Source organism: Hemitrygon akajei, unplaced genomic scaffold (genome assembly GCF_048418815.1).
Source record: "Hemitrygon akajei unplaced genomic scaffold, sHemAka1.3 Scf000063, whole genome shotgun sequence".
Classification (NCBI taxonomy): domain Eukaryota; kingdom Metazoa; phylum Chordata; class Chondrichthyes; order Myliobatiformes; family Dasyatidae; genus Hemitrygon; species Hemitrygon akajei.
The window spans coordinates 3,155,806-3,218,913 of record NW_027331949.1 but is presented as its reverse complement, the minus strand read 5'-3'; the positions used below and the strand labels follow the sequence as shown (position 1 = coordinate 3,218,913).

General features: G+C 44.3%; 1 protein-coding gene across 6 annotated transcripts; it reads left to right on the top strand.

The window, feature by feature from the left end:
• Positions 1 to 2,596: 2,596 nt before the first annotated feature.
• Positions 2,597 to 50,107, top strand: LOC140721884 (uncharacterized). 6 transcript variants are annotated; one of them, XM_073036710.1, is made up of 4 exons: positions 2,597 to 2,737; positions 7,576 to 7,682; positions 10,076 to 10,244; positions 47,592 to 50,107. In XM_073036710.1, the coding sequence occupies exon 4, from the start codon at positions 47,866 to 47,868 to the stop codon at positions 49,237 to 49,239; it is 1,374 nt and encodes a 457-aa protein (XP_072892811.1). In that variant the 5' UTR covers positions 2,597 to 2,737; positions 7,576 to 7,682; positions 10,076 to 10,244; positions 47,592 to 47,865; the 3' UTR covers positions 49,240 to 50,107. The 6 variants fall into 6 exon arrangements, 4 of the variants coding, with proteins under 4 accessions (XP_072892811.1, XP_072892812.1, XP_072892810.1 ...); XR_012097497.1 differs by lacking the exons at positions 7,576 to 7,682; positions 47,592 to 50,107 and adding an exon at positions 26,993 to 27,265; XR_012097498.1 differs by lacking the exons at positions 7,576 to 7,682; positions 47,592 to 50,107 and adding an exon at positions 23,165 to 24,238.
• Positions 50,108 to 63,108: the final 13,001 nt, after the last annotated feature.

Here is a 63,108-nt window from a genome sequence, read left to right as displayed (position 1 = left end):
GCTGACTTCCTCAAATTTAAAACCTGGGAACACCTCAAGATCTCCTCCACCATAGAGTCGCTGCAACTTCGTTATATCCTGCTCCATGTTCTTCTGAAACTCTGGGCCAGCATCAACAACGCCACCTGCTTTCTTGCTTTTAACGTCATAGTCACGAATCTTATCAATGATGAGCTTCTGGATGGGGTCGAGATCCTTGGTCTTGTTGAAGGCAATGGCCGTGAAGCTGATGTTCCGCTGGAGTTGAAGGGAAAGGGCAAACCGCAGGGCCGTGGAGAACCGGAAGAGGCATTGGAGAATCATGGCGGCGTGGCTGAGCAGCTAGGAGTTTGCACTTGTCCTCGCTGCCTGTATTCCGAAGCAAATTTGTTTAGGGAGCTTATGGTGAAGGAAACATGCGGATGCAGTGATCACAACATGTTAGAATTCACCCTGCACTTTGAGAGGGGAAAGGTACAACAAGATGCATAATTATTAGTGGAGTGAGGGGAATGATGGAGGCACAGGAGGAAAGCTCACCCAAGTTGATTGGAAGGGGACACTAGCAGGGAAAATGGCAGAATAGCAATAGCTAGAGTTGATGAACTTGACAGTCTCAGGATTGAAAAGAAACACATCATATTCCACTGCGTAGCTCCAACCTCAAGGCATAAATAGCGATTTATCCTTCCAGTAAAAAAAATCACTGCTCACGTCAATTAAGATGTTTTTAAATACAAGCGCTGTCCCACAGGTGACGTCACACAGCCCCCCACGTGCCTGACGTCACTCATGGGTTCCCCACACCAGGACCTGCCCTTACGTGCGCGGTGTCTTACGCTGCTGTGCTCAAGCCTGATCGGTTCAACGGTTGGACGGCTAATCGCGTGACCCCCACCTTCCCCACCGCTGACAACAAATGCTTCAGGAGTTGCGCTATTGCCATTAGTGCGCAGGACTGTCAATCACTGGTTACACCCAATAGAGGAGGCGGACCCGCGCAATGGGCTTGACCCCCGCTGACTCCATCTCCCGCTCTGGTTCGGTCTCCTCGTTTTCTGTTTGATTCCATTTCCCTCCGAGGGAAGTTGGGGTGTTGGTGAAGCGTCTCATGTGGCTGGAGTCTGATGTATCGCTGAGAAGTAGGAGGGGACCACTCGGTCTGTCATTTTGATGCCAGTTCCCCGGGGAGGGAGAGCAGTATTTTATTGAAAGGATGAAGATGGTGTGAGAGGGGGTGGACAGGATGTTTGCCTGTGGAAATGTCTGAGCCCACGGTGGTGGCGAGCAGAGTGATTCACCACATTGGGGGCAAACACCGGCAGACTGTTGACCTGCAATGGTCCGGGGTAAAGTGACAATTATTTGGGTTTTGTTGAGATTGTACCTGGAATATGGTGTAAAATCCCGCTCCCCATACTAACAGGGGTTATACAGATCAAAGAACAAACTGCCGGATGAACTCAGTGGGTCGGGCAGCATCTGTGGAGGGAAATGGACCGTCAACATTTCGGGCCGAGACCCTCCTTCTGGACTGAGAGTGGACGGGAAATATTCAGAGAAAAGAGGTGAGGGTTGGGGATGGGGCAAGAGCTGGGGAATGAGAGGTAAATCCAGGTGAGGGGGAGGTGGGAAGGTTGAAATAGTGACAGGGGTGAGAGGTGAGTGGTTGGGGCAACACGGGGCTGTAGAAGATGGAAATTAATTCCATAGAGGATTAACAAAGAGGTTAGAGAGTATTTGTTATAGAGAGTGCAATGTAGATTCACCAGACTGATCCTGGAGTGGTCGGGTCTTCATATGGAGAAAGATCAAATGCAATAACCCTTTCATTTAGAGAATCGAGGACTGAGAGGTGAACACATTGAAATGCACAACATCATTACCAGTTGAACCATGGATCCAAGTCTCTGAAAAAGGGGGTGGACTGTCCGGGACTGAGATGAGGGGAAATGTCTCCACTCCAAGGGTGGTGAATGTCTGTAAATCCCCACCACAGAGGGCAGTGAAGACGATGACTGTCCTCACATAAAACAGAGGCCGGCAGATGTGTGGAGAATGAAGGGAACGTGGAGATGTGGATCGCGCATAAACATGTGTCTGAGATGGAAGAGCAGCCGCCATCTTGTTGATGGTTAGAGGGGCTAAATGGTCACCTCCTGCTGTTTCTCACTTGATGTTTCAGTATTCCTGCTCAGTGGGGCCAGAGGAACGTGAGTAGAAATTAGTGTTTATAAACATAGACTGATTTAAATGAAACCAACACATTTCCTGTGTTGTCTGAATTGTGTCTTTGACCGAGATGGGAATCGAAACTCTAACTATGAGAACTCTGTGACCTGGGGGTGGAGGGAAAGGGATTGGGGAAGATATGGAGTGAAAAACTAAATACGTATCTGGTGTAAATATGTAAATTATATGGGGAAATAATGAAATAATGTGGAAAATGTGGCGGTGGGTCCGGCAGCGTGTGAGGGGCGAGGAGCGGAGTCTCCGGGTCGCGTGGGAGACACCAACCGTCACGTGATCCAGTTTACCGCAGATCCGCAGCATCTGCAAGTTTGTTTTTGAAGTCCCGCCCACCGCCTGATGACGCATTTTTCACATTGCGCATGCTCAGTCCAGGTTGGGCCTGTTTTTCGTCATTTGAGTAAGTGGGTCGTCGGTGGGATCGGGATCGGGAGGGGTCTTACCCCCCTGAGGCAGGGAGCCTGGAACGTTTTATTCTCTGTGGGACAACACCAACAATTTCTCTTCGGTGAGTATTGAAGCCGGTCCCGAGCGGAGAGGTCTGACGGTGGGTAGTGAGTTAACTTTCCCGAACTCAAACAAGAGAAAATCTGCAGATTCTGGAAATGCGAGCAACGCGCACAAAATGCTGGAGGAACTCAGCAGGCCGGGCAGCATCTAGGAAAAGAGTACAGTAGACGTTACCGGCCGAAACCCTTCGGCAGGACTGGAGAATAAATGGTGGGAGGTGGGGAAGGGAGAGAGAAACACAAGGTGATCGGTGAAACCTGAAGGCGGAGGGGATGGACTGGCGGCCTCGTCTCGCTTCCTTCACAGAACCTGCCAGGGTTGGTTTGGGTTGTGAGACATTAACACCGAACCGTCTGAGATGAGCCGCCGCTCAGCCGCTGTTGTTCTGGTCCTATTAGCCGGATGAAGTAAAACATATTTCTATATTGACACTGACGGAGAATTGTTTAGTTTATGTTCCGAGTGTTATCTGAATGTACTTGCCTGTGATACTGCTACAAATCAGTGTTTCTCTGTACCTGTAGCTTCCCGTAGTTGTGCACTTGACAACAAATTCAGTAGGACCTACTAAAACTCAGTGAGATTTGATTAGTGATGATCATCTTGGCAGCTCGGTAGGTCGAATGTGTGAGACAGGACACTGTTAAGTGCAAAATCCTGAACAGTGTTGATGATCAGAGGGATCTTGGACTCCAAGTTCATCGCTCCCAGAAAGAGTCTGCACAGATTGACAGACAGACATACTTTATTGATCCCGAGGGAAATTGGGTTTCATTACAGTCGCACCAATCAAGAATAGTGTAGAAATATAGCAATATAAACCATAAATAATTAAATAATAATAGGTAAATTATGCCAATAATTGATCGAGTGGTTAAGAAGAGAAATGGTGTGCTTGTTTTTATCAGTTGATGCAGTGTGTTCAAAAGTCGGGAAGTTGTGTTACAGCTTTATAAAACTAGTTAGACCACATGTAGAGTATTTCATACAGTTCTGGTCGCCCTCTTTCTCGGAAGGATGTCAGGGCTTTGGAGAGGGCGCAGAAGAGGTTTACCAGGATATTGCCTGGATTAGAGGGCTATAATGAGAGGTTGGACAAAATTGTGTTGTTTTCTCTGGAGCCGTGCCATCTGGAGTGAGACTGGATAGACGTTTATAAGATTACTAGAGGATTAGTAGTAGTGTCTCAGAAAGGCAACGCCAATTATTAAGGACCTCCAGCACCCAGGGCATGCCCTTTTCTCAATTTTACCATCAGATAGGGAGGTACAGAAGCCTGAAGGTACACACTCAGTGATTCAAGAACTGTTTCTTCTTCTCTGCCATCCAGTTGCTAAATGGACATTGAACCCCTAAACACTACCTCACTTTTAACATATATAGTATTTCTGTTTCTTGCACGATTTTTAATCTATTCATAGAAACATAGAAAACCTACAGCACAATACAAGCCCTTTGGCCCACAAAGTTGTGCCGACATGTCCCTACCTTAGAAATTACTGAGCTTACCCATAGCCCTCTATTTTTCTAAGCTAATTTTTCTCTGATGTCTCCAGGTACCTATCCAAAAGTCTCCTAAAAGACAATTAACTTCTGACTCACTTTTGCTATGTTATATGCCCTTTCCTTGCCTTTTGTGCAGTCCTGAACTTTCCTTGTCAGACACACATGTGGATATTGCGCAGCATTAACAGCATTCAGTGAAATGGGTCCATTGTAGAGGCACTTATTAGTAGAAACTTATGAATGGAATGACTGGGGATTACCAAACGTTATGTGTTTTTTCTTGTGTGGTCTGTTTTGTCGTGCGCTTTTTTTGTGATATCATTCCGGAGAACGTTGTCTCATTTTTTAACTGCATTGCATTTGTGGTTTCTAAATGACAACAAACTGAATCTGAATCTGAAATCAAAGCATCGAAATGGCAGGATACGTTAAGAAACAAAATTAATACCTTAAGGGCAGAAATAGCATGCGTAATGGGATTTAAACTGGACATCCCATTCAAGAAAGTTAAGAGAAAAGCCAGGGAAACAGTAAGGAAACATAGAATCCATACATGATACGATCAGCAGAACTGAAACATTACAGAATTCATACATACTTATCTCAGATTCTTCCTGTTTTAAACATCACGCGCTAAAGATGACCCATTCTAAATGAGACCTGTTGAATTTATCCTGGTTATAGAAACATAGAAAACCCACAGCACAATACAGGCCCTTCGGTCCACAAAGTTGTGCCAAACATGTCCCTATCTAGGAAATTACTAGGCTTACCTGCAGCCCTCAATTTTACTAAGTTCCATGTACCTATCTAGAAGTCTTTTAAAAGGCCCTATCGTATCCGCTTCCACCACCATTGCCGGCAGCCCATTCCACGCACTCATCACTCTCTGAGTAAAAAATTGCCCCTGACATGTCCTCTGTACTTACTCCCCAGCACCTTAAACCTGTGCCCTCTTGTGGCAACCATTTCAGCCCTGTGAAAAAGCCTCTTGACTATTGTCTCGTACCCCATGACTGGGTTACCAAACCAGCAGAAATGGAAAACATGTTGGAGTCTGGTATTTTTGTAAGTAATAGTGTTTATTAGTAAACTAAGCAATACAGTACTCTAAAAATGCAAATATATGAAACAGGTCAGCAATAATATATACAGAAGTGTGGAAATAGGTATCAAAACCAAGCTCTTTCAAAGTCTAGGGGTAAATGGATAGTCTTACGATGGTGAAGAGTTGAGTTCAGTTTAGGCCGTGGTAGTTACTTGTGTAACGTTGGAGAGAGAGAGAGCGAGAGGTGATGCCGTTGCCATCGAACTGTCCATTGTCTTCCTGTCCTGTTATGGTCACCGACTATGACCATATCACGTACGACCGTTCTTCAGTGGTGGACCTGTCACCCAGGCAAGGGTGGCACACAAACAGATCCCAATCATTGCACCTTCACACACTGTTAGTCACTGATCGATTTCCTGAATCGATCCTCCAAAAACCCCCACCTTCATGTGGGTGCACAACTCTCTTTCACTGTCCGTCTGCGTCTTAGCAGACCTGAATTTTATCTCCCCTTTCAGGGCACCAGCCATCCATCAAGCCGGTCCCGCCTTGCAGTCTCTGCAGGAATCTTAACAAGCAGGCAAAAGTGTCATCTCTCTCTCTCTCTCTCTCTCTCTTGCTCCTCCCCTCCCCCCCCCCCCTCCATCATCTGTGCTGGATGTCTCCCCTCTCTTCTACTCTCTCTCTCATTAGCAGCATAGTTCACCGGGGGGGGGGGGCAGCTCTGCACCCCATCTCAACCTCGGTTTACTCATCACACTATCCACATGATCAATGCCACTCATTATCTATGCACCCCTGTCAGGTCACCACTCATCATCTGTCGCTCCAAGGAGAAAAGGCTGAGTTCACTAAACCTATACCCCTAAGGCATGCTCCCCAATCCAGGCAACATCCTTGTAAGTCTCCTCTGCACCCTATTTAATGTTTCCACGTCATTCCTGTAGTGAGGCGACCAGAACTGAGCACAGTGGGGTGTGGCAAGGGTCCTATATAGCTGCAACATTACCTCTCAGCTCCTAAATTCAATCCCAGGCCGCCGACCACAGTGTCAACCTGCGTAGCAGCTTTGAGTGTCCTGTGGATTCAGACCCCAAGATCTCTCTGATCCTCCACACTGTCAAGTCTTAACATCAATGCTATATTCTGCCATTGTGTTTGATTTAACAAAATGAATCACTTCACACGTATCTGGGTTGAACTCCATTTGCCACTTTTCAGCTCAGCTGTAACCTCTGACAGCTCTCAACACAATCCACAACACCCCCAACCTTTGTGTCATCAGCAAATTTACTAACCATCCCTCACTTCCTCATCCAGATTGTTTATAAACATAACGATGAGCATGTGTCCCAGATATATGTATATTGTAACTGATTTAGTATTTTATTTTTATTGTTTTATTTTGTGTTTTTTTTTCTTCTCTATTATGCATTGCATTGAACTGCTGCTGCAACGTTAGAACATATATCACTAGCAAATGCTGCAAGGTTCTGTTTCAAGTAAGAGTCATCAAAGTCTCATAGTTATTGAGACAGTTCAATAGACGCTTAGCAATGGTTGCAGCTTTCTGATCAGGCAGTTCAATTAGATCTAAAAACATAAAATGGGGATCACCTGCCTTATCAATTTCACATTTCAAATAATCTATTAATGCTTGTTGGTTTATCCATGAGAACAGAAAATTTGCCATTTATCTGCTTGATATACTGGGAAATTTTCTTTTTCATATTAATGGCTACAGTTGAAGTCAAAAGTTTACATACACCATAGCGAAATACATTTAAACTCAGTTTTTCACAATTCCTGATATTAATCCGAGAAAACATTCCCTGTCTTAGGTCAGTTGGGATCACTACTTTATTTTAAGAATGCGAAATGTCAGAATAATAGTAGAGGGTGTAAAAGAGGTTTACCAGGATATTGTCTAGATTAGAGGGCATGAGGTATAACGAAAGGTTGGACAAACTTGTGTTATTTTCTGCAGAGCGGAGCAGGCTGGGGTGAGACTAGATTAACGTTTATAAGATTACATGATGAATAGATAGAGTATACAGATGTTATGCTTTTCCTGGGGGTTGAGATGTCTGATACAGTTTAAGATGAGGGGAGATGTGAGGAGCAAGTTTGTTTCTTTCCACAGAGTGGTGGGTAGCTGGAGTGCTCTGTCAGGAGTGATGGTAGACTCTACCGGTCACATATTCCATTTGCTTCTCCCATTTAACCGCAGATGTAACAATCTCTTCACGCATGCTGACAGTGTTTTCCTTTCCACTCAGTGCTGAAATGGATTGGCTACTGGATGGGGAAAGTGTCCTTGCCCCCTGGGTCAAGGAGCCAGGGGTTGGGATCGCTGTCTGTGGGCCAATGATAACCTTTCCCATCGGTGAGTATTGAGACCGTTCTGGAGCAGGGAAATCTGGTGTTGGCCGTGAGCCCCGAACTGAGGGCCAATTACTCATTTAGTACCCCGTTACCTGCCCTCGCCAAAAATGTGTAGACCTCTTCATCTGCACTGAATGATCCAAGCTAGGAGTCCAGGCTGTCTATTTCTGCAGAATTGACATGGAAGGCCCGCCAACAGGTCACGTGAGGTTGTTTACTGTAGATCTGTCTTGCCCTCAGCTTTGAGATACAAGATCACGTGGTGTGTGCTCAGTCCCTGGATGGGTAGTGATGCTTCCTGCATGTTGTGTTGGGATATCTGATGTTGGCCACTGAGTCCCATTAACTTCCCCCAACTGGCCTCGCTTCCTGAGGCTCCTCGCTTTTGTCCTTGAGCTTTATGGCTGCTGTGTCTTCTCCTGGATTGAGGTGGGCGAGAAAGGAGAATGTCCCAGGTTGTGGGGATCTTTGATTTCACTGCCTGCTTTACTGAGGGACTGGGAAGTCTAGTGGGGAGAATGGTTTCTGTGATGTGCTGATCTGTATCCAAAGGTCTGTGCAGTTCCTCGCAGTCACGGGCAAAGCGTGAAGTGTCCAGATGGGAAACTTTCTATGGTTTATTGATAAAAATGTGTTGAGGTTCAAAGTATATATGGCAAAGTTCTTGTTGTTTGTTCTAACTTTGTCATTTTAGAATCTTTTATATGGTAGTATGTAGTGTTAATTCAATATCTGTGTATTGCTGGAGGATCATTAGTGATTGTCCTTGATCTCTTCTCCCACCTGGTTTCATCTGCTCATTCCCTGCCTATCTTGTTCAACCTCTGTCCAGTCTCCTCAATCCTGCTTCAGTGATGTATATCAACCATCTGGGTCAACCTCAGTCCACCCTGTATCCCACCTCCTCAATGTTATATATCAGCAATTGTTCTTCCAACCTTTGTCTTCATTGTGAAGTATTCTTTTGCAACTTTGGCCTCACTGAGTTATTTCTAGAATTGGTTTTGTTAGCTGGAATGCCAGAGGGTCATCAGGTACCAGTTCTGTTGTGCATTGGTGTGGAGGTGCTCGTTTTTGAACAGAGACTGGCTGACACACTGCAGCATTTTACTGGCAGCAAAGAGTACTGGGAGAGTTGGTGCTTGGGCTCTAATCTTGTGATCTACATTCCAGGCATATGGAACTGTCGGTGTTTTGGCTTTGACTTTGGTTTGTGCTTCTACAGATGGGGCTGGATGGTTGTCCTTCTGCAATGAAGCAGAAATCATGAGCAGCTGGACATTGGTTGTGGGGAAATCCCAGATTGCACTACCGAGCCTGAGATGTGGGGATGATGTGAGACTCTCGGGGTCAGTTTTAGGTCCAAGTAAAATGCCTCCTGGGGATCAAGCTGTCAGGCTGTGGGAATCAAACAGAAACTCAAGATACTGGACATCTGCACTAAAAACTGAAATGTTTGAAGCCATTCTGATGAAATGTTATTAACCTGAATTGTAAAGTTTGTTCCTCTCCCCAGAGCTGTTCCTTACCTGCTGAGTGTTTCTGGTAATTCCAGTGTCTTTTTATTACATTCACCCTGGAATGCTTTATATTTCTTGAATTGGACCTGTTTTAACCTGGAAATGGAAATGGCTTGTTCTGTGATAGTAGAACAGTGAAGAAACCACAACTTCCCCTGTAAATTATCCTGGTACCAATTTGTCTCTTATTCCTGGAAATGTGTTCAGTACAGTTGTTGCTAACAAGGTTTGCAAGAGTAATCTCAGGCTTTATGTATGAGGAGTATTTGATAGTTCTGGACCTGTGCTCAATGGAGTTCAGAGGAACAGTGGGGTTGGTGGAGGGATGTATGGTTAAGTAAACCTACCGAATGTTGAAAAGCCTGGATACAGTGGACATGGAGAGGATGTTTCCATTAGATGGAGAGTCTGGGATCTGGGAGCCCAGTCCCGGAATAAAGATGCTTCCCTTTAAAACTGAGATGTGAAAAAATATTTGGCCAAAGGATGTCTGATCTGTGGAATTTGTTGCCGCAGAGGATGGTTGAGGCTGCCATTTGGGTATGTTTATGTCAGAGATTAATATATCGATGATTGCTAAGTAGGAATATGGTGTTGGAATAAAAATCAGCCATGGTTGAGTGGTGGGGCAGACCAGATGGATTGAATTACAGAATTTTGTTCCTGTGTCTTATGTCTTACCATGACTGAATGATGGCTTCTTATCCCATATCGTTTTGTAACGTGTGAGGGACAATAAAAGATTGTTCATTGAGATCATTATATTTGCCTTCAACATTTGCGTTTCAGTGAGTTTTGTTCTTAGTAACATTAAGCAGAAATGTTTGGTTCTCCTTTTTATTGTTAATGTGCTTCATTATCTTTCATATTAAAGTTAGACCTGCGGTGAGAGATTTATTGGAATAAAAACCCACAACTGGAAGCAAACCACAACTGAAGACGAGGGACCAGCAACAAGCGAACCAGCCCGAGGACTAAGGGCTTCAACTGGAGAGGACCCATCTGACTTGGAGATTCCAGTGATTCAGTCAGGACAAAGTTTGGTGAGTCTCATTTACTCAAACACTGGTCCTTTAGACATTACATAGCTGCACAAAGGAAGGTAGGAATTAGTTGGAGTGAGACTGAATGTGCCCAGAAGAACCAGTTATGCATCTGTCAGACCCAGTTGCAATCACTCCAGGTCTGGTAATGTGTTTCCGACAGCCCACTCCCATTCTGTGGAAGTCGAATCTGGATAAAGTCACTCAGAGACAGTATCAGTACAAACTCTTTATTCGAAGCACCCGGGGCTTACTCATTTAGTCACTCAAACAGGAACAGTCTATGACTGTTACCGCCCAATCCACTAACTGACTAACAGTTCCCCTTACAACACAGATATATCCATCCAATATACACCCCTCCTCTCCACACAAGACAGGCTGGAGCCAAAGCTATTTACTACATGACAGTCCCTAAAGACAAACCACAAAATAGTCATAATGGCTTACACACACAGAGCAGACTGAAGCTGTCCTATCTCTACGCATCAGTGCCCAAGAAGATAACCATCTTGAAGCCCTAGCTAGCTTCCCTCAAGAAGAAATATGCCTCAGCATGGCTTAGCACATCTGTTGATCATCAGCAGTTTCTTTCAGAAAAACAGGCTGCGTTCGTTTAACAAAGTGTTAACCCTTTTACATACATTATCATTCCCTCCTTTTGATCATTATGTACAACTATTAGGCCATAATGCAATATCATGCCCCACATATTACCGAACAGGCCTTCAAAGACCACCATTTCGACCCTTCGGTGAACCTGTGTAAATCCTGCCCTACCTTCTTAATGCTGTGAATCTCCTTGGCAGTGTGCTCGGAGAGGGACGCGATATTAGTAGACTCATCAGGGATATAGGTGCAGCTTTCTATGTCACTAATAGCAAAGGTTCCCTCTTTCTCAGCTAGGATAAAATCTAAAGCCATACAATTCTGTAGGACTTTTTGCCGGATTGCAATCATTTCAGTGGATCTGTCAGGGCCCCTGAAGTATTGTGGCCAGCTCCTCAAGTGCTGTAGCCAAATTGATTATCTCTTGTGAATTCCTGGCTACTCCATAGGAGAGAAAAGTGATCATCCAAAATCATTCAGTCTCAGTTATTCCCCTCCGCTGCTGGGCACCGGCAAGTATGGTCAGGATGCATGTTTCCCAGTATAGGAAGTTCCGTTCGGTGGAGGTCTGAGATACCATTCCCTCAAAACATTGACAGCCACAGTCATCTCTGACTGGATCACGGTTCCTCACCTCACTTTCCCGTGTGTTATTTGAGAAAGCCCAGGCTGAGAGTTCCTCACTGTGGTTGAGCGGGATTACTGACATTGGAATCATAATTTTATCGTGCTGCGGAATTTCAGCGCAAGCCCAGCAGGCCCCTAGTTCTACCTGTTTGGCATAGGTGTGACAATAACAACTGAAGCAAAATCAAAAGTTAAGTGATAGGAGTATACAAATGTGTAAATATAATTCCCAAACCACTGAGCTCAGGAAATACCAAGCTTACAGTCTTGAGGTGGTAAGGTATGAAAATTCATTTCATCCACGGAATAAATGATGAGAGAGAGATATTTGTAATCCAAGGTGAATGTTGAGAGAAGGCAATTACGTCAAAGTCTGTAAATTCCATGGTGGTAAAACAGGATAACAGTCACCCTAGGTCATATCCGTCATCATTCCAAATCCACATACAAATTATCACCAAAAGTAGCTTATCACATCTTCAAAGATAACTACCACCCAGGCAAGGGTTAACACACAGGTAGATTTCACAAGGTACTCCCAATCCAGATCCAACACACCAATATTACCGACAGTGATTTCCACTGAATATCCCTTCTCACAAGTGGTTGCCACATAACACACCTGAATCCAGCTAAGGGTAAACAAAAGTGGTAGCTACGTGATACTCCAACAAAATCCAAATATGGATTATAGTAATTATCACCAACAGTGATTTGTCACAGAGGTATCGTCTTCAAGTGAATTAGCACACCCAGGCAAGGGTTAGCACAAGTGGTCTTCACAGGATACTCCCAAACCAAAAGATTCATTCCAGTGGATCAAACAAAGTGACAATCACACATTCAGTATAGGCTGGATCAATAATCAACCCACCCTTGTGGGCACGGGAGAGTCCAAACAGTGACCTTTGGCCACTTGGTCCTTTGTTACGAACCTTCCATCTTCTTTCTTTCTCTCCGTCTGACTGTGTGTCTGTGACTGTCCTTGCTTAAATAAAACAAACTGTGAGCTATGTAAACACAGGCTGCAAGCAAGTGTAAACACGCTGTAGAGTCAAATAGTTCTGCCCCTCCCTCTCTCTCTCAGTAAGAATCAAACAAGAGCTGAGAAAGCCAGTGGCTGACCTCACTCAGACACTCTCTCTTAAAATGACAGTCCATGGCAAGAAAACTAGAGGTTTGTCACACCACTATCAACCACTATGACATGAAGAAAGGTGAGTTACACCCAGTGTGTAGGACACAGGAAACTGGGTGAGAGTCAGGAAGATGAATGAGTTCAAATAGCCACCACAGAGTACTCTTGTGGCCATCCCGCATAACAACAGATGGACCACTTTAGAAACTGTTGGGGGGTATTACCTGGCAGAGGAAAGTCAAAGGGGTGATAGGGGATTCGTTAGTTAGAGGAACAGAACAAGATGGGATGAATATTCTCGTGGTAAGGCTTGATAATGCTAGTGTGGGGGGAGGGGGGTGACGTGGTTAAAATAAGTTGTTGGGGGAACGGGAGTCAGAATGACAGAACAGATAGTGGAGAGGGTGAATTGAATTGAATTGACTTTATTGCATACATCCTTCATATACATGAGGAGTAGAAATCTTTATGTTATGTGTCCGTCTAAATGTGAAATGTGTAATTTATAGCAATTTATAATAAATAGTTTGTACATAGAACTTTCAATTTAACATGGAAATCAATTAATCAGTCTGATGACCTGGTGGAAGATGATGTCCCGGAGTCTATTAGTCCTTTTGCTGTGGTACCGTTTCCTGGACAGTAGCAGCAGGAACAGTTTGTGGTTGTGGTGAATTTGATCCCTGATATCCTCAGGGCCATTTTTGCACACTTGTCTGTGTAAATGTCCTGAATAGTGGGAAGTTTACATCTACTGATGTGCTGGGCTGTCCACACCACTCTCTGCAGGTTCCTGCGATAAAGAGAAGTACAGTTCCCATACCAGGCAGTGATGCAGCCAGTCAGGATGCTTTCAGTTGTGTTCCTGTAGAAAATTATTAGGATTTGGGGCCCCATCCCAAACTTCTTCAACCTTCTGAGGTGAAAGAGGTGCTGTTTTTCTTTATTCACAACACAGCCAGTATGTACAGACCATGTGAGATCTTGGTGATGTTAATGCTGAGGAACTTAAAGCTGTTCACCCTCTCAACGCCAGATCCATTGATGGTGGTTACCCTGTCTCCATTCCTCCTGTCTTCACAATCAGCTCCTTTGTTTCTGTGACCATGAGGGAGAGGTTGTTTTCTTGACACCAGTGGGATGTTGTTCAGACCTCTGACAGAGTCAGCAATCAAATGGTTGAGCACGGTGCGATGAATGTGCTGAGCTGTGTATATCACAATGCAAGAAGCATCGTAGGACAGCCGGATGAGCTCAGGACAGGGAATTATGATATTGTAGCCATTATTGGAACTTGGTTGAAACAACATTCTTTGGGATTTAGAGGAACAGATTTGTAGAGAGGTCACAGACCAGGCCAAGAAACAAAGGTTGATTCAGTAAGTGATTTTTAACTTTCCATATATTGACTGGGACTCCCATACTGTAAATGGACTAGATGGGGTAGAGTTTGTCAAATGTGCCCCTAATCAGTACGTAGAATTCCTGATGTAGAAGTGTGCAGTAAGCTGTTAGGAAATGATCAGGGCTAGTGACAGAAATTTGTGATCATAATGCCATGAAATTCAAAATAAAGATGGAAAATGAGAGGTTTGGACCACAGGGTGAGATTCTAAATTGGAGAAAAGTCAGTTTTGATGGTATCAGAAAGGATCTGACAAGTGTGGTTTGGGACAAAACACAAAAATACAACTGCAGATGCTGTGGATCAAATAATACGTACACAACGCTGGAAGAACTCAGCAGGTCAGGCAGCATCCATGAGAAAAGAGTAGCCAACGTTTCGGGCCGAGACCCTTCATCAGGAACGGGGGGGGGGAAGAGAGGGCCAAAGCCCAGTAATAGAGATAGTGGAGGGGGTAGGGCCTAGAGGCGCCAGTGGAAAACCAATCAGAGGAAAGATGAAGGGGGACGGGGAGGGGATAAGCATGAAAGAACTGTAGAGATAAAGAAGCAGAAAGTTGAAAGGGAAAAGAGGCAGAGAGGGACCTGGGATAGGGGAAGGGGGAGGGGGAGGGAATTACCGGAAATTGGAGAATTCAATGTTCATACCACCAGGCTGGAGGCTACCCAGACGGTAAATTGAGGTGTTGCTCCTCCAACCTGAGTTTGGTCTCATCATGGCAGTAGAGGAGACCATGTATGGACATATCTAGATGGGAATGAGAGGCAGAGTTGAAGTGGGTGGCAACCGGGAGGTCCTGTCTATTGTGACGGTGCTCGATGAAGCGGTCCCCAATCTGCGTCGAGTCTCGCCGATGTAGAGGAGGCCGCACCGGGAGCACCGGATGCAATAGACGACTCCAGCAGACCCGCAGGTGAAGTGTTGCCTCACCTGGAAGGACTGTCTGGGGCCCGGAATGGTGGTAAGGGGGGAGGTGTGGGGACAGGTGTAGCATTTGCGTTTGCAGAGATAAGTGCAAGGTGGGAGTTCTATGAGGAGGGACGTGTGGACCAGGTAGTCGCGGAGAGAACGATCCCTGCGAATAGCTGAGAGGGGTAGGGAGGGAAAGATGTGCTTGGTGGTGGGGTTTTGTTGAAGGTGGCCGGTCTCTTCACCCCATGCGGGACACTTCTGGTTGCTTATTCGCCTGTCTATATGGTCCGCCGGGGCTGGTGCCCATGTCCAGGGGGCCGTGGTGCCAGTTGGGGTCGGAGTCCGAGGCGGATGATTCTTCGATGTGCTGAAGGTCTGAGAAGTACGAGTCCGGGCTGGAGGCAGTCGTCCTCGTGGGATGCAAGCGAGCAAGCTTGTAATCCTTCTTCGATGTGGGGAAGGAGAATTGGAGGCGTGAATCCGGGGGAGAATGAAGTGGAGTTGTGGACCATGGCAGACAGTGGAAAGCGTGGCTCGGAGTGGTGGCAGAGACAGTGATAGGAACCGTAGGTATCTCCGCATTGCGGTAAACGTGGCTCGGAGAATCCGACGGGAGAAGCGGAGGGTGCATCAGTTAACAAAATGGTGGTACCTGGGATCCTCGCTGGGCCCGAACTGGGAAGCCTGGAACCAAAGCTGTAATCCCTTCAGTATGAGATGGCAGTGGAGACATGGCTATGGTACCGTGTCTGGGTCAGTATGTGGTCGAAGAGACAGAGAGAGGTGCAGATAATGGAGGGTGGGCAGTGAGCGAGTGTCTCACTGAACTCCCGTCAAAGAGAAGATTTGAACTTCAGGGTAGGCATACCTCGAAGAGATTTCACAGCGGAATAAAGAATCAAAACACAAAAATACAACTGCGGATGCTGTGGATCAAAGAATACGTACACAACGCTGGAAGAACTCAGCAGGTCAGGCAGCATCTGTGAGAAAAGAGTAGCCAACGTTTTGGGCCGAGACCCTTCATCAGGAATGGGGGGGAGGGGGAAGAGAGGGCCGAAGCCCAGTAATAGGGATGGGGGGGGGGGGGGGGTAGGGCCCAGAGGCGCCAGGTGGAAAACTGTGGTTTGGGACAGACTGTTTTCTGACAAGGGAGTACTTGGTAAGTGGGAGACCTTCAGAAGTGAAATTTTGAGGGTGCAGAGCCCGCCAAAATAAAAGTTGAAAGGTAACTGGTGCAGGGAAACTTGGTTTACAGGAGATATTGAGGCCTCGGATATTTTGTTCCTCTAAATGCCTCAGACTGTTGGGTGCTGCCAGGACTCATTAATGACTGATTCATTAATCATTATTCCACGCCCCGAGCTCATCTGACTTTGTTTTTAGCTGTCTTCTGTTGGTTTCTAGCTTCCCAATAGTTTTTGCTTTATTGTTTGCCCTCTCTTTGGCTTTTATGTTGGCTTTGGTGTCTCATTTCAGCCACGGTTGTGTCCTCCTGCCTTTCCAATGCTTCCACTTTTTTGGGATGTATCTACCACTCAGCTTCTGAATTGCTCCCAGAAACTCCAGCCATTGCTGCTTCGTTGTGACTCCTACCAGTTTTCCCTTCCAAACAAGTTTGTCCAGCTTCTCTGTCACAGAAACTTGGAGAAGGAAGTCTGAGAAATGGAACGAGAGAGCTGCGGGAGCCATTTTGATTTTTTCTTCTTATCGGGGTTAAGAGATGAGAAGACTGCACAGGCGTGTGGTGTCGGGCAGTGAAGCGTGGAAGATTTAAAAGGAACACAGACTAATACAGCGGGCAGCAGAGTGAAGGCTTAAGGGCTTTGGATCAACGGGCTTAGGGGGAAACAAGTGAGGCAGGTCGATTTAGTTTTCAGTATTTCCTGTTATTTGAGGAAAGGGGGGAATTATGAGTGTGAGGGCAGCTTGTTGTTTGCGGGGTCAGATGCGGGAGGTTCTGGAGATTCCTAGCCTCCCGGACGTCCATATCTGCACCAGGTGCCCCGAGCTGCAGCTCCTAATAGATGGTGTTAAGGAACTGGAGCTGCTGCTTGATGACCTTCGTCTGGTCAGAGAGACTGAGGAGTTGATAGAGAGTTGTTACAGGCAGATGGTCACATGGAAGCCACGGGAGGCAGACGAATGGGTCACGTTTAGGAGAGGGAAAAGGAAGAGTCAGGTACTAGAGAGTACCCCAATGACTCTACCCCTTGACAATAAGTACTCCTGTTTGAGTAATGCTGAAGGGGGGGGGGGGGGGAACAGCCTACCTTTGGGAAGTAACAGTGGCCATGCCTCCGGCACAGATTCTGGCCCTATAGCTCAGGAGGGTAGGGAAAGGAAGAGGAAGGCAGTGGTAATAGGGGACTCGATAGTCAGGGGTTCAGATATGTGATTCTATGGACGCAGTCTGGAGACCCGGATGGTAGTTTGCCTCCCTGGTGCCAGGGTCTGGGATGTTTCTGATCACGTCCAAGATATCCTGAAGTGGGAGGGTGAAGAGCCAGAGGTCGTGGTACATAAACCGATATGTACCAATGACATAGGTAGGAAAAGGGAAGAGGTTCTGAGAGGACAATATAGGGAGTTAGGAAGGGAGTTGAGAAGAAGGACTGGAAAGGTAGTAATCTTGAGATTACTGCCTGTGCCACGCGACAATGAGAGTAGGAGTGGAATGAGGTGGAGGATAAATGCGTTGCTGAGGGATTGGAGCAGGGGGCAGGGATTCAATTTTCTGGATCGCTGGGACCCCTTTTGGGGCAGGTGTGACCTGTACAAAAAGGACAGGTTGCACCTGAATCCTAGGGGGACCAATATCCTGGCGGGAAGATTTGCTAAGGCTATTGGGGAGACTTTAAACTAGAGTGGGAATCCAATTAAAGAGACTAAGAGAGAAGCTTAGCTCACAAATAGAGAAAGTTTGTAGACAGTGTGTGAGGGAAGATAGGCAGCTGATAGAGAAGAGGAGTACTCAGACCGAAGAGGTAGGGGAGAAGGAAGAAAAAGAAGATAGTAAAGTTGTTTGCACCGTTAGGGATAAACAGAGAGTAAGAGGTGCATTCATTTTAATGCTAGGAGCATTGTAAGAAAGGTGGATGAGCTTAGAGCATGGATTGATACCTGGAAATATGATGTAGCTATTAGTGAAACATGGTTGCAGGAGGGGTGTGACAGGCAACTAAATATTACTGGATTTCATTGCTTCAGGTGTAATATGGTGAGAGGGGCAAGAGGGGGAGGTTATGCATTGCTTGTCAGAGAAAATACTACAGTCATGCTTTGGCAGGATAGATTAGAGGACTCGTCTAGGGAGACTATTTGGGTGGAATTGAGGAATGGGAAAGGTGTAGTAACACTAATAGGAGTGTATTATAGACCACCTAATGGGGAGTGAAAATTGGAGGAGCAGATTTGTAAGGAGATAGCAGATATTTATAGTAAGCACAAGGTTGTGATTGTGGGAGATTTTAATTTTCCACACATAGACTGGGAAGCCCATTCTGTAAAAGTGCTGGATAGTTTAGAGTTTGTAAAATGTGTGCAGGGTAGTTTTTGCAGCAATACATAGAGGTACCAACTAGAGAAGGGGCAGTGTTCGATCTCCTGTTAGGGAATGAGATGGGTCAGGTGATGGAGGTATGTTTTGGGGAGCAATTCGGGTCCAGTGATCACAATGCCATTAGTTTCAATATAATTAAGGAGAAGGATAGGTCTGGACCCAGGGCTGAGATGTTTGATTGGAGAAAGGCTAACTTTGAAGAGATGCAAAAGGATTTAGAAAGAGTGGATTGGGACAATATGTTTTATGGCAAGGATGTAATCGAGAAATGGAGGTCATTTAAACTTGAAATTTTGAGGGTACAGAATTTTTATGTTCCTGTTAGGTTGAAAGGAAAGGTTAAAAGTTTGAGAGAGCATTGGTTTTCAAGGGATATTGGAAACTTGTTTTTGAAAAAGAGATCTACATATAGGCAGCATGGAGTAAATAAGGTGCTCGAGGATTATAAAGAATGTAAAGAGAACCTTAAGAAAGAAATTTTAAAAAACTAAAAGAAGATATGAGGTTGCTTTGGCAAGTAAGGTGAAAATAAATCCAAAGGGTTTCTACAGTCATTTTAATAACAAAAGACAGTGAGGGATAAAATTGGTCTCTTAGAGAATCAGAGTGGACAGCTATGTGTGGAGCCAAAAGAGATGGGGGAGATTTTGAATAATTTCATTTCTTCGGTATTCACTAGGGAGAAGGATATTGAATTGTATAAGGTAAGGGAAACAAGTAGGGTAGTTATGGAATCTATGATGATTAAAGAAGAGGAAGTACTGGCACTTTTAAGAAATATAAAAGTGGACAAGTCTCCAGTCCTGACAGGATGTTCCCTAGGACTTTAAGGGAATTTAGTATAGAAATAACGGGCTCTGACAGAAGTATTTCAAATGTCATTAGAAATGGGGATGGTGCCAGAGGATTGGCGTATTGCTCATATGGTTCCATTGTTTAAAAAGGGTTCTAAGAGTAAACCTAGCAATTATTGGCCTGTGAGTCTGACGTCAGTGGTGGGTAAATTAATGGAAAGTATTCTTAGAGATGGTATATATAATTATCTGGATAGACAGGGTCTGAATAGGAGCAGTCAACATGGATTTGTGCGTGGAAGGTCATGTTTGACAAATCTTATTGAAATTTTTGAAGAGGTCACTAGGAAAGTTGACGAGGGTAAAGCAATGGATGTTGTCTGTATGGACTTCACTAAGGCCTTTGACAAGGTTCCACATAGAAGGTTAGTTCGGAAGGTTCAATCGTTAGGTATTAACATTGAACTAGTAAAATGGATTCAACAGTGGCTGGATGGGTGATGCCAGAGAGTAGTGGTGGATAACTGTTTGTCAGGTTGGAGGCTGGTGTCTAATGGTGTGCCTCAGGGATATGTACAGGGTCCAATGTTGTTTGTCATATACATTAATGATATGGATGATGTAAATTGGATTAGTAAGTAGATAGATAGATACTTTATTCATCCCCATGGGGAAATTCAACTTTTTTTCCAATGTCCCATACACTTGTTGTAGCAAAACTAATTACATACAATACTTAACTCAGTAAAAAAATATGATATGCATCTAAATCACTATCTCAAAAAGCATTAATAATAGCTTTTAAAAAGTTCTTAAGTCCTGGCGGTTGAATTGTAAAGCCTAATGGCATTGGGGAGTATTGATCTCTTCATCCTGTCTGAGGAGCATTGCATCGATAGTAACCTGTCGCTGAAACTGCTTCTCTGTCTCTGGATGGTGCTATGTAGAGGATGTTCAGAGTTTTCCATAATTGACCGTAGCCTACTCAGCGCCCTTCGCTCAGCTACCGATGTTAAACTCTCCAGTACTTTGCCCACGACAGAGCCCGCCTTCCTTACCAGCTTATTAAGACGTGAGGCGTCCCTCTTCTTAATGCTTCCTCCCCAACACGCCACCACAAAGAAGAGGGCGCTCTCCACAACTGACCTATAGAACATCTTCAGCATCTCACTACAGACATTGAATGACGCCAACCTTCTAAGGAAGTACAGTCGACTCTGTGCCTTCCTGCACAAGGCATCTGTGTTGGCAATCCAGTCTAGCTTCTCGTCTAACTGTACTCCCAGATACTTGTAGGTCTTAACCTGCTCCACACATTCTCCATTAATGATCACTGGCTCCATATGAGGCCTAGATCTCCTAAAGTCCACCACCATCTCCATGGTCTTGGTGATATTGAGACGCAGGTAGTTTGAGTTGCACCATATCACAAAGTCCTGTATCAGTTTCCTATACTCCTCCTCCTGTCCATTCCTGACACACCCCACTATGGCCGTGTCATCAGCGAACTTCTGCACATGGCAGGACTCCGAGTTATATTGGAAGTCTGATGTGTACAGGGTGAACAGGACCGGAGAGAGTACGGTTCCCTGCGGCGCTCCTGTGCTGCTGACCACCATGTCAGACCTACTGTCTCCCAACCGCACATACTGAGGTCTATCTGTCAAGTAGTCCACTATCCAAGCCACCATGTGAGAGTCTCCTCCCATCTCCGTTAGTTTGCGCCTTAAGATCTTGGGCTGGATGGTGTTAAAGGCACTAGAGAAGTCAAGGAATGTAATCCTCACAGCACAACTGACCCCATCTAGGTGAGAGAGTGATTTGTGCAGCAAATACGTGATAGCATCCTCCACTCCCACCTTCTCCTTATACGCAAACTGAAGTATGCAGATGATAATAAGATAGGTGGCGTTGTGGATAATGAAGTAGGTTTTCAAAGCTTGCAGAGAGATTTAGGCCAGTTCGAAGAGTTGGCTGAAAGATGGCAGATGGAGTTTAATGCTGGTTAATGTGAGGTACTACATTTTGGTAGGACTAATCCAAATAGGACATACATGGTAAATGGTAGGGCATTGAGGAATGCAGTCAAACAAAGTGATCTAGGAATAATGGTGCATAGTTCCCTGAAGGTGGAATCTCATGTGGATAGGGTGGTGTATCCAGAGAGCCATGCCTGTCATGAGATAACGCTGCCCTCAACTGGTCAGAAGTCACACCACCTGCCAGTCAACATTTCGCCCCTCCCAACTAATCAATGCACACTTAACCATTGGCCACCTTAATTGGATTAACCTGTCTAGCACCAAGCTGTTGGCCCCCCCTTGAATCACCTGGGCTGGCCCTCCAGCCCACCGAACTATAAAGGGTGCTACATGTGCTTGGCTCTCTCTCTCTTTTTGCCATCCTCGAGGGACCACCCTGCTTCACTCCAGGCTGACAAGCTGGAGACACGAGGTGAGCTGTGCATTGAATAGGGTTGTGGGAGAGTTTATTGTTGTCCCTGTAGCAGAGAGCTGTGCCTGCCCATAGTCAAGGGCTGACGGGTTTCGTAGTACTCTGTCCACACACCATTTTCCCATGTATTGTACTGCCGACCCAACTTTTCTCACACTCATCTATTAAAAGCGCGATTGTGCGAATATTGTAGCCGCATGTGTTGCTCCCAAGCTTTTCTCCCCTTGTAAGTAAACTCCTTTTATTAAAACTGAGTGTCCAGAGCTCTTGCCTTTGAGACCCAAAGAATCTGTCTCATTTCCATCACAACATGTGATGAAGGAAGCTTTTGGTATGCTGGCCTTTATAAATCAGAGCATTGAGTATTGGAGTTGGGATGTAATGTTAAAATTATACAAAGCATTGGTAAGGCCGAATTTGGAGTATTGTGTACAGTTCTGGTCACTGAATTATTGGAAAGATGTCAACAAATTAGAGAGAGTACAGAGGAGATTTACTAGAATGTTACCTGGTTTTCAGCACCTACTGTAAGTTATAGAGAAAGGTTGAACAATTTAGGTCTTTATTCTTAGGAGCGTAGAAGGTTGGGGGGGACTTGATAGAGGTATTTAAAGTTATGAGGGTGATAGAGTTGATGTGGATAGGCTTTTTTCCATTGAGAGTAGGGGAGATTCAAACAAGAGGACATGAGTTGAGAGTTGGGGGCAATAGTTTAGAGGTAACACGAGGGGGAACGTCTTTATTGAGAGAGTGAGAGTTGTGTGGAACGAGCTTCCTGTAGAAGTGGTAGAGGCAGGTTCAATATTGTCATTTAAAAAAAATTGGATAAGTATATGGACAGGAAAGGAATGGAGGGTTATGGGCTGAGTGCAGGTCGGTGGGACTAGGTGAGAGTAAGCATTCGGTACAGACTAGAAGGGCCAAGATGGCCTGTGTCCATGCTGTAATTGTTATATGGTTATAAGTTCAGTACAGAAACAGGCAATTTGGCCCTGTCTAAGCTGCTAAGGGGCATAGTTTTAAGCTGCTTCGAAATAGTCAGTGGTAAGTTTTTTACACAGAAAGTGATGGGTGTGTGGAATGCACTGTCGACTATTTGTGTGAGAGTGTTTCAGTTACTGTGGGGCCAGGCACCTATGCAGCTCAGTGGGAACAGGGAATAATACCAATGGAGAGAGTCAAACTGAACCAGGCCACAGATTGGAGAAGGCAGAAATGCCCCATTCTTATAGAGAGCATCAGAGAGTTTGATAGTCATTCCAGATACCGCCACTGTGTCCAGTTAGATGATTTCTCTCTCCAACTTGGGTTGAACTTCACTGTAACAGTGTGATGCCAGATCACACCTTGACGACTCATGTGATCTCATCTGAAATGTTGTCCTACACCCATTGATGGATTTTGTAAATCTTTTTACAGGTTAAAAATGACACGGAATTTGTCTGTGGGAATCGTGAACACAACACACTAGTTTTGCTGTCTCTGTCCAGATATTTAAGAAGTGGAGCAAGGGATTCACTTCCTGCTCAGACTGTGGGGAGGGATTTGCTCGATCATCTGACCGACTGGCATGCCCATCATCTTACGCAGGGGGGAATCCATTCACCTGCTCAGACAGTGAAAATGGATTCAGTTGGTCATTTCAACTGAAGGTGCATCAGCGCGTACCATTCACCTGTTCTGTGTGTGAGAAGGGGTTAAGTGGGTCATCCCACCTGTGGACACACCAGTCATTTCACACTGGGCAGAGGCTGGACATCTGAATTTATGGGGAAGGATTCACTCGATCATCTGTCCTAATGGCTCACCAGCGAGTTCACACCGGGGAGTGGCCGTTCACCTGCTCGGACTGTGGGAAGGGATTCACTTGCTTATCTAAGCTGAAGGTACATCAGCGAGTTCACACTGGGGAGAGGCCATTCACCTGCTCAGACTGTGGGAAGGGATTCACTCAGCCATCTCACCTCCAGAGACACCAGTCAGTTCACACTGGGGAGAGGCCATTCATCTGCTCAGACTGTGGGAAGGGATTCACTCAGTCATCTCATCTGAAGGTACATCAGCTACTTCACACTGGAGAGAAGCCATTCACCTGCTCAGACTGTGGGAAGGAATTCATTCGGTCATCTGACCTTCTGGCACACAAGTCACTTCACACTGGGGAGAGTCCGTTCACCTGCTCAGACTGTGGGAAAGGATTCAGTTGCTCATCCCAACTGCAGGTACATCAGCGAGTTCACACTGGAGAGAGGCCGTTCACCTGCTCAGACTGTGGGAAGGGATTCACTCAGTTATCCCAATTGCAGGTACATCAGCGAGTTCACACTGGAGAGAGGCCATTTACCTGCTTAGACTGTGGGAAGGGATTCACTCAGTCATCTAAACTGAAGGTACATCAGAGAATTCACAGTGGAGAGAGGCCATTCACTTGTCTAGACTGTGGGAAAGCATTCACTCAGTCATCGGACCTACTGGGACACAAATCAGTTCACACTGGGGCCTGATGTACTGTGACTGTGACTTATCTAAGCTGAAGGTACATCAGCGAGTTCACACTGGTGAGAAACCATTCAGCTGCTCAGACTGTGGGAAGGAATTCACTCGCTCATCTGAACTGAAGATACATCAACGAGTTCACACTGGAGAGAGGCCTTTCAGCTGCTCAGACTGTGGGAAGAGATTCACTTCTGCATCTAACCTGAAGGTACATCAGCGAGTTCACACTGGCGAGAAGCCATTCACCTGCTCAGATTGTGGGAAGGGATTTACTTGCTCATCTGAACTGAAGGTACATCAGCGACTTCACACTAGGGAGAGGCCATTCACCTGCTTAGACTGTGGGAAGGGATTCACTCAGTCATCTAACCTGAAGGTACATAAGCGAGTTCACACCGGGGAGAGGCCATTCACCTGCTCAGACTGTGGGAAGGGATTCACTCAGCTATATCAACTGAAGGTACATCAGAGAGGTCACACTGGGGAGACGCCGTTCACTTGCTCGGACTGTGGGAAGGGATTCACTTGCTCTCCTAAACTGATCGTACATCAGAGAATTCACACTGGAGAGAGGCCATTCACCTGCTCAGATTGTGGGAAGGGATTCACTCGGTCATGTCAGCTACAGAGCCACCAGTCAGTTCACACCGGAGAGAAGCCGTTCATCTGCTCAGAATGTGCGAAGGGATTCAGCCAGGCATCTCACCTACTGAGACACCAGTCAGTTCACACTGGAGAGAGGCCATTCACCTGCTCAGACTGTGGGAAGGGTTTCACTAAATCATCTAAACTGAAGGTACATCAGCAAGTTCACACTGGGGAGAGGCCATTCACCTGCTGAGACTGTGGGAAGGGTTTCACTAAATCATCTAAACTGAAGGTACATCAGCAAGTTCACACTGGGGAGAGGCCATTCACCTGCTGAGACTGTGGGAAGGGTTTCACTAAATCATCTAAACTGAAGGTACATCAGCAAGTTCACACTAGGGAGAGGCCATTCACCTGCTGAGACTGTGGGAAGGGATTCACTCAGTCAACTCAACTACAGAGACACCAGCGAGTTCAGCGGCCGATCTCCTGCTCAGACTTTGGGAAGAGATTCTCTCAGCCAGATCAATCAAATGTGCATCATTGAGTTCACATTGGGGAGGGACCATTCACCTGCTGTGAATGTGGGAAGCAATTTGCTCAGTCATCTAACCTTGTGTAACTTGTTTCGGCTAGCAGCTTAATAGAGTGGGTGACAGCCTCCCCAGCCCAGTCAAACTTAAGAAATCTCATTTGGGTGGACGCTACGCAATGCATCCCCTGTTACAAATCAGTTACCCGAAGTAATAAAGTGTACACAATATGCGATTAAACAATTGAACTTTATAATTCTTACTTTGACAATAGTGTTAGTGAAATAAACAAAAAAAATGATAAAGGGACCACTCTCTCCATTTGCTTGTGCCACACTGCCGGCACACTGGGGAGAAAGTTTCAGTCAGCTGCATTCTGGATATTTGTCCATCATTTTTGCTGAATGGAACTTCAAGAGTGACTGTCGGTGCTGAACTCTGCAATTATTGCTGCTGCTCACCACACCCAATTCTGCACCCTGGTCACTGGGCATGGGAGGAGTTTCTTCTGCATGTTCATCTTTATTGGGACTGGAGTTTAATATTCTGAATCTGTGACAAATAAATCAGTTTTATTTTAAGCTCTGGTACTTAGCGAATTTATAACACACCTAGTGTACAGTAGAGAGTCAACTCGGGCCGGCTCCACTCTGCCAGTGATTCTGTTCCACAGCATTCCTTTTAATTCCCCCCCTGTTGTTCCCATCTCACTCTCCCTGTGGTGATGGGTTCTAAACAGTCAGCACTCTGTGAATGCAAATTCCCTTGCATTTTCTGCAGACTGAAGAAGACGAGCTGACTGCAGTTCTCTCTGACATGTTCTTCACCCCTTAAATCTCTGGGCTGATGGAGAATGATATTGGGAGTTACTCTTTATTCAGGGCTCATTTCCACATTATGGGTCATCTTCCCTGCTCCTGAAGGGTTGTTGAAAACACCACTGTCCCCTAAAGACTGCAAGCAGGATGGGAAACCATTAGTTGGATATTCAACAGAGCAGGGTCAGAAACCAGAGGCGGGTCTACACAGGACAGAGTTTGGGGATCTGGATGATGGTTAGGGTAAGAACATATGATGAAGAGAAGGGAATCAGCAGCAGGACGTGGCAACAAATCACAGAATAGCAACATTTGGAAGCTGACTGGCAGAGAAAATTTTTTGTCTGACTGATGACACAAACAATGCCTGTGGTGAGATGCTCCACTGGTCGGGAGCATGTGTGTTTTTGGATGGTTATATCTATTGAGGAAGTTGTTCCTGCTTGTTTATCCTGTGATATTATATCTGCATGTTTATTATGGATTGTCCTCTCTGAAATAATGTATAGATTATCATATAATTTGTAAGATTTTGAACTGAAAACTGGATCACGCTTGAATTTATGATGCCTTTATGAAGTGATGGAGGGCATTAATCAGTTTGTATTTTAAAGCAAGATTGTGGTAAATGATATTTGCCACTTAACTAATCAGATTGAGTTAAACTGCTGCAGGATCTTGGAATGTGTTGGATTGTGTCTGGTTTCAACTGGCATTTTCTGCATTTATTGCCTTGTTTATTTGTATTGTATAAAAAATTTTGATTTTTTTTCTTACTTTCTGTTTTAATTTTTGTCCTGTATTTCTGCAAGGAACCCCTCTATTTCTGGGAAGTGGTCTTCAGCTCTCAATCAGATGCTCGATGCTTCCTTGTCACCATCTCGTCTGCTCAGATTATTGGGATGTCTCCCATGGAGGGTCATACTCATTCGACTGGTTAATGTTTTCTTCCATAGTGATGGTTCATTTTTCTGAGTTAGCCTCTCATTTAAGTTTTCTGTCTGTATTTCTTATTACGATTGCATATACACACACAGAGTGCTGAATCCTGTTCATTTTTGATGAAAATATATACTTAGAAGTTTTATCTGACTGTTGTGTGATTTTTTTTTTCCATGTGTGTTACTTCTCTTAGAACCATAGAACCATAGAGCATTACAGCACAGAAACAGCCCTTTTGGCCCTTCTTGGCTGTGCCAAACCATTTTTCTGCCTAGTCCCACTGACCTGGACCTGGACTATATCCTCCATACACCTCTCATACATGTCCTGTCCAAGTTTTTCTCAAATGTTCAAAGTGGGCCCGCATTTACTACTTCTGGCAGCTCATTCCACACTCCACTCTCTGTGTGAAGAAGCACCCCCCCCATGTTCTCTTTAAACTTTTCCCCCTTCACTCTTAACCCATTTCCTCTTTTTTTTTCTCCCCTAGCCTCAGCAGAAATAACCTGCTCTATCTATACCCATCATAATTTTATATAACTCTATCAAATCTCCCCTCAATCTTCTATGCTCCAGGGAATAACGTCCTAAACTACTCAACCTTTCTCTGTAACTCAATTTCTCAAGTCCCGGCAACATTCTTGTGAACCTTCTCTGCACTCTTTCAACCTGTAATTCAGTGACCAAAACTGCACTCATACTCCAAATTTGGGCTCACCAATGTCTTATACAACCTCACCATAGCATTCCAACTCTTATACTCAGTACTTTGATTTATAAAGGCCAATGTAACAAAAGCACTCTTTACAACCCTATCTACCTGTGATGCCACTTTTAGGGAATTATGTATCTGTATTCCCAGATCACTCTGTTCTACTGCAGTCCTCAGTGTCCTACCATTTACCTTGTATGTTCTACCTTGGTTTGTCCTTCCAAAGTGCAATACCTCACATTTGTCTGTATTAAACTCCATCTGCCATTTTTCAGCCCATTTTACCAGCTGGTCCAAATCCCTCTGCAAGCTTTGAAAACCTTCCTCACTGTCCACTCCACCTCAATCCTTGCATCATCAGTAAATTTGCTGATCCGATTTACCACATTATATCAATGACCTGGATGATATATGACAAATCACAATGGACCCAGCAGTGATCTCTGTGGCACACCACTAGTCACAGGTCTCCACTCAGAGAAGCAATCCTCCACTACCACTCTCTGGCTTCTCCCATTGATCCAACGTCTAATTTACTACCTCACCATGTATACCTAGTGACTGAATCTTCCTGACTAACCTCCCATGTGGGACCCTGTCAAGGGTCTCACTGAAGTCCATGTAGACAACATCCTCTGCCTTCGCTTCATCCACTTTCCTCGTAACATCCTCAAAAAACTCGTAATAGATTTGTTAAACATGACCTACCATGCACAAAGCTGTGTGACTCTCTCTAATAAGTCCCTGTCTTTCCAAGTACTTGTAGGTCATATCTGTTTGTACTCCTTCCAATAATTTACCTACTACCAACGTTAATGTACTGACCTATAATATTCCAGATTACTTTTAGAGCCTTTTTTAAACAACAGAACAACATGAGCTAACCTCCAATCCTCCGGCACCTCACCCGTAGGTGCCAATATTTTAAATATATCTGCCAGGGCTCCTGCAATTTCAGTACTAGTCTCCTTCAAGGTCCGAGGGAATGCCCTGTCAGGTCCTGGGGATTTATCTACTCTGATTTGTCTCAAGATAGTAAGCAGCTCCTCCTCTTCAATCTGTATAGGTTCCATGACCTCACTACTTGTTTGCCTTATTTTCATTGATTCCATGCCAGTATCCTTAGTAAATACAGACACAAGAAAACCCATTTAAGATGTCCCCCATTCCTTTTGGTTCCATACATAGCTGACCACTCTGGTCTTCATGAGGACCACTTTTATCCATTACTATCCTATTGCTCTTAAAATACCTGCAGAAGCTCTTTGGATTATCCTTCACCTTGACTGCTGTCTTAGCCTTCCTGATTTCTTAAGTATTTTTTTCACTTTTTATACTCCTCAAGCACCTTATTTGCTCCCTGTTTCCTATACGTGTCATACATCTCTCTCCTCTTCTTTATCAGTGATCCAATATCCCTAGAGAACCAAGGTTCCTTATTCTTATTCACTTACCTTTAATTCTGACACCGGTGAGCAACTGCTCGGACTATGGGAAGAGATTCAATAAATCATCTAAATTGAAGGTACATCAGCGAGTTCATACTGGGGAGAGGCCATTCACCTGCTCAAACTGTAGGAAGGGATTCACTCGGTCATCTCACCTACTGCTACCTCAGTTAGTTCACACTGCAGAGAGGGATTTCACCTGCTCAGATTGTGGGAAGAGATTCATTCACTCTTCCACCCTACAGAGACACCAGTCAGTTCACACCGGGGAGAGGCCATTCACCTGCTCAGAATGTGGGAAGGGATTCACTCGGTCATCTGATCTGCTGGCACACCAGCGAGTTCACAGTGGGTAGAGACCGTTCACCTGCTCAGTCAGTGGGAAGAGATTCCATCGATCATCCAACCTTCATTGACACCTGTGATTTCACACTAGGGAGAAGCCGTTCACCTGCCCAGACTGTGGGAAAGGATTCACTTTATTATCTCACCTGCAGATACTCCAGTCAGTTCACACCAGGGAATTGGGAAGAGATTTTCTCAGCCAGATCAACCAAATGTGCATCATTGATATCACACTGGGGAGAGACCGCTCACATGCTGTGAATGTGGGAAGGTTTTCACTCAGATATCTAACCTTCTGACACACTACTGGGGAGAGAGTTTCAATAAGCTGCATCCTGGATATTTGTCCATCACCATTACTGAATGCAACTTCGAGAGTGACTGTCAGTGCTGAACTCTGCAATTATTGCTGCTGCTCACCACATCCAGTTCTGTACCCTGGTCACTAGGCATAGGAGGAGTTTCTTCTGCTGCACATTCACCTTTAATTGGACTGGATTTTAATATTCTAGATCTGAGACAAATAAATCAGTTCTATTTTAAGCTCTATTTCTGGTACTTGGTGAATTTATGACACATGCAGTGTACAGTAGAGAGTCAACTCAGGCTAGCTGGACCCTGCCAGTGATTTAGTTCCATGACAGTCCTTTTAAATCCTCCCCTGTTGTTCATCTCTCGCTCTCCCGGTGGTGATGGCTTCCAAACAGTCACCACTCTGTGGGTGAAGAGGTTTCCTTTGAATTTTCTGCAGACTGAAGAAGTCGAGCTGACTGTAGTTCTGTCTGAGATGTTCTTCACCCCTCAAATCTCTGGGCTGAGGAAGAATGACATTGGGATTTAATCAACTTACTCAGGGCTTATCCTTATGGGTCATTTTCCCTGCTTCTAAAGGGTTGTTAGAAAACACCACTGTCCCCTAAAGACTGAAAGCAGAATGGGAAGCCATCAGTCAGATGTTCAACGGAACAGGGTCAGAAACCAGAGGCAGGTCTGCACTTGGCAGAGTTTCGGGCTCTGGACGATGGTTGGGGTAAGAACATATGATGAGGAGAAGGGAATCGGCAGTGGGGTGTGACAATGAATAACAGAGCATCAACATTTGGAAGCTCACCTCCGCTCTGTCGAGCACCTCCGCTCCATCCGCCACAACAAATAGGATCTTCCGGTTGCCACCCACTTCAACTCTGCTTCACATTCCTATTCAGATATGTCTACTGCCATGATGAGGCCAAACTCAGGTTGGAGGAGCAAAACCTCATATTCCGTCTGGGTAGTCGCCAGCCCCTTGGTATGAACATCGAATTTTCCAACTTCTGGTAATTCCCTCCCTCTCCCTTCCCCCATCCCAACTTCACTCTGCCTCCTCTTCTAGCTGCCTATCACCTCTCTCATGATTCTGCCTTCTACTACCCATAGCGTTTTTCCCTTAGATTCCTTCTTCACCTTTCCTGCCTATCCCCTCCCTGCTTCCCCTCCCCCAACCTTTGATATTTCCTCTGGTTTTTCACCTGGCACCTACCAGCCTTCTCCTTCCCACTGTTATGTGTGCTGAAAAAACCGGATGGAAATGGAGTCAGAGCTACCCCTCCCCACCCCCGGGATCTATGCTGCTAATGGAAGAGGGAGATGAAGAACAGAGGTAAAGGCATCTGCTACAGATGAGAGTGAGAGAGACGACTGATTTATGTATTATGGCTTCTTCACTGATTATTTACCTTTTGCTACAACGACACATCTTTGCTTGTTAACATTCTTGCGGAGACAGTAAGGAGTGGACTAGTTTGATGGACATGGACATAGTGAGTTGATGGATAGCTGATACCCTGTCAATGGGGATAAAAGACGGATCTGGGGAGACACCCTCAGACACACCAGTGGACACTGCAAGAGTGTTGTGCACCCACAGGAAGGTGAGGGCCAGGAGGATCAGTCACAAAGCTCACAGTGTGAAGGCAGGGCCGGTGGGGGCTTGTGCGTGTGTCCACTCATGCCAGAGTGACGAACCCACCACGGAAGAACGGTCTAGTCAAGAATGGAGGGGTCATAACCGAATGACCACATCAGTACAACGGGACAAGAAGACAACGGAAGGTTTGCCTGCTGCAGCTGCTCATCTCTCTCTCCAACATTGCAACACAACAACAACTACCTCAGCATGAACGGAACTGAACTCTATATTCTCTTATGACAATTCATTTACCCTTAGACTTTCATAGAGCTTGTTTTTTCACTGTTGATTATTATCCCTACACTTCTGTTTTTATTACTGCTAACCTGTTTTATATGTATATTGCCATTTTTGATACTGTAGTCATTAGTTTACTAATAAACACCTTTCCTTACAGTACCACCAGACTCCAACGTATTATTCCATTTCTGCTGGTCTGTTAACCCAGTTTCAGGGTACATAACAAATTGGGGCCTTGTCTCGGGATTTGATTACCAAATTACGGGGCCGGTGAATTGGGATAGAATTCCCTTATCTGATCTGGTTGCGTGGAAAACCAAAAAGGGAACCAGCAGAGATGGAGATTGAAAAATTTATAAAGGAACCAACTTCGGAGGCATTAGAGGATGCCATAAAGTTGGAATTGTTGAGTATAGCGAGATGGTTGAATCTCTCGGTGGTTAAACCGGCGATGCGGAAGTCAGCGATACAGAAAGCAATAGCCGCGTATTATGTATCCCAGAAGGTGTTCCCGGTAGAGGTGTTGGAGCTGTTCCCTGAGAGTAAACCAGACTGGGGTGATCTCCAGCTTCAGTTGAAAAAATTAAGTTTGGTTGAGGAGGAAAGGAAAAGGAAGCATGAGCTCCGGAGAAGGAAGCTGGAGTGGGAAGAAGCTGAAAGGCAGAGGGAAGAAAGGGAGAGAGAGAGGCAGTTTGAGCTGGAAAAAGAAAGTTTTAAGGCATTGAGGGGAGAGGACCAGGAAGCAGACCCGAACAAAGGGTTCAAGATTGGTCAGGAGATTAAGTTGGTACCCCCATTTGAGGAAATGGATGTTGATAGGTACTTCCTCCATTTTGAGAAGGTTGCTATGCATCATGACTGGCCTAAGGAGAAGTGGGCTGTTCTGTTACAGAGTGTACTTAAGGGGAAGGCTCTGCAAGCCTGTTCGGCATTGTCTTTGGATGAGGCTAAAGATTATGATGAAGTAAAAAGGGCTGTACTGAGGAGTTACGAATTGGTTCCAGAGGTGTACCGGCAGAAGTTCTGGAACTTGAGGAGGCTGTGGGACCACACGTATTTAGAGTTTGCCCGTGAGATGCAAATGTTTGGGATCGTTGGTGTGCCTCAAAAGGGGTCAATGGAAATTTTGGTAGACTGCAACAGCTGATGCTTATCGAGCAGTTTAAAAGTTACGTCCCTGAGGATGTGCTTGGACGAGAGGGAGGCAGAGACTCTGTCTGCGAATGCCAAGCTAGCAGAAGAATATGCCTTATCCCATAAGGTAAGATTTTCCCCAAGTAAGAGGGGTAGTAAGGACGGTTGAGAAAGCCCACCGGCTAAGTCAGAGAATAAGCCCGGATCTAGCGGAAAAGGCAAGGAAGAAGAAAAGCAGGCTGGCAAGAAGTTTCCCAGCTTTACGTGTTATAATTGTGGGAAAGCTGGTCACATAGCATCTAAGCGCATGGCTCCAAAAAAGGAGACAGGGATAGGAAAGATGACAAACCCGACTGGTTGCATTGAGCCAGTCAACAGACCGATGAGGAAGGCGAGGTTAGATAGAGCCCAAGAGGGTCGTGAGAAGTTTATTTCGGAATGGATGGTATCCGTGAAGGAGGGAGAAACCCCCAGTTCCAGTGCGAATCTGGAGAGATACTGAGGCTAGTCAGTCATTGATCCGAAGGAAGGTGTTAGAATGCGGTGCTGAGACCGAGACTGGGGAGGTAAATGTGATAAAAGGTATCGGAAAAGGGACTGAAGCCGCACCTTTGCACAGGATATTTCTGAAATGTGACCTGGTCTACCATGTGGTCGGAACTACCGATGGACGGTGTGGACGTCCTACTACCGAGTGACCTTGCAGGAGGGAATGTGTATTCAGCAGTGAAGCTGACGAGCAAGCCTATGCTGCTGGCTTTAAGAATACCTGTTCATTCTGTATCAAATAGAAGTTGGCGTTTTAATTTATCATTGTTATCTGATAAAAATTTTCCAAAGTTTTTGGAAAATCATATTACTTTTTTCTTTAAAGAAAATTTTAAAGGTGATACTGCTGGTACCATAGTCTGGGATACTTTTAAAGCATATATTCGTGGACAAATGATCACTTACTCTGCCTATATAAAGAAAAAAGCTGTCAAAGAAAAGTCTGACTTAGCAGCGATATTAAAAGATCATGATCAAGATCATACCCTATCTCCAGATCCAAGTATATAACATAAGCGGATGAAAATCCAATCCAAGTATAATCTTTTGCTGATTTACCTGATTGAACGACTGCTGTTGAGAGGTAAAACTCAATTCTACATTCACGGGGATAGAACAGGTAGTTTATTAGCCAATCGCTTAAAATCTTTTACAGTCAAATCACAGAAATGTTTAAAGATTTAAGTGATAATGGGACTTTTATTCATTTGCTAACCAATTGGGATAGATGTTATTCTTTCTTGCGTATCTGATTGCGCGGGATTTGGGAAAAGGTGCGAGGAGGATGAAGAGAGAAGACATGACCTGAGGAGATGGTTGCCGGACCCGCTGGGCCTGGGCTCGGGTCGACTAGCGAAGAAGGATTTGGGAAAGGGAATCAGTGAGCTCCAACGTTTGTGCACTGGACATGTTTATGAGATTATTGGCGCCTTTTATTTGTTTTCCTCTTCTTTCGTTTCTCTACTAACCGCATACTTAAATATAAAATCTTAATCGTTTCGCCGCACATTGTGGACTGAATGTTATTTCGGGGTTCTGCTGTTACACAGGGGACTCAACACACAGCATCCACCCAAACAAGAGTGCTAAAGTTTGGCCGGGTAGTGGGCGCCACCCCCAGGATCATGCCACTAGAGGCAACAAGTCTTACAATGGCTTTTTAGAACAGCTCATTGTTGAGCCCACTAGGAGATCGGCTGTGCTGATTTGGGTGTTGTACAATGATCCGGAAGAGATAAGGGAGCTTAAGGTTAAGGGGCCCGCAGGTGCAAATAAGAAAAAAAAAATTCAAAAGGAAGAAGGACACAACTGGGGCTGACAACTGAAGTCAGAGCCAAAGTAAAGGCAAACGAGAGGGTGTATAAGGAAACCAGAGCTAGAGGGAAGATAGAGGATTGGAGAGTTTTTAAAAATTTGCAGAAGAAATCTAGGAAGATCATTCGGCAGGAAAAGATGAATTATGAGAGGAAGCAGGCGATGAATATCAAAGAAGATACTAAAACCTTTTTTAAGGGTTTTAACCTTTTTTAAAGGGTAAAAGAGAGTCAAGGGTAGATATAGGACAAATTCAAAATGACGCTGGAGATACTGTAATGAGCGATGCAGAGATGACAGTGGCACTGAATGAGTAGTTTGCAACCATCTTTACAGTAGAAGATGTCTGCAGTATATCGGCCATTCAAGAGTGTCAGGGAAGTGAAGTTTGTGCAGTGACAATTATGACTGAGAAGGTGCTCAGGAAGCTTAATGTCTGAGTGTGGATAAATATCCCGGACATGATGGAATGCACCATCGGGTTCTGAAGGAAGTAACTGGAGAGTTTGTGGAGGCATTAACGACGATCGTTGAAGAATCGACAGTTCTTGCGTTATACTGGATGACCGGTAAATTGCAAATGTTATCTGCAATTTAAGAAGGGAGGGAGGCAGAAGAAAGTAAGCTATAGTCCTGTTATCCTGGCATCAGTGGTTGGGAAGTTGTTGGAATGGATTGTTCGGGATGAGATTACAGAGTACCTGAGACACATTACAAGATATGCCAAAGACAGCATTGGATTCCCGAAAGTGGTAAAAATAAATGATGTTAGTAGTTCATGCAAAGTCATAAATAGTAAGGTTGTGTGTGGTGGTAAAAACCTACTGAGGTGTGTATATTTCAATGCGAGGAGTATTGTGGGAAAGGCAGATGAACTGAGGGCCTGGATTGACATGTGGAATTATGACATCATAGCCATTACTGAAACTTGGCTACAGGAGGGGCAGGACTAGCAGCTCAATGTTCCAGGGTTCCAATGTTTCAGGCGTGATAGAGGCAGAGGGATGTAGGGTGGGGGGGGGGGGGGTGGTGGTGGTTGGCTTTGCTAGTCAGGGAATATATTACAGCAGTGCTTCGGCAGGAAAGATTAGAAGGCTTGTCTACGGAGGCCATATGGGTGGAGCTGAGAAATAGGAAAGGTATGACCACATTAGGGTTGTATTATAGACCACTCAATAGTCAGCGAGAATTGGAGGAGCAAATCTGCAGAGAGATAACAGACAACTGCAGGAGACTGAAAGTTATGATTGTAGGGGATTTTAATTTTCCACACATTGATTGGGACTCCTATACTGTTGAAAGTCTAGATGGATTAGAGTTTGTGAAATGTGTTCAGGAAAGTTTTCTAAATCAATTATCGATGTACCTGCTAGGGATGATGCAATATTAGATCTCCTATTAGGAAATGAGTTAGGGCAGGTGAAGGAAATGTGTGTAGGGTAACATCCAGTGATCATAACGTCATTAGTTTCAACTTGATCATGGATAAAGATAGATCTGGTCCTCCTTTTGAAGTTTTAACTGGAAAAAGGCCAAATTTGAAGAAATGAGAAAGGATCTAAAAAGCCTAGATTGGGACAGAAATAAGGAACCTTGGTTCTCGAAGGATATTGGAACTCTGGTAAAGAAGAAGAGAGAGATGTATAGGCAACTGGGAGGAAATAAGATGCTTGAGGAGTATAAAAAGAGTAAGAAAATACATAAGAAATAAATCAGGAGGGCTAAAAGAAGACATGAGGTTGCTTTGGCAGTCAAGGTGAAGGATAATCCTAAGAGCTTCTACAGGTATGTTAAGAGCAAAAGGATAGTAAGGTATAAAATTGATCCTCTTGAAGATCAGAGTGGTCGGCTATGTATGGAACCAAAAGAAATGGGAGAGATATTAAATGGGTTTTTTGCATCTGTATTTACTAAGGAAACTGGAATGGAGTCTATGGAAACAAGGCAAACAAGTAGGGAGGTCATGGAATACTAAGACATAGGATCTACAAATATTTGGATAGACAGGGACTTATTACAAAACAGTCAGCATGGCTTTGTGCGTGGTAGGTCATGTTTAGCCAATCTATTAGAGTTTTTCGAGGAAGTTAACAGGAAAGTGGATGAAGGGAAGGCAGTGGATGTTATATACATGGACTTCAGTAAAGCCTTTGACAAGGCCCCGCATGGGAGATATCGCTAGGTATGCATGGAGAGGTAGTAAATTGGATTAGACATTGGCTCAATGGAAGAAGCCAGAGAGTGGTAGTGGAGGATTGCTACTCTGAGTGGAGGCCTGTGACTAGTGGTGTGCCACAGGGATCAGTGCTGGGTCCATTGTTGTTTGTCATCTATATCAATGATCTGGATGATAATGTGCCAAATTGGATCAGTAAATTTGCTGATGATGCAAAGATTGGAGGTGTAGTGGAAAGTGAGGAAGGTTTTCAAAGCTTGCAGAGGGATTTGGACCAGTTGGAGGAATGGGCTGAAAAATGGCAGATGGAGTTTAATGTGGACAAGTGTGAGGTATTGCACTTCGGAAAATCAAACCAAGGTAGAACATGCAAGGTATATGGTAGGACACTGAGGAATGCAGTAGAACAGAGGGATCTGGGAGTACAGATACATAATTCCCTAAAAGTGTCGTCACAAGTACAAAGTAGATAGGATTGTACAGAGAGCTTCTGGTACATTGGCCTTTATAATTCAATGTATTGAGTATAAGAGCTGGAATGTAATGGTGAGGTTGTATAAGATGTTGGTGAGACCGACTTTGGAGTATTGTGTGCAGTTTTGGTCACCTAGTTACAGGAAGGATATTAATAAGGTTGAAATAGTGCAGAGAAGATTTACAAGGATATTGCCAGGACTTGAGAAATTGAGTTACAGAGAAAGGCTGAATAGGTTAGGACTTTATTCCCTGGAACGTAGGAGAATGAGTGGTGATTTGAAAGAGGTGTACAGAATTATGATGAGCATAGATAGAGTGAATGCAAGCAGGCTTTTTCCACTGAGGCCAGGGGAGAACAAAAACAGAGGACATGGGTTAAGGGTGAAGGGGGAAAAGTTTAAAGGGACCATGGGGGGGGGGGCTTCTTCACGCAGAGAGTAGTGGGTGTGTGGAATGAGCTGCCAGATGAAGTGGTGAATGCGGGTTCACTTTTGACATTTAAGAAAAGCTTGGACAGGTATATGGATGAGAGGGGTTTGGAGGGATATGACCCAGGTGCAGGTCAGTGGGACTCGGCAGAAAATTGGTTCGGCACAGCCAAGAAGGGCCAAAAGGCCTGTTTCTGTGCTGTAATGTTCTATGGTTCTATGGAAAATCCTGCCTGAGAAACCTACTGCATTTTTTCGAGGAAAATACAAGCCAGGCAGGCAAAGGAGATGCAGTGAATATGGTGTACTTGGATTTTCAGAGACCATTTAACAAGGTGCCACAGGACAAGAGACCTTGGAATTATAGCGAAGTTACTAGCGTGGGTGCAGCATTGGCTGTTCAGCAGAAAACAGAGAGTGGGAATAAAAGGATCCAATTCTGGCTGGCTGCCGGTTACCAGTGGAGTTCCACAGGTGTCGATGTTGGGACCACTGCTATTTACGATGTATGTCAATGATTTGGACGACGGTATTAATTAATTTGTGGCTAAGTTTTCCGATGATACAAAGATAGGTAGCGGGTAGTGTTGAGGAAACAGAGAACCTGTAGAGAGACTTAGATAGTTCAAGGGAATGGGGAAAGAAGTGGCAAATGAAATACAATGTTGGAAAGTATATGGTCATGCACCTTGCTGCAAGAAATAAACGGGCAGACGATTATTTAGATGGAGAGAGAATTCAAAATGCAGAGATGCAAATGGACTTGGGAGTCCGTGTGCAGGATACCCTAAGGGTTAACTTCCAGGTTGAGTCGTTGGTGAAGAAGGCAAATTCAATGTTGGTATAGAATATAAGAGCGGTGATGCGATGGTGAGCCTCTATAGATGGTGATGGGCTATAGTATCTGGTTATCAGAATTCCATAAATTCAACATAATTCAACAAGCTTGCTCCTTGGCTTGAGATTCTAAATTGGAGAATGGCGCTTTGTTCACAAAATCCTTATAGCCCACAGTGACTGTACACTGATCCCAGCAATGGAACCCGCCACTACAGCTCCAAACTGCACTATGTACTGATTGCAAAGCTAGGAGATTGCATGTGAATAGCCTCCCCTCCACCAACACTCTTTCTGCTTCACTAGCAGACTGGGACATCGCAGCAACATCACATAAGGGAGGAAGTTCAAATCAGCTCTGTGTTAAATGTTTAACCATCACAGTGATTGAAGGCAGCAGCAGGTTCATGAGGGACTGTTGCTGTCAGATTCTGCAGTTCTTGCGGCTGCTCATCGCACCCAGGACTAAACCCTGGTCACTGAGCATTGGAGGAGTGTTCTGCTGATGTTAATCTTAAACTAGATGGGTATTAATATCGTGAAAGATAAATCAGTTCTGTACTAAGACCCGTGTCGGAAATACTTACTGTCTGTATCAAACTCACAGTGTACACTAGAAAGGCCACTTGGCCCAGCCACTTGGTCCCTGCCCATGTTTCTGTTCCATATCAGTCTATCAAAATCTCTCCCTGCCGTTACTTTCTCACTCTTCCTATGATGACAGGTTGCAACTAGTCTCCAGTCCGTGGGATAGGAGATTTCCCTTGAATTTCATAGAATCATAGAAATCTATAGAACATTACAGACCCTTTGGCCCACAATGTTGTGCCGATCATGTAATTTACTCTAGAAACTGTTTAGAATTACCCTACCACATAGCTCTGTATTTTCCGAAGCTCCATGTACCTATTTAAGAGTCTCTGAAAAGACCCTATTTTATCCGCTCTACCACCATCGCTGGCAGTGCATTCCACACACACACACCACTCTTTGCTTAAATAAACTTAGCTCTGACATCTCCTCTGTACCTACTTCCAAGCAGAATAACCCTTTGCCCCCTCGTGTTAGCCGTTTCTGCCCTGGGAAACAGCCTCTGGCTATCCACACGACCATTGCCTCTCATCATCTTATACACCTGCATGAATTTCCTGCATGATTTTCTCCGGGCTGAATAAGACGACGAGCTCACTGTGGTTTTGACGTTCTTCAAGGCTCTGGACAAAGTTGGTTAAACTCCTTCTTCCCTGCTCTTTTCAACGTTTTGGGTCATTTTCACCAATTTTAAGGACTGTGCCTCAGACAGCTGGGTTGTTGAAATCGTTACGTACCAGCAGCAATAGATCACTAATGGAGTCTGGTTTCGATGTTAAATCCACTATCGTTATTATTATCTACTCCAAATATAAAAGTTTAAACGAAATAAACAGAGTTAACAGTGTAATCCGTATATATGTGTGCATGTAGAACTCCCAAACCATTAAGCTTGGGAAACAATGCTTAAAGTCTTAAGATGGTAAAGTAGAAAAGTTCAGTAATCCACGGAATAAGTGAGTGAGAGGAGAGATTTGTAAATCCACTCGAAAATGTAGAGAGAAGGCAATTACGAAGAATTCCACACACATTCCACGCTGGGTAAATGAAATAACAGTCGCCGAAAATCTTATCCGTCACTCAGAAGTATCACCAGGTGACAGTGAAAGGAATATCGTCTTCAAGTGGTTACCACAGAACACCCCGATTCCAGGTAAGGGCCAACAAAAGTGATAGCACAGGATACTCCCAACAAATCCACACATTTGGATTATACGAAGTAACAGTCACACATCCGTTGTGCACTGCGTGCCGATGATCAACCCAAATTTTTGTGCATGGAAGTGCTCCTACCATGGCAGTGACAAGTTGAAATTCCAACAGCTTTTTTTTCTCTCTCTCCCGCCCCCTCTCTCTCTCAGTCTGAAGCAGGCTGAAGCAGCTTGTGCCTGACGTCACAGTCCCGCCTCACTCAGGCACTTAAAGTGACCTCACAGTAAACGAACCTGCGGTCTCGTAGCACAATGCACCTCTAAAGTCTGACAGCAGACTAGAGAGTAAATCTTCGATGGAGCAGAGTCAGAAACCAAAGTTGTCAGCCTGAGTCAGGGCTTTGGGGCTCCAGCTTACGAGGAGGAGGAGAAGGAGGAATAAGGCCAGCAGGATATGGCTACAAAAGAAAGATCAGAAACATTTGGAAACTGGTTGGCCGAAAAAAGGTGGTTAATTTCTGCAAAATACTGGTGGAAATAAACATGTCAAGCAACAAATGTGGAGCGTAGTAAATAGACAATGTTTAAGCCGAGCCTCCTCAGCATGCCTAGACTGTGTACTCTTCCACTTAGTTGCTGCCTGAACTGCAGAGTTCCTCCAGCATTTTGTGTGTGTGCGTCTCTGTATTTTCTGCGGAATCTCCTGTGTTTTATATCTGCATTAGTAAGAGGAGTTTACTTTGGCATTAGATACAGGTTGCTATTGAGTACATTGATTATGGGAGCCGCTTTCTGCGTTAAAACAGCTGCTGAATTTTCTATGCACACAAAACAAAACTGAGCTATGGACGTGGAACCAATGCTTGCAGAAACTTTTAATGGTACCGTGATTACCTATAAAGCCCTGTGTTTAAAATTTCGCCGTCGCAAAAGCACCGATCAAATGCGCAGGCGTCAGGATTGATGACGTCTAGGAATATCACGCATGCGCACTTACACAAAAGGCCTCCGGTTACGGACGCAGGTAAGAGAGATTCTCTAGGCGGAAAAAAAATTAACAGCGACTTTGAGACAATTGTTGTAAGATCCGGACACCGTGGTACGCAATCCCGGAACAATCCTGCTCTCTTCCCTCTGTCTCAGCCCATGATCCGTACACGGGCCCCTGGGAGCTTCCGGCAGATGAGGGAACGGGAACCGATGGATCTCTCAGGCTGAGCTGAGCTTCAGCTATCTAAATGCAAGGATTAGGAACTCGGAGAAAGGGAACAAAATCTTTTACATCACCAGTTGAGAAAATCACCTTTGTTCTACCTCCAATCACAAACAAGAGAAAATGTGCAGAAATTGAAAATCCAAGCAGCACACACAAAATGCTGGAGGAACACAGCATGAGTACGTTTCCATAGATGCTGCCTGGCCTGCCGTGTTCCTCCAGCATTTTGTCTGTGTTGCTTGTTCTACCCCCTCCTGTTTGGACTTTTCTACCCGTGAGAACATGTTTTGACCCATTCTCTCTGGGAACATAATGATGTCAAACACCTTTGTCCTGGGCAACAAGTAGCTTTCACATTACAGATGTACCAGACTCCAGTGAGACAGACTACTGCCCTTCCCTACATATTCATTGGCATTGCCATCAATGAGTTCACCACTGTCAGTCATCTGGGGGAGGGTTCAGGGGAAATATATAGAAACTGGTGTTACCAGTGTGTATTGTGGTGAAGCAAAAGTTGCTGGAGAATTTGAAAGTAGAAAGACGTGGAGTGATATTTGAAAATCTGACTTTTTATTGCATCATTTAGCAAGCAAATCACATATGAACGGTGTGAAAATGCCCTGTCGAGAAAATTTTTCATTACCTACTACAGGCCTGCTACATAGTACATAGAGTGCAGATGAACTCAATCAAATCCAGAACAGATCAAAATTATTATTGACAATGATTTGCTAGCTGTTAAAATGAGTATGTCTATATATATATATAATTCGGTACACACATGTTGTATCACCGCTTTAAGGAGTTAGAGCTGGAAATGGATGAATTCTGGATAGATATGACATGAAGAGAGGTGAGTTACACCCAAGGTGCAAGACACAGGAAACTGTGAGAGTCAGGAAGGGGAATGAGGTTAAATAGCCATCACAGAGTACTCGAGGCCATTCCCCACAATAACAGGTAGACCATAGAAAGGGTGCAGAGAACATTTACAAGGACTTTGCATTGATTGGGGAGCATGCCTTATGAGAATAGGTTGAGTGAACTTGGACTTTTCTCCTTCGAGTGATGGAGGATGAGAGGTGGCCTGATAGAGGTGTATGAGATAATGAGAGGCATTGATCATGTGGATAGTCAGAGGCTTTTTCCCAGGGCTGAAATGGCTAGCAAGAGAGGGCACAGTTTTAAGGTGCTTGGAAGTAAATACAGAGGAGATGTCAGGATAAATGTTTTTTATGCAGTGAGTGGTGAGTGTGTGGAGGCAGAAACAATAGCGTATTTTAAGAGTTTCCTGGATGGATACATTTTCTATGTTCTATGTATTCTACCATTTTAGAAACTGTTGGGGGGGGGGGATACTACCTGGCAGAGGAAAGTCAAATTAGTGATAGGGGATTTGCTAGTTAAGGGAACAGAATGAGTGGTTAGGTTTGCTATTGCTAGTGTGATGGGTGGGGGGGGGGTTAAACTAAAGTTGAAGAGGGGATGGGAGCCAGAACAGATAATAGAGAGGGTGAATTGAATTGAATTGACTTTATTACTTACATCCTTCACGTGCATGAGGAGTAAAAATATTTGTTACTTCTCTGTCTAAAGGTGCAATGTATAGTGGAACAGAACAGTCAATATAACATATAAATACATTTGTATCAGCATGAATTAATCAGTCTGATGGCCTGATGGAAGAAGCTGTCCCGGAGCCTGTTGGTCCCGGCTTTTATGCTGTGGTACTGTTTCCCGGATGGTAACAGCTGGACCAGTTTGTGGTTGGGGTGACTTGGGTCACCAGTCATCCTTTGGGCCCTTTTTACACTCCTGTCTTTGTAAATGTCCTAAATCATGGGACGCTCACAAAGTCTGTGATTGAGGGAAGCACAGTTCCCATACCAGGCAGTGATGCAACCAGTCAAGATGTTCTCAATTGTGCCCCTGTAGAAAGTTCTTAGGATTTGGGGGCCCATTTCAAATTTCTTCAACCGTCTGAAGTAAAAGAGGCACTGTATAGACCATGTGAGATCCTTGGTGATGTTTATGCTGAGGAACTTAAAGTTGCTCACCCTCTCAGCCCCAGATTCATTGGTGTAAATAGCGGTTATCCTGTCTCCATTGTCAGCTCCATTGTTTTTGTGGCAATGAGGGAGAGGTTGTTTTCTTGACACTAGACAGATGTTGTTCAGACCTCAGGGCATGGAATTGTAATATTGCAACCATTACTGGGACTTGTTTGCACCCAACAATCTGAGGGATTTGGAGGTACAACTTAGCAGATTCTTACGCCAATTCTTGATATAGTAAGCAATTTTAAATTTCAGTAGATTGACTGTGACTCCCATATGTAAAAGGACTAGATGGGGGTAGAGTTTGTCAAATGTGCCCTTAGTCAGCATGTAGAATCCCTAGCATAGAAGTGTGCAATAAGCTATTAGAAAATAATCCAGGGTTAGTGACAGAATATTAGTGTAGGGAAACACTTTGCATCTAGTGATCATAATGCCATGAGGTTCTAAGTTAACTTGGAAAAAGAGAGGAGTGAACCATGCATTGAGATTCTAAATTGGAGGGGAAGGTTAATATTGATGGTATCAGAAAAGATCTGACAAGTGTGGTTTGCGACAGGCTGTTTTCTGGCAAAGGAGTACCGTAGATTCCGGACTACAGAGCGCACCTGATTAAAAGCCGCTGGCTCTAATTTTAGAAATAAAATCAATTTTTTAATTGTAAAGGCCGCACCGGATTTTAGGCCGCACCGCTACTTTTAAATATACATACGTATCGGTAACACAAATTACGTTGCATATACTTTTTTACTTTTTAAACATATATACTTATATGTTTTAACAACATTCCAATATCTCCTAGCGACTGGTAAAAATATATATACTGCAGCCTACCAGGAAAAGTTATTGATCGCCTTTAACTTAAAAGCAGCGTTTTCGCTCGGGTCTAATCGGGTCTGACGCGCTCGCGTAACGCGATCGGGTCTAATCGGGTCTGATGCGCTCGGGTCTGACGCGCTCGGGTCTTGCTTTTCTTCGAGTGTTTTCCATGTTGATGAGGGTGAGTACAAATGACTGATTTACAATAATTTAATTGTGAAAGTGCGCTTGATTTATCGTACAATTTCATTGGACCTCTGTGAACTACTCATCAATTTTATTGGTCTACTGTTACGAGGCAAAATGTTTACGAGGCGGCATGAAAAAAAACCATGTATTAGCCGCTCTGGATTAAAGGCCGCAGAGTTCAAAGCTGTTCAAAATGTGGGAAAAAAGTAGCGGCTTATAATCCGGAATCTACGGTACTTGATAAGTGGGAGGCCTTCAGACATGAAATTTTGAGGGTGTCTAGTTTGTATGTGCATGCCAAAATAAAAGTTGAAAGGTAACTGGTGCAGGGAAGCTTGGTTTTCAAGAGATATTGAGGCCCCGGATATTTTGTTCCTCTAAATGCCTCAGACTGTTGGGTACTACCAAGACTCATTAATGACTACAATACCATAATTCCATTGCCTGAGCTCATCTGACATTTTATTTTAGTCGTCTTCTGTTGGTTTCTAAAAGATTCCCAATAGTTTTTGTTCTTTTGTTTGCTATCTCTTTGGCTTTTATGTTGGCTTTGGCTTCTCATTTCAGCCACGGTTGTGTCCGCCTGCCTTTCCAATGCTTCCACTTTTTTGGGATTTGTCAATCACTCAGCTCCCAAATTGCTCCCAGAAACTCCAGCCATTGCTGCTCCATTATCACTCCTACCTTTTCCCTTCAAGTCAAGTTTGTCCAGCTTCTCTGTCACAGAAACATGGAGAAGGTCAGAACAGAAACATGGGTGATCAGAATGGTAATCAATACGGGAGACAAAGTAGATGGGGGAGGTTTAAATAGTAGTTTTGAATCTGTATTTACTCAGGAGATGGACACAGAGTCTATAGAAGTGAGGCAAAGCAGCATCAACTTCATGGACCCTGTACAGATTACAGAGGTGGAGGTGTTTGCTGTCTTAAGGCAAATTAGCATGGATAAATACCTGGGACCCTGCGGAAGACAAGTGTATAAATTATCGGGGCTCAAGCACAAATATTTAAATCATCCTTAGTGACAGGTGAGGTACTCGATGATTGGAGGACAACCAATGTTGTTCCGCTGTTCAAGAAAGGCTGTAAAAATAAACGAGGAGATTGTACATTGGTGAGCTTGACATCAGTAGTGGGAAAGTTATTGGAATGTGTATGCAAGAATCGGATATGTAAGTATTTGGATAGCTCTGGACTGATTAAGGATAGGCAGCATAGCTTTGTGCATGGTAGATCATGTCTAACCAATCTTGTAAAATTTCTCGAGGAAGTTATCAGGAAAGTGGATGTTGTCTACATAGCATAGCATAGCAAGGCACTTGACAAAGTCTCATCTGGGAGGATGGTCAAGAAGGTTCAGTCATTCAGTATTCAAGATGAGACAGTAAATTGGATGAGACACTGGCTTTGGAAGAAGCCACAGTGTGGTAGCAGATGGTTGCCTCTCTGACCAGAGGCCTGTAGCTAGTGGTGTCCCACAGGGATCGGTGCTGGATCTGTTGTTGTTTGTCATCTATATCAGTAATCTGGATGGTAACATGGTTAGCTGGATCGGCAAATTTGTGGATGATGCCAAGACTGGGGGTGTAGTGGTCAGTGAGGAAGAATATAATATCTTGCAGTGCGATTTGGATCAGGTGGAGAAATGGAAGATGGAACTTAATGTGGACAAGTGTTGTATATTGCACTTTGGTAGGACCCAGGTCTTACACAGTGAATGGTAGTACACTGAGGAGTGCTGTAGAAGAAAGGTCCATAACTCACTGAAAATGGTGTAACAATTTGAATTATTACAGAAAGAAAGATTTTGGCACATTGGCCTTCATGAACCAAAGTATTGAGACAGGACATGGATGTTATGTTGACTTTGTACAAGACATTGGTGAGGCCTAATTTGGAGTATTCTGTGCAGTTTTGGTGACCAACCTACAGGAAATGTAAAAGAGGTTGAAAGAGTTCAGAGAAAATTTGCAAGTATGTTGCCAGGTCTGAAGGACTTGGATTATAAGGAAAGATTGAACATGTCTGGGCTTTATTCCTTGGAATGTAAAAGATTGAGGGGAGATTTGATGGCAGTGTAACAAAATTATGAGGGTTATAGATGGGTTAAATGCCAGCTGGCTTTTACCACTGAGATGGGGTGGGACTACAACCAGAGGCCATGAGTTAAGGGTGAAAGGTGAAACTTTAAGGGGAACATGAGGGGAAATGTCTTCACACAGATGGTCATCCGAGTGTGGAATGAGCAGCCAGCACAAGTGGTGCATGGAAGCTCAATTTCAACATTTATGAGGTTTGTCTAGGTACCTGGATGGTAGGGGTACTGGAGTAGACAGCTTAAATGGTTCAACAGAAACTAGATGGGCCAAGGGATCTGTTTCTGTGTTGTAGTTCTCTATGACTCTGTGACAAGAACCTGAAATAAGACAAAAATTCACCCTGTCCTTTTAATAGCTGTGCGGATCAACCATTCATCTCAGCAGGAAATTTTTATATGGCTTTAATACTGTGACACTTTAAATTAACAGTACATAAAAGAAAATCCCAGCTGTACATCAGGGAATAATACTAATGGAGTGAGTCAAAATGAGCCAGGTCACAGATTGGAGATGGCAGAAATGTCCCATTCTTATAGAGACAGGAAGAACATCAGAGAGTTTGATGGTCATTCCAGATACCAACACTGTGCCCAGTTAGTAGATGATTTCTCTCTCCAACTTGGGTTGAACTTCAGTGTAACAGTTTGATGCCAGATCACACCTTGGCAACTCATGTGATCTCATCTGAAATGTTGTCCTACACCCATTGATGGATTTTGTAAATCTTTTTACAGGTTAAAAATGACAAGGAATTCATCTGTGGGAATCGTGAACACAACACACCAGTTTTGCTGTCTCTGTCCACGTATATAAGAAGTGGAGCAAGGGATTCACTCAATCATCTTTTCAGACTGTGGGGATTCACGGTCAAGGCCATTCAGCTGTTCTGTGGGTGAGAGGGGATTCACTCGGACTTCCCACCTGTGGACACACCAGTCAGTTCACACCGAGCAGAGCCTGATCATCTGCTGAATTTGTGAGGAATGATTCGCTCAGTCATCTGCCCTAATGGCTCTCCAGCGAGTTCACACTGGGGAGCGGCCGTTCACCTGCTCAGACTGTGGGAAAGGATTCACCTGCTCATCTAAGCTGAAGGTACATCAGCAAGTTCACACTGGAGAGAGGCCATTCACCTGCTCAGTCTGTGGGAAGGGATTCACTTGCTCATCTTATCTGAAGGTACATCAGCGAGTTCACACCGGAGAGAGGCCGTTCACCTGCTCAGACTGTGGGAAGGGATTCACTCAGTCATCCCAACTGAAGGAACATCAGCGAGTTCACACTGGAGAGAGGCCATTCGTCTGCTCAGAATGTGGGAAGGGATTCACTTGCTCATCTCATCTACAAAGACACCAGCGAGTTCACACTGGGGAGAAGCCGTTCACCTGCTCAGTCTGTGGGAAAAGATTCACTCAGTCATCCCAACTGAAGGAACATCAGCGAGTTCACAGTGGAGAGAGGCCATTCATCTGCCTGAACTGTGGGAAGGGATTCAATTGCCCATCCAATCTACAAAGACACCAGCGAGTTCACACTGGAGAGAGGCCATTCACCTGCTCAGACTGTGGGAAGGGATTCACTGAGTTAACTAGCTTACAAGCACACCAGTCATTTCACACTGGGGAGAGGCCATTCACCTGCTCAGACTGTGGGAAGGGATTTACTCGGTCAGCTCAACTGAAGGAACATCAGCGAGTTCACACTGGAGAGATGCCATTCACCTGCTCAGACTGTGGGAAGGGATTTACTCGGTCATCTGACGTAACGGCACACCAGCGAGTTCACACCGGGGAGCGGCCATTCACCTGCTCAGTCTGTGGGAAGGGATTCACTTGCTTATCTAATCTGAAGGTACATCAGCGAGTTCACACTGGAGAGAGGCCATTCACCTGCTCTGTCTGTGGGAAGGGATTCACTCAGGCATCAAACCTTCAAGGACACCAGCGAATTCACACTGGGGAGCGGCCGTTCACCTGCTTGGACTGTGGGAAGGGATTCCCTTGCTCATCCCAACTGAAGGTACATCAGAGAGTTCACACTGGAGAGAGGCCATTCACCTGCTCAGACTGTGGGAAGTTATTCACTCAGTCATCCGAACTGAAGGTACATCAGCGAGTTCACACTGGGGAGAGGCCGTTCGTCTGCTCAGACTGTGGGAAGGGATTCACTTTGTCATCGTACTTACTGAGACACCAGTCGGTTCACACCGGGGAGTGGCCATTCACCTGCTCAGTCTGTGGGAAGGGATTCACTGAGTCATCCTCCCTATTGAGACACCAGTCAGTTCACACCGGGGAGAGGCCGTTCACCTGCTCAGTCTGTGGGAAGGGATTCACAGAATCATCCTCCTTGCAGAGACACCAGTCAGTTCACACTAGGTAGTGGCTGTTCGCCTGCTCAGACTGTGGGAAGGGATTCACTCGGTCATCTGACCGGGAAGGGATTCTCTCAGCCAAATCAACCAAATCTGCATCATTGAGTTCACTGGGGAGAGGCTGTTCACCTGCTCTGAATGGGGCAAGCGAATCACTCAGTCATCTAAACTTATGTAACTCTCGATTCGGCTAGCAGCTTAATCTAGGGGGTGATAGCCTCCCAGTCTGGCCAAACTTAAGAAATCTCATTTGGTTGGATGCTGCGTGGTGTTACAAATCAGTACCTTGAAATAACAAATGGTACACGATATGTGATTAAACAATTGAGCTTTATGATTCTTACTTTGACTATATGGTTAGTGAAGGAAACAAAAAAAAGAAAAGGGGCCCACTCTCACCATTCAAGTTTTCTCATCTCTCCCCATCAAAAGAATGTGAAAATCTCTCTTCCAGACTCACAAGAAGGAACATTTCTGTTATTGGATAGCCCCGCACTCCAAAGCCCCGTATCTCTAGTCGTAACCTAAACATTGCTGCGACAGGGAAACCATTACCTCAGCAGTGAAACATTGCAGAGAGGCCATTATATTAGCAGTGAAACCATGCAGCGTATTACACTTGTGACACACTACCGGGTTCACACTGGGGAGTAATTTCAATAAGCTGCATACTGGATATCTGTCCATCACCTTTGCTGAATTCAATTTCGAGGGTGACTGTCGGTGCTGAACTCTGCAATTATTGCTGCTGCTCACCACACCCAGTTCTGCACCCTGGTCACTGGGCATGGGAGGAGTTTCTTCTGCATGTTCACCTTTAATGGGACTGGAGTGTAATATCCTGGATCTGAGACAAATAAATAACTTCTTTTTAAACTCTGTCTCTGGTACTTAGTGAATTTATAACACACCTAGCATACAGTAGAGAGTCCAATCAGGCCGGCAGGACCCTGCCAGTGATTCAGTTCAATTCAGTCTTTTTAAATCCTCCCCTATTGCTTATATCTCGCTATCCCTGTGGTGATGGGTTCCAAACTCTGTGGGTGAAGAGGTTTCCCTTGAATTTTCTGCAGACTGAAGAAGTCGAGCTGACTGCAGTTCTATCTGAGATGTTATTCGCCCCTCAATTCTCTGGGCTGAGCAAGGATTGCATTGGGAGTTAACCGCCCTATTCAGGGCTTGTTTCCACATTATGGGTCATTTTCCCTACTTCTAAAGGGTTGCTGAAACACCACTGTCCTCTTAAAAACTGAAAGCAGAATGGGAAACCATCAGTTGGATGTTCAACAGAGCAATGTCAGGAACTAGAAGCGGGTCTCCACAGGGCAGAGTTTGGGGCTCTGGACGATGGTCTAAGTAAGAATGCATGATGAGCAGAAGGGAATCAGCAGCGGGGCGTGGCAACAAATGACAGAGTAGCAACACTTGGAAGTTGATTGCGAAAATAATTTGCTTGTCTGATTGATGACGCAAACAATGCCTGTGGTGAGATGCTCCACTGGTCAAGGAACATGTGTTTGTTGACAGTGACAGTTATTTCTAGGAATAACACAGAAGGTGCAGGATCAGTTTATTCCAACGAACAAGAAAGATTCTAAGGGGAGGAAGGGGCGACCGTAGCTGACGAGGGAAGTCAAGGACAGTATAAAAATAAAAGAGAAGTAGTATAGCATAGCAAAGATGAGCGGGAAGCCAGAGGATTGGGAAACTTTTAAAGAGCAACAGAAGGTAACTAAAAAGGCAGTACGGGGAGAAAAGATGAGATACGAAGGTAAGCTAGACAAGAATATAAAGGTGGATAGTAAAAGCTTCTTTAGGTATGTGAAGAGGAAAAAAGTGAGTTAAGACCAAAGTTGGGCCCTTGAAGACAGAAACGGGTGAATTTATTATGGGGAACAAGGAAATGGGAGATGAGTTGAACAGGTAGTTTGGATCTGTCTTCACTAGGGAAGACACAAACGATGTAATGGTGGCCAGAGGACCTAGGATAACGGAGGAGCTAAAGGAAATTCACATTGGGCAGAAAATGGTGTTGGGTAGACTGATGTGACTGAACCTGATAAATTCCCAGGGCCTGATGGTCTGCATCTCAGAGTACTTAAGGAGGTGGCTCTAGAAAGTGTGGACACATTGGTAATCATTTATCAATGTTCTATAGATTTAGGATCAGTTCCTGTGGATTGGAGGGTATCTAATGTTATCCCACGTTTTAAGAAAAGAGGGAGAGAGAAAACAGGGAATTATAGACCAGTTAGCCTGACATCAGTGGTGGGGAAGATGCTGGAGTCAATTGTAAAAGATGAAATAGCGGCACATTTGGATAGCAGTAACAGGATCGGTCTGAGTCGGCATGGATTTACGAAGGGAAAATAATGCTTGACTAATCTGGAATTTTTCGAGGATGTAACTAAGGAAATGGACAAGGGAGAGCCAGTGGATGTACTGTACCTGGATGTTCAGAAAGCCTTTGATAGGATTATTGGAGATTAATGGGCAAAATTAGAGCTGGGGGTAGGGTACTGATATGGATAGAAAATTAGTTGGCAGACTGGAAATAAAGAGTAGGGATAACGGGCCCTTTTCAGAATGGCAGGTAGTGACCAGTGGGATACCGCAAGGCTCGGTGCGAGGATTGCAGCTATTTGCAATATGTATTAATGATTTAGATGAAGGGATTATAAGTAACATTAGCAAATTTGCAGATGACACAAAGCTGGTGGCAGTGTGAAATGTGAGGAGGATGTTATGAAAATGCAGGGTGGACAGGTTGGATGAGTGGGCAGATGCAGTTTAATGTGGATAAATGTGAGGTTATCCACTTTAGTGGCAAGAACAGGAAGGCAGATTACTAACTGAATGGTGTCAAGTTAGGAAAAGGAGAAGTACAACAAGATCTAGGTGTCCTTGTTCATCAGTCACTGAAAGTAAGCATGCAGGTACAGCAGGCAGTGAGGAAAGCTGATGGCATGTTGGCCTTCATAACAAGGGAAGTTCAGTATAGGAGCAAAGAGGTCCTTCTGCATTTGTACAAGGCCCTGGTGAGACCACACCTGGAGTATTGTGTGCACTTTTGGTCTCCAAATCTGAGGAAGGACATTCTTGCTATTGAGGGAGTGCAGCGTACGTTCACGAGGTTAATTCCCGGGATGGCAGGACTGTCATACGTTGAAAGATTGGAGCGGCCAGGCTTGTATACACTGGAATTTAAAAGGATGAGAGGGGATCTGATTGAAACATGTAAAATTATTAAGAGATTAGACACGTGAGAGTCAGGAAACATGTTCCCGATGTTGGGGAGGGGTGGGGGGGAGTTTTCCAGAACCAGAGGCCACAGTTTTAGAATAAGGGGTAGGCCATTTAGAGTTGAGGAAAAACTTTTTCACCCAGAGAGTTGTTGATCTGTGGAATGCTCCGTCTCAAAAGGCAGTGGAGGCCAATTCTCTGGATGCTTTCAAGAAAGAGTTAGATAGAGCTCTTAAAGATAATGGAGTCAAGGGATATGGAGAGAAGGCAGGAACGGGGTACTGATTGTGAATGATCAGCCATGATCACAATGATTGGCAGTGCTGGCTCGAAGGGCCGAATGGCCTGCTCCTGCACCTATTGTCTATTGAATGGTTTTATTTATTGAGGGAGTCGTTCCTGCTTGGTTATCCTGTAGTGTTATATCTGGATGGTTATTATGCATTGTCCTATCTGAAATATTGTAATTATTATCATATAATTTGTAAGATTTTGGGTCTAAAACTGGATAAGTCTTCAATTTATGGTGCCTTGATGAAGTGATGGAGGCATTCATGTTGGTATTTTAAAGCAAGATTTTGTTGAGTGACATTTGCCACTGATTGTACCTTTGTAAGTAATCAGATTGAGTTAAACTGCTGCAGGATCCTGAAATGTGTTGGATTGTGTCTGGTTTCTCTTGGCATTTTCTGCACTTACTGCCTTGTTTGTTTGTATTTCATGTATTTTTGATTTTTTTTCCCTTTTGTTAACCAGCTTGTCCTGTTTTTCTGCAAGGAACCCCTCTGTTTCTGGGAAGAGGTCTCAAACTCTCATTCAGGTGCTCGATGCTTCCCTGTCACCCTCTCATCTGCTCAGATCGTTGGGATGTCTCCATGGAGGGTCATACTCATTCCACTGGTTAATGTTTTCTTCCATAGTGATGATTAATTTTTCTGAGTTGGCCTCTCATTTAAGTTTTCTGGTCTGTATTTCTTATCACAATTGCATTGCAGATTGTTACCTGTTTGTGAGTTTCTCGTGAGCATGATGTAATTGTCTAGTGATATTGGTACGATTTAGTGGTCTCATGATAGTGGGGTGATGTGACGTCACGTGATGGCATGATCCCGCTAATATAAAAAGGGAAATTTGGAGTTCGTTGTGTCATTTGTTCTTCTTTGGAGTCACAGTTAGTGGTTACGTGATCTTAGAAGAACAGAGAGAGTGAAGAGTTAAGGCTTTGAGTCACCCAAAAGAACTGGGTAGAAATCAAAGGCGCGTATGCTGAATGTGACTGGCATTTGGAAATAATTCGACGTGGATTGTGGCATGCACATTTGTTTAACCCCTGCATGGTCTCGGGTGTGTCGTGACCACTTTTGGCGACAGGTCAGTTACTTTGAGAAATCTTATTCTTCGGGATTCTTCGGAAAAGGCATTTCTCGGCTGGGATCTGCATCAACAGTTTCGTTTTTCAAGAATCGCTTCCTTCGCAGGGTTATGGAAGTCTCTCCTTTAATTACTTTAGGAATCACTTGGACTGATTAAACTACCGCTTTAAGACTGTGCTTAAATAAGCTCTGTTATGTATTATCTCTAAGTTCGACTGTTTGATAGCCATAGACACAAAACACTGTTAACTTCCATTTAAGTTAGTTGTTCGTTTACGTTTCCGTTGTTTTTTTTTTAAGTAGAGGTTAATAAATGTTGTTTATTTATAAAAACCCGACTCAAATTTCATATCTTTTGCTGTTGGTGACGTAATAAAACTGGGGGCTCGGCCAGATATGAACAAATTTAGAGCATATTGATTGTTTAATTATCGATCTGATTGGGAAAGGGAAAATACCAGTTTCCTTTTGTTTGATTGGTTGGTGTGTGGAAATCAGCAGCAATGGATATTGGGAACTTTCTGGAATCACCATCCCCTGCGATATTAGAGAAAGTGAAAAAGGGTGAGGTGCTGGAAATTGCTAAAGCATTGGAGCTTAACGACGGCTACCACGAAGCCAGTGATTCAGAGGAAAATAGTTGAGCACTATATAGATAAGAAAGTGTTTGATGAAGAGGTGTTAGCGAAGTTTTCGGTAAGTAAACTTGAGATACAGTTACAACTGGAGCAAATGAGGTTAGAGAAATTTAAAGTAGAAGTGGCGGAAAGGGAAAGAGATAAAGAGAGGGAACTCATGCTAGTGATAGCGAGGTTAAGGCTCGAGAATCAAGCTGGTTCTAGGGAACCGGTTGTGCCCGTTGTTGCTAGTCGGCAAGTTAAATTAGTTCCTCTATTCAATGAGACTGAAGTTGATAAATACTTCCAGTATTTTGAGAAAGTTGCTCTGAGTTCAAATTGGCTGAAAGAAGGCTGGCTTGTCCTTTTACAAAATGTAATTAAAGGTACAGCACAACAGGTTTATACGGCTTTATCAGATGAACAGACGGCTGATTACGATACAGTATAGCAGGTGAATTGGTTCCGGAAGTTTATAGCCAAAGAATTAGGAATCTGAAGAAATTTGTGAACCAGATTTATGTGAAATTTGTCTATAACAGATCTGTGTGTTTTGAGACATGGTGCACTTCTAAAAATGTGAATGGAGGTTATGACAACTTGAAATTGTTGGTTTGAACTGAGGAATATAAAAGATGCGTCCCTAGTGACATAAAGGCACATTCGGATGAAAAGGACACTGCCTCGTTGCAAGAGTCTGCTAAATTAGCAGATGGGTTTGCTCTAACCCACAAGGGTAAGTTTACTCCGAGTAAAACTTTCCAAAAGAGTAGCATGGATATTCAGGGTAAACCGGAAATTAAAGCGGAAGCTAGTGATAACGGTAAGGATGAAGTGAAGCAAGAGAAGGAAAAACATTTTAGTCCTATTTGTCACTATTGTAGAAAATTTGGTCATGTTGTGGCTAACCTTTTCCATCTGAAGAAGAGGGAAAAGGAGACAGCTCCAGATGCCTGTGTGCAACACTTTGAAGTACCCATAAACCCGCAGAGTTCGGGATATTCCAAGGAAGCTCTGTCAAGGTATGACCGAGTTAGGAAGGGATTTGATCATTTTATGTCAGAAGGATTTGTTTCCGTGAATGAAGGGTCCACTCAAGTACCAATAAAAATTCTTCGGGATACTGGGGCTTCTCAGTCACTTATGTTAGACAGTGTTCTAGAGTTTAGTAATGAGACTGACGCTGGTGGGGTAAATCTCATACGAGGTATTGCGGACGACCTTATGTCTGTACCTCTGCACAAAGAAGTTTTACAGTCAGGGTTAGTTTCAGGACCTGTTATAATCGAACTACCTCCCAGTTTACCAGTGGAAGGTGTTTCTTTATTGTTTGGGAATGACCTAGCAGTTGGAAAAGTTGTTCCTGCAGAGCAGCTAACAACTAAGGCAATCACTGATGATCCGAAGATGGATTCTAACGTGTATCGCGCCTATGCATTAACCAGAGCTGTGGCAAAAAAATCTGCCAAGGTAGATGGCTCTGTGCAGCATGGGTTTTCTACCCAAGACAGCTCAAATCGGGATTCAGATTTTGATAATTTGTCAGGAATTTTCCTACCTTCATTGTTTGATCAAGATCCTTGTTTTAAGTCTGACCATAACGACTTGAAGGAGATCATGACGGAACAGAGCAGAGATCCCGAGATTGCCACCTTGAGAGAGAACGCTCTCCCAGATAATGAGTTTGAGAAGGAGCCAGTAGGATATTATTTCAAGAGTGGAGTGCTAATGAGGAAGTGGAGATCACCTGAGATTCTTGCAAGTGAGGAATGGGCAGTTGCTCACCAGGTAGTAGTTCCTAAAGTCTACAGGAATGAGATTTTGACTTTGGCTCATAGTATGCACTTGGGTGGCCATCGTGGTGTGAAGAAAACTAGCCCAGTTTGAGGAAAGAAGTGCCGACATTTTGCCGACCTTGTCACACTTGTCAGGTTGTGGGTAAACCTAATCAAGTCACCCCAGTGGCCCCATTGCAACCTATTCCTGCATTTGGTGAACCGTTTTCTAAAGTTATTGTAGATTGCGCTGGCCCATCGCCAGAAACTAAAGCTGGCCATCAGAATTAGCTGATTGTCATGTGTACAGCATCTAGGTTTCCAGAAGCATTACCTCTCAGGAATATAAAAGCAAAAGCTGTATCAAAGGCTCTCATACAGTTCTTTACTTTATTTGGGTTGCCTAAAGAAACCCAATCTGATCAAGGAAGTAATTTTATGTCTGGATTATTCCAGCAGGAAGTTTATAAACAAGGAGCCAACCAGATTACATCGTCTGCATACCATCCAGAGTCACAAGGAGCCTTGGAAGGATTCCATTCTAACACTCAAAACAATGATGAGGACGTTTTGTGTTGAAAATGAAAAGGATTGGGATGAGGGAGTTCATTTGCTTTTGTTTGCAGTAAGAAAGTCAGGGCAGGAGTCCCTAGGCTTTTGGCCGTTTGAAATTATGTTTCGGCATAGAGTCCGAGGACATTTGGCAATGTGGGTTTAAACAGTGGGTTAACAAAGAACTACAAACTAATTTACTGGATTATGTCTTAAAATTTAAGGAGAGATTGGAAAAAGTTTGCAGCTGCGCCAGGGAAAATTCAAAATCTGCTCGGGAAGGAATGAAAACTGGTATGACAAGGAAGCTAGAATGAGGTCATTTAAGCCAGGAGATAAGGTGTTCGTTCTTTCCCGATGCAAATGAACCCTTTGCAAGCTAAATTTCATGGTCCTTACGAGATTCTATCCAACGTTAATAATATGGACTCTGTGGTAAAAAACACCAGATCGACGAAAACTAGCACAGCTTTGTCATGTAAACCTGATAAAATCAAATTATGAAAAACAGTCTACCACTATGACTGTTGTCGTCAATAACAATGAGTCTGATCTCCTTGTGAACATAGTAGCTGACCCATCTGAGGCTTATTTTAAACCGAACATTATTTCTGCCAGACTACCAAATTCGACAATTTTGGAAAATATTGACCAGAAATTTGCTCATCTACAGCCACAGCAGCGGCAGCAAATGAAGCAGTTAATTAGGAAATACAGGGATTTATTTCCAGACGTTCCAAAAATAACCACACATGGTGTAGATGTTGGACACGCCAATCCCATAAAACAACATCAATAGCGAATGGACATGGAAAAATGTAGAATCGCTGAACAAGACATAGAATATATGTTAGAAAATGATATTATTAGACCTTTTACTTCGGATTGGAGTTCAGCTTGTGTCATGGTGCCTAAACCAGATGGTAGCATTCGGTTTTGTACTGATTACAGAAAGGTGAATGCTGTAACAAAAACCGATGTGTATCCAATCCCTAAGATAGATGATTGTGTGGACAATGTTGGAAAACCTAAGTTTCTTACAAAGATTGATCTGTTAAAAGGGTATTGTTATGTTCCATTGACTGATAAAGGTTGAGAAATTTCTGCATTTGTAACGCCATCTGGGTTATATGAATACAATGTTTTGCCACTTGGAATGAAGAATATTCCAGGAGTCTTCCAGAGAATGATTAATTCTGTAATTCGAGGGTTAAAACATGCAGATGCCTGTACTGATGGTTTAGACACAGGGAATGACACTTGGGAAGCACATACCTCTTCAATGGAAAAGCTGTTTGAAAATGGTTAATCAAACTCCAATTCAACAACAAAGTTTGATTTTACAAGAACAGGAACTCTTAATAACTCACATTAAAGGGAAAGATAATGTAATTGCTGACTCTTGTCCAGATGTTGAACTTGCAATGTAATAATTCTTTTATGGAGTGGAATTTTGTTATTTGTATTTGTATTCTTCTAGGTGTGGCCTCACTAACACCCTGTGCAAAGCTAGCTACACCAGCCCATTTCATAATCTCCGCTCCCTGTGCGGTGAAGGCCAAACTACAATCTGCCTTTTGAACGACTTGATGCAGAATCACCACGTCGTCATTAGATTTCCTTCCTCTGACTCTGTGGTTATCAGCAGATTGGACATCTCACATCTTGTTCCTTCCTCCAGACGATTAAGCGGTGAACATGTTTACTGAGCAAACAAACATGTTCCATAGCATGTCTGTAGGGTTAGTACTTTGCACTGGGTGTAAGATGTGGGAATCCAGGGAATCATCTGATGGCCGTATCTGCGCCAGGTGCACCGAGATACAGCTTCTGAGAGAACATGTTAGGGATCTGGAACTGCGGTTTAATGACCTATAGCTTATAATGCAATGTGAGCAGGAGATAGATAGGAGATACAAGAAGTTAGTCACCCCGAGGCTGCAGGTGTTAGATAAATGGGTGACAGTGGATGTGAACAGCTCAGATAATAGAGACCACCCCTGTGGCCATCGCCCTCAGTAATTGTTATCTTGTTTTGGATGCTGTTAAGGGGGATGACCTGACAAAGGACGATCACGGCGATCCGGTCTCTGGCACTGAGTCTGGTTCCGTGGAGCAGAAGGGAAAGCGGAAGATAAGGATTGTGCTGGTCATAGAGGATCCCATAGCGAGGGGAACAGACAGGAGTTTCTGTCAGCCAGATAGAGACACCCACATGGTGTGTTGCTTCTCAGGTGCCAGGGTACGGGATGTCTTGGATCAGGTGCAGAGTATTCTGAAGGGAGAGGGTGGACAGCCAGAAGTCTTGGTACACGTCGGTACCAATGCCGTAGGTAGAAAAAGAGAGGAGGTACTGAAGAGAGAATTCAGGAGTTAAGCAGGAAGCTGAAAAGCAGGACCTCCAGGGTAGCTAAGATGAATTATGAGAGGAAGCTTACAACTAATATCAAAGAAGATACCAAAATTCTTTTGTAGTATATAAATGGCAAAAGATGGTAAATATAGGACAATACAAGATGACGCCGGAGATATTATAATGAGAGATGCAGAGATGACAGAGGAGATCAATAGGTATTTTGCATTAGTCTTCACAGTGGAAGACATCTGCAATATACCGGACATTCAAGAGTGTCAAAGCAGTGAAGTTTGTACCGTGAAAATTACGACTGAGAAGGTGCTCAGGTAGCATAATGGGCTGAAGGTGGATAAATCTCCTGGACCTGATGGAATGCACCCTGGGGTTCAGATGGATGTAGCTGGAGACATTGCGGAGGCGTTAACGATGATCTTTCAAGAATCGATAGATTCTGGTATTGTACTAGATGACTGGAAAATTGGAAATGTTACCCCGCTATTTAAAAAGGGTGGGCGGCAGCAGAAAGGAAACTACAGACCTGTTAGCCTGACTTCGGTGGTAGGGAAGTTGTTGGAATTATTTGTTAAGGCTGAGATTATGTGGTACCTGGAGGCACATGACATGATACACAAGCCAGCATGGTTTCCTGAAAGGAAAATTCTGCCTGACAAACCAACTGCAATTCTTTGGGAAAATTACAAGTAGGGTAGACAAAGGAGATGTAGTGAACGTGGTGTAGAAGGCCTTTGACAAGATGCCGCACATGAGGCTGCCTTGGAAGATAAGAGTCCATGTAATTACAGGGAAGTTACTAGCATGTGTGAAGCATTGGCTGTTCGGCAAGAAACAGAGTGGAAATAAGGTGACCTTATTCTGTCTAGCTGTCGTTTACCAATGGAGTTCCACAGGAGTCGATGTATGTCTATGATTTGGACTACGGTATTTATAGATTTGTGGCTAAATTTGCCGATGATACAAACATAGGTGGAGGAGCAGGTAGAGTTGAGGACACTGAGAACCTGCACAGAGACTTTGATAGTTTAGGGTAATAGGCAAAAAAGTGCCAAGTGAAATATAGTGTTGGAAAGTGTATTGTTACGCACTTTGTTGGAAGAAGTGAATGGGTAGACTATCATTTAGATGGGTGAGAATTCAAAATGCAAAGGCGCAAAGGGACTTGGGGGTCCTTGTGCAAGATACCCTAAAGTTCATCCTCCAGATTGATCCGGTTGTGAAGAAGGAGATTGCAATGTTGACATTCATTTCTAGAGGTATAGAATATAAGAGCAGGGATGTGATATTGAGGCTCTATAAGGCACCCGTGAGACCACACTTAGAGTATTGTGTGCAATTGTGTGCTTATTTTAGAAAGGATATGCTGACATAGGAGAGGGTTCAGAGAAGTTTCATGAGTATCATTCCAGGAATGAGAGGGTTACCGTATGAGGAATGTCTGGTATGAGATTAGATATGGCATAATTATTTCCCATGGTAGGGGATTCTACGACAAGACGGCACGACTTCAGGATTGAAGGGCGTCCTTTTAGAACTGAGAGCTTTAGTTAGAGGTTGGTAAATGTGTGGAATTTGTTGCCATGAGTGGCTTTGTGGTCAGGTCATTGGGTGTATTTAAGGGCAGGGATAGATAGGTTCTTGATTTGCCAGGGCATCAAAGGGTATGGGGGAAACATGAGAGTGGGGATGACTGGATGAAGTGGATCAGCCCATGGCTGAATGGTGGAGCAGACTCGATGGGCCAAATAGCCTACTTCTGCTCCGATATCTTCTTATATCTTATGGTCTAACACATTGTGTCAGCCCCAACAGAATCCCTCTGTCCCAGCCTCTCCCCGCAGCTCTGTGTCAGACCCAAAGTAATTAATTGTGCGAGGTGGAGTTCTAGTGCTTCCAAGCTGGAACCTCGGAGCATAAATCGGGGATGGATGCGCTCTGGGAAATGCACTACGGGAATGTGGAAGCATTGTAGGAAGCACTTGCATGGGGTCCTTGATAGGTTTCTCCCATTGAGACAGAAAGGATTGTAGGGTGATGGAACCATGGTTGCCAAGAGATGTGGAACATCTAGTCAAGAGGCTGATTTAAGGATTTCGAAGCAAGGGTCAGACAGGGTTGTAGAGAGTTACACGGTAGTCAAGGACGAACAGAAGAATGGAATTAGGAGAGCTAGAAAAGACTTAGCAACTAAGATTAAAGAAACGCCCAAGACGCTGTTAATTTATGTGAAGGTGAAAAGAATGAGTAGTTTGAAGATACAACCTGGTCTGGGATAGAAAATGAAGCATACGCTTGGGTCGGGGAAGGTAGGGCGGGTCTTGAATGAAAACTTTACGTCAGTGTTTACCAGTGAGTGGGACTGTGACGTTTGTGAGGACAGCGTCAAACAGGCTGATGTAAGACAACATGCCGAGGTTAAGAGCAAGGGTGTGCTGGAACTTTTCAAAATCATCAGTATAGATTAAGTACTCCGGTGTGCTCGTGATATACCCCAGGTCACTGCGGGAGGCGTGGGTTAGAGATTGCTGCACCCTTCTCTTTACCACTGGCCAGAGAAGTAGTGGCAGATCTTTTGAATGTGAAAAATATTATTTCTTTGTTTAAAAAAAAAGTAGAGGTAATTCTGAAAATTATTGTCTAGTGTGTCTTACCTCTGTGTGCAAACTATTGGAAAAGATTCTTAGAGACATTATTTATGATAATTTGGAGACCTGATTTGTAATAGTCATTATGGCTTTTACTCACAGCCATGTATTTTGTGAGGATCTGACAAAGCACATTGATAAAAGTAGAGACGTTGATCTGGTAAAAATGGATTTTAATAAAGTACTTGATAAGTTTCACCATGATAGGCTACTTCAGTATCCAGGGAAAGTTGTCCGGTGTATTCAAAATTGTTTGAAGGCAGAAGATAATTATGCAGAGAGTGTTTTCTGCCTGGAGGTTGGTAACCAGTGGTGACGTGCAGGGATCTGTTCTGTGATCCCCTGTTATTAGTGTTTATTTTATAAATGATTTGTTTGAGGAAGTGGAAGGGTGGAATTTGTAAGGTTGCAGATGATATGCAGATTGCTAGAGTTGTGGTTAGTGTTGAAGATAGTCCTAGGTTACAACAGGACATTGACAGGATGCAGAACAGGGATGAGAAGTGCCAGATGAATTTCAACACGGAAAAGTGCGAAGTGATTCACTTTGGAAGGACGAATTTGAAGGCAGAGTACAGGGTTAACAGCAGGATTGTTAGCAGTGTGGTGGAACTGAGGGATGCTACGGTCCACATCCACAGATCCTGCAATGTTTCTTCACACGTTGATAGGGAGTTTTAAGAAGACGAATTGGGTGTCAGCCACATTAGTCATGGGATTGAGTTCAGGAGCCATGAGGCCATGTTGTTACTGAAATCTGCGTCAGCCAGCAGCAGATGTATGTCCTCGGGCAGTTGCTCTAGGAACGCTTGCTCGAACATGAGGCAGGGCTTGTGTCCGTCAGCCAGGGCCAGCATTTCGTTCATCAATGCTGACGGTAGTTTGTCTCCCAAACCGTCCAGGTGAAGCAGGGGGGCACCCCGCTCACGCCGAGAGAGGCCAAAGGTCCCAACGAGCAGCGCTTTGAATGCTTCATATTTGCCTTCTTCCGGGAGCGACTGTATGAAATCCGCAACCTGGGCGGCCGTCTCCTGGTCAAGGGCACTCACCACGTGATAGTAACGCGTGGAATCAGAAGATATCTTCCGGATCCTAATCTGGGCTTCTGCTTGGCTAAACCACATGCGTGGTCGCAGCGTCCAGAAAGTCGGCAGTTTTAGCGAAACTGCGTGAACAGATGGATAGTCGGTCATCTTTGGTCCAAATCCCGTTTGGACCGTCGGGGTCACCAATGTAACGATGTGCTACACACAGCGCTGAAATAAGGACACGCAGTCGGTAAGTCGTTTCGAGACGAGTTT

Excerpts from the sequence above, each read along its gene's own strand:
- LOC140721884 (XM_073036711.1), top strand. The coding sequence starts at position 47,866 with ATGGCTCTCCAGCGAGTTCACACTGGGGAGCGGCCGTTCACCTGCTCA.